General features: G+C 47.8%; 1 protein-coding gene across 2 annotated transcripts; it reads right to left on the bottom strand.

Moving 5' to 3' along the window:
- Window positions 1-37,233: 37,233 nt before the first annotated feature.
- Window positions 37,234-66,908, bottom strand: LBH (LBH regulator of WNT signaling pathway). 2 transcript variants are annotated; one of them, XM_071208755.1, is made up of 4 exons: window positions 66,782-66,908; window positions 65,113-65,176; window positions 58,919-59,021; window positions 37,234-40,185 (listed from the first exon to the last, which is right to left on the bottom strand). In XM_071208755.1, exons 3-4 carry the CDS (start codon window positions 58,994-58,996, stop codon window positions 39,997-39,999), a joined length of 267 nt encoding a protein of 88 aa, XP_071064856.1. In that variant the 5' UTR covers window positions 58,997-59,021; window positions 65,113-65,176; window positions 66,782-66,908; the 3' UTR covers window positions 37,234-39,996. The 2 variants fall into 2 exon arrangements, with proteins under 2 accessions (XP_071064856.1, XP_004452030.1); XM_004451973.5 differs by lacking the exons at window positions 65,113-65,176; window positions 66,782-66,908 and adding an exon at window positions 61,493-61,866.
- Between the last annotated feature and the right edge of the window lie 1,556 nt (window positions 66,909-68,464).

Below are 68,464 nucleotides of genomic sequence, written 5' to 3'. Positions count from 1 at the left end.
GCTTGTATGATGGTGCTAATCTTTCTGGTGGCAGTCCAAAAGACTGAACCAGGGAGACATCACTGGCTCACCCTCCAAGCAGTTTCCCTGCAGGCAGAACTAGCTAGTAGACAGCTAAAGCCATGTCAGAAACAATTAAGTCAAAGCAGCCTGTGGTAAAAGATTGCCTGCTTTAAGTTATACAATAGAGCACTTAGGAGAGGGAAAAAAATCTATTCCATAGGGATTAGGGGGACATTCAAATTCTTGTAAATGGGGGAATTCCTAAAGTCATGAGCAAGCACAAACCCAGGATGAGGTACAGGCTCAGAAAAGGCAGAAGTACCCTGAATTTCCCATATGCCTCAGGTTGAGTTTCCTGATAGAAGGGTTAAATTGAGCCAATGCAAAGCTAATTTGCAAATATTGTGAAAGGTTTTTTGCATTGGTTGGTTTGTTTTTGTTAGCTACTGGCACTCAAGGAAATCTCTGTCATATCACTAAATGGATACAAACTTAAGAGACAGTTCAAGAAATAACCCCTGAGATTATACTTTAAAATATTAAAAAATACACTGTACAAGAAAATATTACTACAAGACAAAGAAACAGAAAATGATGGGCCTATCCAAAGGAGCAAGATAAAAATCCAGAAACCATGAATGAAGATGAGACTTTGGACATACCAAACAAAGACTTTAAAACAATGATCCTCAGTATGCTCAAGGAGATAAAGGAAAATGCAGAGAAAGATCTAAAGGATATAACGAAGACAATGACATGACCAATATGAGAATATAAGTAAAGAGATAGAAATTTGAAAAAAGAGCTGTATTGATCAGCTAAAGGGTTTCTGATGCAAAGTACCAGAAATCTGTTGGCTTTTATGAAGGGTATTTAATTTGGGGTAAAAGCTTACAGTCCCAAGGTCATGGAAAGTCTAACTCAAGGTACCATAAGAGTACTTTCTCACCAGAGGCATCTGCCACATGTTGAAGCAAGATGGCGGTGATCTCTGCCTGGTCTCTCAGGGCTTCCTATATCAGTCTCTGGCATAGGGCTGATTTCTTTCTGGGTCTTCTCAGCTGCTCAGCTGCTCTGTTCTCTTCAGCTGCAAACTTTGTCAGCTAGACAAAAGAAGAATGCCTCCTTGGGGCTCCAGTATCAACATGACAGAGCTCTCTCCTCTTCTGTGTGTCTTCTTGAGTGAGTGTCTGTTTATATCAGCCCACCAAGGGGATGGGGACTCAATCTGAGTCACAACCTACTGACATGGCCAAATCAAAGCCCTAATCTTAACATGTAATTTAATCAAGCCATGCCAGTTGAATTTAATGCATTCAAAGAGTAGCATGTCCAGAGGAATAGATTAGTTTATAGGTACCATCTCTCTTTTTTGAGATTCAAAAATAATCTCAAACTGCCCCAGGAACCAAACAGAAATACAAGATTTGAAAACAAAAATAACTTGAAATGAAAAATTCCCTAGAGATTTCAACAGCAGAGTGGAGCCAACAGAAGAAAGAATCAGTGAACTCAAAGGGAGGGCATTGAAATGATTCAGGCTGAGGAGCAAAAAGAAAAAAGAATCAAAGTAAGTGAACAGAGCCTGAGAAACTTATAGTATACCATCACATTATGGGATTCCCAGAGGGAAAAGAAAGAGAAAAAGGGGCAGAAAGAATATTCAAAAAAGTAGAGGGAGAAAACTTCCCTAATTTAATGAAAGACATGAATATGCACATTTTGGAATCCCAATGAGCCCCAAAGAGGATAAACTCAAAGAAAACCACACCTAGACACAGTTGTCAAACTACTGAATGAAAAGGACAAGGAAAGAGTACTGAAAGCTGCAAGAGAATGCAACATATTATGTACAAGGGAGTCCCCATGAGGTTAAGTGTGAATTTCTCACTTGAAAACCATGGAAGCAAGAAGGCAGTGGGACAGTGCTGAAAGGAAACAATTGCCAACCAATAATTTTATGTCTGGCAAGAGAGTCTTTCAAAAGTGAAGGAGAGATTAAGGCATTCCCAGATAAACAAAAGGCTGAGGGTGTTTGTCACCCACTAAACCTGTCCTACCAACAATATTAAAGGGAGTTCTTCAGACTAAAAGGAAGAGACACTAGACAGTGTGTCAAAGTGGCATAAAGAAAGAAAGACCTCCAATAAAGGTAACCACATAGATAACTATAATTGCCAGTACTATTGTATTGTATTTTATGTAACTCCACTTCTTACAGGTTCAAAAATGCAAAAAATAAATGGTAATGATAAATCTATGGTTTGGGAAATATAAAGAATAAGGATACAATTTGTAACAAAACAGGGGGGGATGGAGGGTATAGAAAGAGTGTATGCGTATTCTGTTGAAGTCAAATTGGCATCAGATCCAATATGATATAGATCTAGATGTTAAATATAAACCACAAAGAAAATACATGAAAACTATATACAGAAAGAAATGAGAAGGGACTCAAAATCACAATGAGGTACCATTTCACACCCACTAGAATGGTTACTGTTAAATAGACGGAAAATATCAAGTTCTGGAGAGCATGTGGAGAAGTAGGGACTCCATCATTATTGGTGGGAATGTAAAATGGTACAATCACTATGGGAAACAGTTTGGCACTTCCTCAAAAAGTAAGACTGGAATTACCACATGATATACTTTTTTGTACACCCCCAAATAATTGATAGCAGGGATTCAAACAGATATTTGCACACTGATATTCATAGTGACATTATTCATAATTGTGAACGTAATGAACGCCATTGAATTACATACTTGAATATGGTTAAAAAGGGAAATATTTGGTTGTATATATGCTACTACAACAGAAAAATTTCAAGACAACATTGGACTGTACAATACAGAGAACCCTGATGTAAACTGTAGACTATAGTTAACAGCACATTATAATTGTACATTTTTATAATAAATGTGCTTTCATCATTTGTAACAACTATACCACACCAATGTAAAATGTTAATAACAGGTAAAACCAGGGCAGAGGTGTGTGTATATGGGGACTCTGAATTTTCTGCATGGTTTTTCCATAAACCTAAAATTTCTCTAATAAAAATAGTGTCAAATACTATAAAAAATTAAACACTTTTACTCTTTTGAAGGATAACTTAAAGAGAATGAGAAGAAAAGCCACAGAGAGGAAGAAAAATATTTGAAAATCACATATCAGATTTGTTTCCAGAATATGCACAGAATTCTTAAAACTCAATAAAAAAATAACCCAATGTTTTAAACAGGCAAAAGATTTTTAAAAATACTTTACCAAAAAGATAGACAGATGGCAAAAAAAAAAAGAAAAGCACATGGAAAGATGTACATCGTTAGTCATTATAGAAATACGTATTAAAACCACAATAAGATATCATCACATACCTATTAGAATAGCTAAATATTCCGACAATACCAAATGCTGTCAAAGACTAAAACTCTCATACATTGCTACTGGAAATGAAAAATGGTCCAGCCACTCTGGAAACAGTTTGTCTATTTCTTATGTAAAGTTCAGATGACTCAGAAATCCCACTTCTAGGTATTTAAACTAGAGAAAGGAAATTTTATGTTCACACAAAAACTTGTATATGAATAGGTATAGCACCATTGTTCATAATCACAAAATCTGGAAACTACCCAAATGATCCTCAATGGGTGAGTGGATAAACAATGGAATAGTACTCAGCAATTAAAATGAATGAACTTTTGATGCATGCAACAACTTGAATGACTCAAATGTATTGTGCTAAGTGAAAGAAGTCAGTCTCAAAAGTTTACATACTGTATAATTCCATGTATATGACATTCTGAAAAAGGCAAACCATAGGGACAGACAGATCAGTGGTTACAGGGTTTTGGAGTGGCAGGAGGCATAGCATGAGGGAATTCTTTGTGGTCTTGGAACAGCCCTTTATCTTTCTAAGTGGTGGTAGTTACAAGAATCTATGTGTGTGTTTAAACTCAAGAGTGTACACTCAAAAACCTGACTTTTAATGTAGGCAAATTAAAAACACAAAGGCTGAGAGAGCATTTGTGTGTCATTAACTTGTCTGGATCTCCCAACTACCCAGGGGAGAATCTTTTGGATATTTTGCAGAAGAAGCAGATGGCTCCTTATTCATTTAAGAAATATTTATGGGCACTGATGCAGCACCATGTACAGGCAAAGTCCTGACCTCAAGGAGCTCCCATTCCAGGAGACCACCCTTCTGAAGGGTTGTAGCCTTCTACCTGGGCCCTCTCTGCCCTGGGGAAAAGCCACCTCCTTACAAGCCCAGGACTGGGCAAGGACTTTGGTCTCTGCTGAGGTCAAACCTTCAGCCTTGGAATGCTGCCAAAGCCGTCGGGAGCCTGGTGACAGCAGCATTTCCATGCGTATGGCACACAGATTGCTCAGGCCACCCACACTAGGGGTGGCATTTGACCCCATCTTTCCAACAGAGGAAAGAGACCCCCTTGACACGGCCCAAGTTCTTCTCTTGGAGTTCAGGCCATTTCTGCTGTGAGTTTCCCTTTTGCTAGTGATGAAAAGCAACCCAGTTGTGGGGTGGAGTGGAGTGAAGATGGGGTAAGGTGTGAACAAGAGAGAGGAGGTGAATGGGCAAGAGAGGTGGGTGGGCAGGTAAGAGTCATCTTTGCTGCCTTGCCCTGGTCCTTTTACACAGGCTCCTTCTTGGAATCCTCATGACAATGCATAAAGCAGGGGTTTCTCCCCTACAGACAGGTGAAATATTTGAGTCCCAGAGAGGGTACGGACCTTCCTGGGTGCCACAGCTAGAGAAGACTGAGCCCTTCTCCCATCCCACCCTGACCAGGACTGCAGGAGCCTCAGGGCAAGCTTTGGTGGCCAAACTTCTCCTCCCTCAGCAGTGCGGAGGTCTCACCTGGGAGCTCCAGCAACAAGACCGAGGAGACAGTGTGTCCAGAGGGGTGGGGTCCACCTAGAGTCTGGGTTCCAACTTGCAGGCTTTAGGCAAAGAGCTCATGCCTTTCTCACCTCAGTTTCCGCTGATCTAAAAGCGGGAAATTTAAGAGTCTTCCCTTCCCCTGCGTGGTAAGAAATTCCCAAATAGTGTCTGCTAAAAGCTACAAGATGTACCTAATAATTAGAAGATGGAGCTAAATCTCTTTCCAAGTTGGCTCTTCAGCTGCCTGACAGCGCTCCTCAGAACCCACTGTGGAGGTGCCCTGACCTCCCTGCATGTGGACCTGACCTTGACTCCGGGTCCACAGAGAGCTTGTAAGTCATCAAGTCAGGGACTCCTCTAAGGGAGCCACTGATAGGAAGTTCCATTGGGAACCGGGGCAGGGAACAGGGACTAAGAACCAGGGGCATGGTGGGTGAAAGGGAAGGGCCTGGGTGCAACACTTCACCTGGCCCTGTAGGGTAGGCTGGGTACTGGCAGAGGCAGGGAGGCGCACTCCTGTCTGTTTCTCCCCTGTTTGAGACCTCTGGTTGGTTCATGGATGCAGCACTTTCCAAGGTGCTCGGACCAGATAGGCCCAAAAGAGCTGTGCCTTGCCTGGGGCAAAGGGCTCCTTTCTAGAAGGCAGAGAAGGGTTTGGTGTGAGTCTCAGGGCCAGGGTCTCAGGCATCTAACCCAAGGGAGACAGGGTAGGTGAGAGTCAGGGTCAGCAAGGTGGAGAAAGTGGCACCAGTATTGACCCAAGCAATGGAGTCCGGTGACCAGAAGCCTGGGACCAGAGGAGAAGGAGATCTGCAAGGAGAAGTGGAACCCTGCTGGGGACTGGGCACAGGGGTAGCTCTCCACACCCCCCAGGGACTGACCCCAAAAGGCAAGGGCTGGAGAAATCATCAGATCGTCCAAGCCACAGGAAAACCAGACAGTCCCTTCCACAGGAGCGGGGTGTGAGGTGGAGACATTGTCATGGGAACCTGGCCGTGTCTCTGCCACTTGCACTGAGGCAGAGGGTCACAGAGGAATGCCAATCAAATGGGCTTGAGGTTGTGCCTCTGACCCTGTATATAGGGGATGAGCGTCAAGAGTCACCCCACAGCCTGGAGTGGTGGTGCTGGGCCTGCATGTTGGGGGCTGGAGGCCCTGCTGGGGAACCAGGTTGGGGGCTCAGGGCTGGGATGACAGAACAGCCAGCCATTGAGGTATGCCATCTATCGGGAGCAAGGGGCGAGGACGGGAACCTTGCAGTCACACTTTCCCTCCCTGGGTCAGGCTTTCCTCATCTGCAGAATGGGAATGAGATAACCAAACTCAAAAGGTGCGTGTGAGACTTAAAAGACTGTAACACAGGCAAAGGGGAGGAGAAGAGATCTGAACTGCTTTGTGCTAGTCTGCTAAGGAGGTAGAATGCATGGTGTAGACCAGTGGTTTCCCAACTTGAGCAAGTATCAGAATCGCCCTGTGTACTGGTCAAAACACAGATTGCTGCTTCCACTCCAGAGTGTCTGGTGTTAGAGCTCTGCCGTGGGGACTGGGAGTTTGCACTTCTTACAAGTTTCCGGATTGTGCTATGCTGCCAGGGTTGGTCGTAGACCCCACAATGAGAAGCACTGATGCAGACGTTGAGAGTGTGCCCTCTGGGTCACACCTCTTGAGTGGGAGAAAATTCACGTTTCAATACTTTTCAGCGCTGGGGCCTTGAGCAATTGACTTAACATTGCTGTGTCTCAGTTTCTTCACCTTTAAAACAAGGATGATTGCAGCTATTTCATAGGGTTTTTGCAAAGATTAAATGAGTTAATTAAATGTGTAAGGTGCTCAGAGGGTTACTTGATAAAACATAAGCACTAAAAAATGTCCTCTCAGTATGTGCTAGACTTTTAAAGCACATTATCTCAGTTGTTGCAAAACCATTAGAGGTATTATAATCTCCATTTTACAGAGGAGGAGAGGCAAGCTCATAAACACAACTAATCAGAACCCAAGCTAAGAGTTAAACCCAGCTCCTCTGGCTCCATGGCTGGGGCATGCCAAACCTCACTGCTTCCTTGCTCCCTGTTTCCCTCTTGTTAAACTGTGAGCTCAGAATGGGATTGCTTGGCTGAGAGCAGGCTTCCTAGACCACTGAGGGCTGGGAGAATGGAGGAGGTAGGGAGGAGGCTTGGGAAGATGTTTGTCAGGGAACCTAGCACGGAAGTCAATCAGGATGCATGCAGTGGGCATTTTTGTGCCTTCAGAGGGCAGATACATGGGGTGACTCAATGTTCTGCCCACACATTCCCTCTTTTCTTCAGGCTGCTATCATTGATTGAAGTCATCAGTGAATGATGCCGCAGGTGCAAATGGATCACCCACTGGCGATTTACACAGCCTTGGAGAACACCCCTGCTCCCTGCCTAATATGGCCAGAAAATCCAGCTGCTGGACTACAGAATCAGCAAACACTGCAACCCTACGGATGATGACTCAGTGCATCCCACTCACCCAGGCAGACCGCTAGACGTAAGGAGCAGTAGCGGCAAGCCCATCTGTGGTGGGTGGGAAGTCTTTGTGTCCCCAAGTCCTAATTGCACTCAGTCGTCTTTCATTAAACGCTTATTATGGATAAGGGTGGAGGCAGTGTGCATGGTCTGCCCAGCTCCTCACAACTGCCAGAGGAAAACTCTGATGCATGCTTGCCTCTAGATGGATTTTTACATCAATGACTCCCAACATATATTTGCATCCTGACCTCTCCCCTGAATTCCCGAACTTTCTTCTTTCCCTGGTCTAGGAGATCTTACTACCTGGGTGTCATTTAAACTCTCCCAATTCACCATACCCAATCCTTCTCTCCAACTCTTCTTCCCTCAAGCTTTGCTCTTTCCCTTGCGTTCAGTGTGTCAGTTGGCAGTAGCATCCATTAAGTACCAAGCCAGAGGCTCAGAGGGAACCCAAGGTGCACATTCTAATGCAAGGTTCCTTCCAAGAGCAGGTAGCAGTCCCCAAATAGGTAACCACGTGTCCCAGCAGAACAGGAGCACCTCGGACATCCTTGGCAGCTGTCTTGCCCCAGGAGCAGCCCCTCACTCCTGGGTCTTTCCCACTTGTTCCTGGCCCTGCCTGGCCTCTTTCAGAGGAGATCCACCTGTGGTTTGTAGATTAACCCCTATCTTAAATGCCAAGCTAAAGGAATCACCTCACACAACTTTTGGATGATCTGCTTAGCTTTAATGTGGAATAGATATATTAGGTAAACTAGGAGTCCTTCTTCTTGACCACAATGCCTGTAATTCATCTCATTCTCAAAGATGGCCTTGTCAGTTTTATCCATTTACCTTCTTCAGCAGTCTCCACCACTAGCCCTGGATGCAGGAATGGAAAAAAAGTGGGGACAGAGATGACCAGGGACAGCTGGGGTCCTAAAACAGTCTTCCATCTGATTTTCATTTGATCAAGGGAGAAGGGTCCTTTCTTCTCCCTCCCTTCTCCCACTCTTTCCTGGGCCAGGTGTTTTGCATAAAGCCCGGTCTTAGTTTTCTGGACTGCTATAGCAAATTCCACACAAAGGATTGGCTTAAACAATGGGAATTTATTATCTCTCGGCTTCCGAGGCTGGGCTGCTTCCATTCTGGTGAGCTGGCAGTCCTCAGGTTCTTTGGCTTTCCTGTTACATGGCAGATGTCCTCCCCTTTCCCCTCCCCTTCTCTGGCTTCCAGCTTCTGGCTCTTGGCTCCTTCTGGGGTCTTTCATTTAGGAAGCCGGAATTTCTTCTGTTTGTGAAGGACCCCAGTAATCTGGATGAAGCCTACTCTCATTCGCCGAAATTAATCTCTAAATTAAGTGTTAATTAAAATTAGCATCTTCAGAAAGCCCTATTTACTAGGGGCTCTCACCCACAGGGATGCAGATGAAAATAAAGAACATGTCTAAACTGGGTACACAATTCAACCTACCACAGGCCTCCAGTGCTGTTTTTGTTGTGGGAGTGGGACTGAGTAAGATATGGAGAAAGGATGGAAAGAGTAAGACCTTGACAACCTGAGAAATTAAGCCATATTCCTGCTCTTCACATTCTCACAACTGAAGACTTTTGTTCACCTCTCAAGTTTTCGATGCTGAAATGGTTAACTTTAGAAAGAACAAAGGAATGATTAGGAATGCCTCCACTTGTTACAGGGTAATTAGTCCAGGGAAAAGGAATGCAGTGGTCAAATTTCCTGGTCTCTCTTGGTTTTCCCTTTAATTTAAAAGACTTGGGCTATTAAAATGATTCCTCTAACAAAAACCCTGAAGATTCTATGAATGTTTACTGTAACTAGCTTTGAATGTGTATTTTGTAGGCTGCTGGGTGCAATGTAGAGCCAGATTCACATATCTGATAAGCATTCTGGAATACATTTCCAGAAAAATGCACTGTGAATATGTACAAAAAACATGCATCATGGGAGTGTTGTGTTTGGGGGTCAGGGGCGGTGGGGCTTAGATCCTCTGCAACCCATGGAGTGATCACACACTTAAATAAGCAACCTTAAAACTGCATGGCCTGGCTCCAACCCCAGCCCGGGTGCCGGGCTTCTCATCTGTGAAATATGGACCTTAGAATAGAAGATCTGGAAGGTCTCCATCTAGTTTTCATATTCCAATTCCACACTCGTGCTAGGGGGTATGCATGAAGTGACCAAATCTAATAAATTGTGAAGTTAGTTGGTTGTGTCTCTTGCCCTTGCCTTGGAATTCTCTACCAACAGCCCTCCCCTGCCTCTTTCTGGGTCTAACCTCTCCATGACATCGCCCTCTTTGGGGAGGGGTGGTCCCTCTTCCCTATCCCGAAACAACCCAACTTCCATTTAGCAACCTGTTATCAGTACTGTAGAAGAAAGTTTCCTGTTTCAGTGGAAAACTACACATCACCTCTCACACACACTTCTGGGTTATTGGGTTATGAGACTCTTCTATTCGTTGTCTTGGGCCTATTTTGCCCACCTTGGTAAATCGTCAGTAACCGATAGATGTATAAATTCTGTCCTGTCTGTCCTGACTTCCTCCCTCTCTTTGGAAAAACCAGTTTCATCACCATTTGCAAATAATCTCAACATTCCTTAACTCCATATACCTTTCTACTGTTTTGACTTTTACTTTGAACCTGAGCATAATGTCTGCCGGGATCCCTCATATTGTGAGGTGTTCATTTTTATATCTGTATGCAAGTCATGATTTTACCTTTTTCTGAAAATTATCTCTTAGCAATTTATTAACTCCTCAGGACCCTTTGGGAGGAGGTGTCCATTTTTAGCCCATCATTTGCATTTTTTTTTTTTTTTTTTTACTTCATTGCTCTCCTTTCCTCACCAATTACCCCTCTCACCTCCTCCTTATTCCACATCCTGGAGTCTTTCATTCTTTTACCCCACACTTGTGCAAAATCAGACTTGAACATATCCCAGGCACTTCTGGAAACCAAATGTTTTGGGATTTGTTATGTTGGAAATTTCAGCCTCAGTGCTTAAGAAATGCAGCCTGGGCATGTTTGGGTATTTGGGATCATTTAAGAGCTGCTTGTTTGGTGCCAAGAGTGAGAGACCATAGTAAGTATTTTCCTAGCTTCAGAAGGTAGAGCTAGGGCCCATATCTTTTCATAGATAATTCTATGGCATAAATTGTGCAAATAGCCCTCAGCTTCAGATTTTCTCACTTTAAAATAGTAGGAGTTTAATATTGAGGTCTTGGGTCTCTGTTTTCTTCAGTTAATGTGTTAGGTTTTGTGGGTGGGTGTGGTTTTTAATGGTTTTAATTGAGAGTTACAAAAAAGCCTGAGTGTGACTTTATCAATATATTTAGGCTGTCTTATTTGGGGGTGCACCTGTGTGCGAAGCATATACAAAAGACAGAGGAAATGAGAAAATGCCCTTAAAACAATTGCAAAGTGCATGATTGGTGATTCTTACATTTATAATTTCCTTTTCCTTTAGATGTCATGTTTGAGCCCCAAGCATCTCTTATCCTAAGAGACATAGGCAACCCCAGCTCATGGCTTTCCTGGGCCTCTGGCAGGGTGGGAGGCACTGGGTTACTTGGCCAAGTTGATTAGAGACACAATTTACTGTCGGTCAAATTCACAGCCAGGGGAGGAGGAAGAGAGGAAGTGAATGCGTTTCACTTGCTGAACTTTCATGGTTTTTTTTCCTCCTTTTAATGCTTTCTTTACCCTAGTACAGACAAAGTGCATTTTATATCCTTATGGTCATGGTTCCAACGGCATCTTGATTAATCTTCTCCAATCTCCTGTCAGAAAATATGCTACTGCATCAAAGAGGGGAATTGTGTGTGTGCTCTGTAGCTCCTGTGGAAACATCTTTTTCCCTGAATGGGGATGGGAGGTAGATCACAGACTGAGAATAAACATAGACTCTGTGGGCCTTGAGGAAAATTCTTCAGAAAGCTCAGTGAGAAATAGGGAGGCCATGTCAATGTTTTATGAATGGAATTTTTCATTAACATCCTTTCATTAGCAGTAGACTTAATCTGAGACTAATATAATGGCAGCACCAGGGATATTAATGTAATTTTGATGCATCGTGTCACATTATAAAAACACAGTTCTGTAAAAGACTAATGTGGCGAGCTCTATCAGGCAGCCAGAAGGTAAACTTATAAAGAGAACTCTTTTTCCTGAAGAGGACAAAGTCTGTGATGTCACAGACAGAAGAACTCATGGATGCTCAGGACCCTGAAGCAGACACAGATCTTCTTTTGAGTCAGCAGAGGGAAAACCCCAGCAGGTACCAAAAGGGAAAGTGCTAGCTTGTCTGGGTCCTGGTCATGCCTCCTTCCTGGAGTCAGCCCTCTGGCACTAACAGGGAGATTCAAGAAGGGGGTGACTGGAAACTCCTGGCCTCTGGCAACCCTACTAATGGTTGGTTTTTATCTCAGTTTGCCACAGGGCTGGTGACGCAAAGTACCAGAAATAGGCTGACTTTTACTTTGGGTAAAAGCTTACAGTTCTGAGACTGTGAAATGTCCAAATCAAGGTACCATCAGAGATGCTTTCTCACCAAAGTCAGCTACTGGTGATCCTAGCGTCTTGCCACATGGCGGTCAGGCACACGGCAGGGCGCGTCTCCTCAGTCTTGAGCTGTTCCTTGGGCCCAGCCTCTTGGGGGCTTCTTTCCATGCTCTGTTCTTTGCTGATTCCAGTTATGGACCTCTCTCAGCTTCTCTGGGCTTCTCTGCCTTTCTGTGCTGTAGGCAAACCTGGAGTCCTCCCTCTCATATAACCGGGTCAAAATGACAGGACCCCCTTTGCCTGTGTGACTCTTCTTGCATCTCTGTCTACGTAAAATCCAGCAAAAGGGTGGAAACCCAACCTGTGCCATGCCTTATTGGTGTAGTCCAATCAAAAGGCTCCACACTCACAGGAATAGATTAGTTAAAAAACATAATCTCCTTTTGGGATTCGCCAAATTCAAACTGTCACAGTGTAGGATCCCATTTCCTTTGAATCCTCCAGAAACCCAAGTGGGAAATCTCAGATCACTTCAGACTCACCCTTCTCCCTCTTACTCTTCCCACACCAAGGATCATTAATTCCAACTGTGATATGTCAGCCCCCATGGTAGGCTGCTACCTGAGCTGCCACAGCCCTTCTGTGTCTCCTTGTCTGGATACAAAGTCAATCCTGCCCTGAGGCTCTCTCTGCCCTCATCACTTCCTTCTTCTGCATGCTGCCAGTGTGCCCTTCTCCAATGTTAATCCTATCATGTACCTCTCACCTAAAAATCACTGATGGCACCTCACTGCCTGAATCAGTAATGGGCAAAATTAGCCCTAGATTAAAAGTTGATTTGGTTCCACCTAAAAAGCTTAAAAGTAAGTCTTCCAAGCAGATTATCTGGGTCTTGGAATAAAGCTCAAAAAAAAATCTGGCACTCAAATGTAAAATTCACGGTATTTGGTATCCAGCCAAAAAAAAATCAGTCATCAAAGAACCAGCAAAGTACAGTCCATAATGAGGAGAAAAAAAGTCAATCAATAGAAGTATAATAAATAAGAACATTAAAAACAAAGCTATTATAAACATAATCTATATGTTCAGGAAGATAGAGGAAATCATGCACATGTTAAGGAGAAACATGAAATATTATATATATACATATATATGTGTGTGTGTGTGTATGTATACCTAAATCAAACTTCTAGATATGAAAAAGCTACAGTGGTCTAAGATGAGAAACACACTGGATCGGACTAACAGTAGATTAGACATTACAGACTGAAGAAAACAAATAATCAGAGCATCAATGAGCTATGGAACAACTTCAAGCAATGTAGGAATAATTGTAGCCCCAAAAGGACAGTAGAGAGATAGCAGGAAAGAGAAAGTAGTTGAAGAAATAATAGTTGAAAAATTTCTAAAGTAGAAAAAAATCTCGCTAGATCTAAGAAGCTCAGTAAAGTCCCATGAACAATAAACATGAAGAAATTCACACCAATGTGCATCATGGTTAAATTGCTTAAAATCAGTGATAGAGAGAAAAATCCTGAATGCAGCCAGAGAAAAAGCATGTAACATACAGAAGAACAAGGATAAGAATGAGAGCAGACTTCCTACTAGAAAACATGCAATCCAGATGACATTAGAGCAACCTCTTCAAAGAACTGAAAGAAGAAACTATGAGTCTAGAATTCTGTTCATAGTAAAATATCTTTCAGAAATGAAGCTGAAATGAACTTTTTTTTCCAGACATGCAAATGCTGAAAGACTTGATCTCTAGAATATCAGTACTATAAAAAAGTTAAAGGAAAACCTTTGGACAGAAAGAAAAGGAAATAAAAAATAAATCAGGTTCTATATAAAGGAATAAAGACATGATAGATGATAAATATGGGAGTAAATATTTTTTTTTAATTTAAATCTCTTTAAAAGATACTTTATTGTTTAAAGCAAGACTAATAACAATATATTGTGGGGTTTATATTATATGTACAAATAAAATGTTTGACGAGAGTAGCACAAAGTTCAGGGTGAGGGAATGGAGTATATTGTATGGTTCTTATGTTTTATGTGAAGTGATATAATATTACTGGAAGGTAGACTGATAAGTTAAAGACATAAAGCCTAAAGCAGTCGTCAAAAAAACCAAAGATAAAACAAAATATAAAGATAAAGCTAATAAGTCAATAAAGGAGATAAAATGGAATTACAAAAAATAATCTAATACAAAAATAAGATGGAAATAGAGAAGACAGTAAAGGAAAACGTATTTGTACAAATGGAAAGCAAATGATAAGATGGTAGGTTTAAAACTAATATATCAGTAGTCTCATTAAATGTTAATTGTGTAAACACCCCATTTAAAAAGTAGAGAGTATAAGATTGGATTTTTTTAAAGGTAAGCTCTAACTATAGGCTGTCTACCAGAAACCAAATTTAGATATGAAGACATAAACAGGTTAAATGAAAAAGGATGGAGAAAGATAAGTCATGGGTTCATGAATGAGAAAAGCCTCCCCTTCTACCTGAAGAATAGTATCAAGCCAGGTGGTTGGGGAGGGAGTAAATAGAGAAGGACATCATAAGTGCTTCTCCCACCCCTTTCATTCTTGTGGAGGCCAAGTATCCTCCCTCTAGGAACTGTTAAAGAGCGGGCCCTAAGTAATCTCCCAACAGAGTCTCCCAACACTCACAATGACACAGCCTTGTGAGGGCAAACAATGGAGAAAGTGGAGGAGAGAAAGCATCTGGGTAGAAGACTGTTTCCTCTTCATATCAGGGCAGGGCAGGTGCTAGGGGGATGGGGGAGCTGTGGGTAGGAGGCATGACTGGAAAAGATGTCAGTGTGGCCCCCAAGCTAGGGGGAGACTTGGGAGCTGAGCACAGGGCAGGGCCCCCTTGAGTGACGAGTGTGTTGGTATCATTTCCTATTAATCAAAACTACTTTTATACCTATTGGGTGTAGAATGCTGTTAGGATAGGAGTGCTGGGCCATCCAGAAGGTCTAGATTTTCTTCAGGTTCTGAGTATGAACTTAGCTAAGCAGAGTGCAGTTCTGCCTACCTTATTCAAAACTGAAGCAGTTCTCCCCTGACCAAGGCTTAGCCATGCCCACAAAGCCCCAATTCATCTCCCTGGGCCTTCGTGCCATGGGTGCCATCAGGGTTGTGAGCGGAGCCTCCATGGTGCTTGTCAGTGGGCAGGTGAGTGGTGTCAGAGAGGTGGAGAAGCAGGACAGTCAAGCAAACTCCTGAGGGTCAAGGCCAAGGACATGGGGCAGGAGAGGACTTCAGGAACTAGGACTACTCTGTCCTGCAAAGCAGAGTGCTCAAGTGTTTGAGCAGCATTTCTATAATGTTTAGTCATTTCAAGCAATGTTTCTCCAGAGTTGGATTTTAAGATCCCACATCAAAGAAGTCTCCCTAAAACCAATACTTCTTGACAAAGGTGGAAATTGCCATGTAAGCGAATGGTGGTAGGATCCAAGAGAAGCAGAGTCACAGCTGGGTGCCTCATTTCTCTCCTTCCTCCTCTGTTTCTTCCAGAAAAGAGCAGCTACCCCACAGGCCACTGGACAGGTGTTCCAAATTTACCTGAACAGCTCAGCTCCACCCAGGGTAATGCCACGGCTGCCAGCCAGAGGTTGAGCCTCAATTCTCTCGCTTCTACCCTCCACATAGCTGTAAGAGTTATTGGAGTTTGTGTTCCTGAGTGTGATGGAGTTGGACCCAGATGTGACCTTTCTACACATGCCTCCTCTGTCATTTTTACTGGACCTGTGGTTGGTGCTGGGGTTGGTGTATACTCAGGAGACCCAAATCTCTGGACTGTGTTTGTGACAGCCAGGCCCTGAGTCTCAGCAGACTTGCAACTCCTACCCTCTGGTTTATTGGACTTACCCTGGCTAGCTAACAGGGAGGTGAAGAAGGTCAACCACCACACCAGGGAGCCAAGAATGCCTATAACAGCAAGCAGGAGAATTGCGTCCATCATCCATGTGGAATCTAAGCCCCCTCTTGATATAGAGGTGGAGTGGGCATAACCATCCCAGGATCCACACGATGGAGGAATAGAGTACAGATTAGAGTGGACTTACTGATATTCTACTATGGAACTATTGTGATTAGTAATGGAAGAAATTGTAGCATTGATGTGGAGAAAGTGGCCATGGAAGCTGCTGAAGATAGGGAGAGGGAAGAAGAGATGTGATGTGGGGGCATTTTCAGGACTTGGAGTTGTCCTGGGTGGTACTGCAGGGACAGATGCTGGACATTGTATGTCTACCATGGCCCACTGGGTGGACTGGGGGAGAGTGTAAACTACAGTATAAACCACTGTCCATGTGGTGCAGCACTGCTCCAAAATGTATTCACCAAATGTAGAGAATATCCCACGATGATGAAAGAGGTTGTTAATGTGGGAGGAGTGGGGTGAGGAGGGTGGGGGGTATATGGGGGCCTCTTATATTTTTTTGAAGGTAACATTTTTTTTAAAAAATAGAAAAAAAATTTTTTTTAAATAAGGTTATCTTATAAATCACAGCTCCCCAGCATCACAGAATAAAAGTCTTAAGCCTGGAATTCTCCACCAATCTTTATTTTCCACCCTACCATAACTGATGTGTGTTCCTATCTGTTTCCTCACTAGACTGCTTTAGCCTGGGTAGCCCAGAACGCAGAGTCCGAGGTACAATCTGATATGCTACTGCTTTATTAGGGTGTGCAATTCTTGAGAAGCAAGAGCACAGGAAAAGGGGAGTGAAACAGGAAGGCAGAGGAATTTATATGAGGTGTGCTATTGAGCTGGCCACCACCTAGACTGAATATCAGTTACTGCTTGATATTGTGGGGTCATCCTCTAAGACATTCTATGAGGAAGTGGAAAGAAAGTGCCAGCCATCTCCTTCCCCCTTGGTCAAAGTTCTGCCCACCTCACCCTCTGGGTTGTGGTGAAGTCCATCAGCCGGTTCTGTAGCATCCCAAACCTCTGAGGCAATGGGGAGGTGCCGGTGGGAAGAAGAGGTGGGTGGTGTGGGGATGAGATGAGGGGCTTGTCGGGTTATGTCCACTGGAAGTCACCCAGAGCTGCTGCTGAAGGGTTCACCTGAGGGACCGCTGGAGCAGAACAAGTGGCCAAGGGCCCCAGACCGTGAGGAGGGTGGGTCTGAGGTGGGTGGATCATCAGGGGTCTCTCACACACACCTCATACACCTTAGTCATGCGCCCCACCACCACGTATGGAGGGTTCTCGGCAAACATACGAGGAACTGAGGAGGAATTGAAAGGAATGCAGAGCTGGGTTCTTCAGTAGGACAATTTGGGAAAAGTACTTGGCCTGGTATTTAGGAAATGCTCAATAAACATTCACTCCTATTATTATCCATGATGTCAACCTTCCTCCACCTTTCTAACCTGAAAAGGTGTTTCTTGCCCACCCCCTTGGCACTATTCCTGACACATAGCAGGTGATTCTTTTTTAAGAAAACCATTCTCCACCCCCATGTCACCCATGTAATTACGGCAATGGAGTTGTTCAAGGGAAGAGAAAGGGAGCTTGCCGGCAGGCAGGGTGGGGCTGCACCCAGGATGCCCTCAGCTGCATTTCCTCAGATGACTTCACCCGGCCCTGCTGCCCAGCCACCCTGCTTCTGCTTCTCTCCACTTGGGCAGCAGAGGTGAACCAACGCTGCAGCCTCCCACCAAGCTGCCAGTGCCAGGAACCACTGGCACACAGGGTCTTTTCAGAGGGCACAGAGGCCCTTCCCCGGGCTGAGCACCTTAGCAAGGGCAGAGCAGCTGCTCACTGGTTCATGATCAGCCCAAATCAGGTGTGCAACAGGAACTCCCATTTTAGGGTGGGAGCCAGCCATGGAGCATCTCATCCCCATTCCCCCACCACTGATGCAGGTCCTTCTTCTCACTCCATCCTGGCCTTGGTCTCCACCCACCATCCTTACTGGAGTCTGGCACTAAGCCCTGCTGGCCTTGAACAAGTCCATGGTTCCAAGCGGGAACCTAAAGGCAGAGCCAAGGGAGCCACTCTCCTATAACCGAGCAGAGGAATGGGGCTGCGGGCTGCACATTCGTCCCAGGAGCAGAGAATTCTGGGATCTTCCCCTCTAAAAACCCACCTGCATCACAGAACTGCTCCAGACATGTCCCCATCTTGAGTCTCTCTCTCTGCCCTTTATTTCGTAAAGTTCTGTGTTGCCTTCCCTTCCAGGAAACCTATTGTGAGCTGATCCCAGCAGTTAAATCCACAAACCAAAATCACAATGATAAGTGTATAAGTACAATCAAGCCGAGAATGAAGAAGGTGCTATGGAAACACGAATGGGTGGGGAGGGGCCTGTCTGGTCTGGGAAGTCAGGAAAGATCCCCCTGAGTTAGGCTGGCTCCTGAAGAATGAGTGGGATTAGTCAGGCAAGGCATTCCAGGAAGGGCCAGCCCTGAAGGAGAAGGGCATAGGGTCTAGAATATCTGGAAGAGTGAGATGGTGCATAACCCAAAGGCCATGATCTCTATCCTAAGAGCCACAGGGAGTGATGTAAGACATTTGCCTTATAAAAAAGACCCCTCTGGCTGTTGGGTTGTAAATGGAGTGGAGCAATAGTGGACATGGCCAGACCAGGTGGACCAGTGATTCTATTCTCAAACCTAGCTGCAAGTTAGCATTACCTGGGGAGCTTTAAGTAAGGATGATTGGAACCCACCCCCAGAAACCCTGTTTTACTTGATCTGGGATGAGGCTTGAGCATTGGTAATTTTTTAAAGCTCTTCATGTGGTTCAAATGTATAGCCAGAGTTGAGGACCCTTGAGTGAGAAGATTGCTCCACTCAAGGTCATAGAAGGAGGGACTTTTTTAGGGTAATGGTGACAGAAGTGGAGAGCACATGATGGATGCTTTGAGGAGGCAAAATGGATCATAGAAACCAAAGACTGCCAGATTTCTGATTTGGGAGAGTCACCAAGAAATGAAACACTGGAGAAAGACCAATTGTGAGGTTCATGGCATAAATTCAAGTTTGGACACATTGAGTGTAAGGTACTGTGAGCCAACTAAGTGGACAGTAGACAGTTGGACAGACCCGGAGCTCAGAGGAGTCTGTGGTGGGTAGTCGTAGGTGTAGAGAGTATTGGAGATGTGGATGGAAATGCTGGCAAGAGGGCCAGGTGAGGGGGTCCAGGCGGGGAGGGAAAATGACCTCAAATGTTCCTCAAGTCCTCAGCAAGGAGGTAAGAAATGTTTGGTTTTGGTGCTTTAAAGGGGAATCACCCCCAGGGACACAACAGCACTCATCTCAGCCAGACACATTCCATCCTCCCTGGAAGGCACGTCTCAGATTCCCTTGTGACTTGCTCCCTCACACTCTTCCCATCTTTGCTAAAATGCTGCCTTCTCCATGAGACCTTCTCTGACCACACAATTTTTGTGTGCCCCATCTGGCATTCTTATCCCCTGCTCTGTTTTTCTCTATAACACAGCACTACCAGGCCCACTATACATTTTTTAAAAAATCATCTGTCTCTCCCCATTAGAATGTAAGCTCCACAAAGGCAAGGGTTTTTTACTGTTTTCACTTTTGCATGCCCGGCACCTAAGGTGTTCAATGCAGCTTTGCTGAATGAATTCATTCATAAGTAAATATATCTTGTCTCCCAGGCCCTCTCCTTGCCGAGCTGAATGCAGGAACTGGGCCCATGGAGTGTAGGGCAAGGAGGGTCCTCTGAAATGGATGAAAAACATAAGGACTATGAACCCAGAGGTAGGAATTTTAGAAAGGAAATCTTTCTTCCCTTGGTCTTGATGGGTTGGCAGAATTAGCTAATGGTTTGGGAATGAATACCATAAGAGACTTTTTAGGTGACATGAAAAAATATATAGCTGTCTCCAACTCCAGGAACTATTATAAGCAGTGCATGTGTTGAGAGGGCTGCCGTAGGGTGGATCTCTGTGGGCCCTCCAATGACACCCTGTGGACACACAGTCTTTCCTCAGCCTGATTCCTTCCCTTGAGGACATCTAGCTTGCTACCAGCTGGAGGACTCTTGGCTCAAGATTGTTTTGCCCAGCGCACCAGGAGGAACCACCCAGTCCGGGTGGGTGGGGCAGGGGTGAGGCGAGCCAGGTGGCTGGGTGCATGACCCTGAAAGTGAAACCTCCTCAGATGGCGCACCCTAGGCACCTTGGTCTGCGGTGTGTCTTACTCTCAGGCCAGGGGGCATTATGACCATAGGGGGTCCTAGGCACTTTGCCTTCGTGGGCTCCTTCCTCAAAAAAAAAAGGAGAGCTGTATAAAGACAAGTAGAATCCAGGCTGGATTATTTTCATTTCTTTTCATACAATTTTAAAATAAATTAAGACATTGCCCCCTAAAAGTGTTGCAGGTCCCAGGCACTGGGCCCACTGGGCCTAATGGAGAAGTCAGTCCTGGCTAGGGGTGCATGGACCTGAAAATGAGGCCTCCTTAAATCCTGCACCCTAGGTGCCTCTCTAGTCCCAGCCCTGGCCACAGAAATACTTACAATCCCGAAATCAGCAACCTTCATTCCCCGAATTCACTTCCTTCCCTTCTCTGAGCTTCCTCGTCCTCGTGGTTAAAATGGTAGAATAAAGTAAGCGGTTTTTAATCGCAATAAGAGAATACATGAATAAACACTTTTCACAGGGTAAAATGTCAGACAAATGCACGAAATTATGGTCATTTTTGATAACTGTCTCACTGCTGTGGTAGACAAGAGTCCCAAAGTTCACAGACAGACAGGTGGGCATAAATCTGCTGTGTAAACACAGCCTTCCTGGCTCGGGTCTGTCCCTCACCATCCACTGCAGTCCCCAGATTTGATGACCAAGTCAAAGAATGGACCAAGCCCCAGTTTGTGACACACTGGTGAACATCATCAAGGGCACACTTCGTCCCAGAAACCTGCCACCTTTCTCTCTAACAGCATTCCCTTTGGCATCCCAAAGGGATCATAGGGGTGGCCAAGAGACCTCAGGTGGTCCTTGTGTTGGTGGCGTGAGGCGTGACCGCGAGAGGCCAGGTTACTGACCAGGCCCCCGGTGGGCACCATGCGCTGAGGCTGATTTCCCAGCTTGGGAAGAACATCTTGATTTCTAAGGCACTGACGGGGGGGCTCCAGGGAGTATTATCACCTGGGACGATGACTGACAGGCCTCAGTGAAGAGCTGCCTCTTTTTCCACAGAGCAAAGCCTATGTGTGTAGATGAAGCCTTACAGACATACCTGGGGGTGAGGTAGAAAGAGGATTCATGGGACAGAAGGATACTCTGCAAACTAGTTCACCACAGGGTTTCTTCAGATAACAAGGCTGTCTGGTTCAGTTTGGGCTCCTGGGACGCCCTGCCTCTCCGGGGAGTCTGAAAAGTCCCTGGAATTTGTAAGCAATACGCTGGTATTTGTGAGGAGAAAGTCTCCAGCTTCCCTCAGATTCTCAAAGGGGTGTGTGACCCAAAAATTCTTAAAACCACTGTTTCCATGACCTCAGAGACCAGAAAGTAACTTCCATTCGGCTTTTGGGAAGTGGACTGAAGGCTTGCTTGAGGCACAGGGGGAATGTGCTGCCTCAGGTGGGGTCAGGTTGAATCCTCCTCCCCTCTTCTCAGGCCGTGATTCACTTCTAAACAAACAGGCGGTGCCGGTGGCGCGGTTACTTCATCTCTGTGACAGGAAAGTCTCCTTGTTACCATGACTTCTCATTCCTCTCAGCTTTTGTGTGCGTGTGTGAATGACACACCCAAGTCACCAAATCCAGCCCAGAACAGGGCGCAAATAACTGCCTATAAAGGAATGATCTTGGAGCCTCACCAATTCCTTTAATAATTCTTTGTCGTCTATTTTAAGCCCAAAACAGAGTCTTGGGCGATCTGCAGGGTCTTTTGGCCAAGCTGGCAAGTATTGGGCACATGTCAGCTTGCACAGCCCTGCACTTTCCTGGGCAGGCAGGACAGGAGGGAAGGAGAAGGGTCCTAACAAATGGGTAATTTAAAGGCTCTGAAGAGTGACTCAGATATTCCAGCGGGGCTTTTATTTTTCCTTTTTGTTGATGTGTGAAATGTAATTGTAGTCATTTTTTCCAAAGAGTTGATAAACAGTGATTATCCATGGCAGCTTTTGCGCAAGGGCCATCTCCAACCAGTCCATGTACTAACATTTTTCTCTCTCCAGCACCTGAGAGAACAAGCCTGAGTGTGAGGCCAGAAGTTTCTGGATCCTAGGAAGTTTAGCAAGGGTGTGGGCTGCACATAGTCAGAGAAGGCTGCCTGGGATGGGGGCAATGGTGGGACTTGGGAAGCTTGTGAATTCTGGCCCGATACCCGCCCAGTGCACGCTCATTTGTTACCTGGGATGAGGGAAAAGCAGAGATGTGGCATGTTCTGAATCAGAGAGATGACCATCAAGAAAGTGAGAGGGAGCAGATATGGCTCAAGTGGTTGAGCACCTGCCTGCCATGTGGGAGGTCCCGGGTTCGGTTTCTCATGCCTCCTTAAAACAGAAACAAACAAGCAAACAAATGAAAAAACCAACTCAAGGTTGCTGATGTGGCACAGTGGCTGAGATCTGGCTTCTCACATTCAAGGTCTGGGGTTCAATCCCTGGCCCTGGTACCTAAAAAAAAATTTTTTTAAATGAAAAAAGGAAAGGGAGAGAAGTGACAGGTAAACACTGGGTGAACACCTTCTGCAGGCTAGGTGCTGTGTTAACGGGCCCATTCCACAGAATCCTCCAATAGTCGTGTTTAAATGCCACACAATATGCATATCACCTGATTTTGACAATAGTGACACTAAATCGTTAGAATCTGCCCATGCCCCCCCAAATTTTCAGTTGAGAAAACCGAAAGAGAATTAAGCAACGGGCCCAGCTGATGAGTTGTGGGGGAGCAGAATTTGAATCCAGGTCTGTCTGACTCTACCCACAAGGTTGCCTCTTGACAGAGGAGCTGGCCTGGCCAGCTCGCAGCAGCCTCTTGAGGAAGGCAGTCTCGAATGGCCAGCTCTGGCGATGTGGTCGAGCCCCTCAGCCACGTCACAGAGGGTACCACAGAGGCACAGGCTGCCAGAGAGAACGTGCTCTGCTGTTCTGGTCGCGGCTCTCAGGCCTGCTGGTGAACGCAACGAGGAGAACCGGGCGGGGAGCCCTGCTGGGCGTCGCTGCTGACAGCGGACACTGTCCTCCCCTTGGCAAGGGGACAGGTGGGCAGCTCCTCAGAGCAGCACTGCAGTTCGAGGGGCACAGTCTCACCTCTGCGGGGAAGTTCTCTGAAGTGACATTTAGGAGTAGCAGCATGCCGAATTATTGGGGGTCCCCCAGGCCAGGATCCCACCGCCTGGTGGTGTTGGATCAAGGGTGCAGAAGCCAGCCGGGCCGGGGGTGGTTCTGTTTGGGACTTTCCGGTGTTCTAGCTGGACCCCTCTCTAACCCTCTGCATGAGAATGGCCAGGGTCCTGACGTGGGTGCAGGGGTGGGGCCAGGCCCGGGGGGCGGCGCAGGAACCGTGGGAGAGATGGGAGCGGGTGGGTGGACGTGTCGGTGAGGGTTTGCCTGGGCAAGGCCGAGAACTAGGGAGTTCTAGTAAACGAGGTCTGAGACAGAGATTAGAAAAATGGCAGGAACTTCTTCTAATTAAGTTTCTAATAAAGACTAGGTGGGGTTTGGACCACCAAGCTAAAATTTTAATTAGATTCCAGAGCGTCATACTCACTATTTTTGAAATGAGTGGGGCAGGGAGGGGCATGGGATTTAATGGAAAGAGCCTTGGGGCCTTGGAGTTAGAACCACCACTTACTGCCTCGGACCCCTGGCCCCCAAAATAGGTGTTTTCACCCCTCAAAATTGTTGAGAATATTCGGCACAGAGAAAGCACATGATGAATTGTATCCTTTTCTGGCAAAGGTGGATAAATACATAATTATTTGTGTGGGTAGGGAAGGCATATTGAAAGACAAACTGAAAAAATAAATCATTGCAAAATGTATTTATATGCAGAATTCGGATGCAGAGGAAAGGGGCTGAATAGTGCTCTACGTCCTTGCTACTGGGACATCCATCGGCATCACCCCGGGAGTTCAATAGATGTGCCAGGCTGACTGAGACAGACTCTGCATTTTAACAAAAGCCCCAGAAGATTCCTACGGCTTTCAAGTTTCAGAAGCACGGCTCTCCTACATAGCACCGGTTTCTGAGCTTGGCTGGGAACACTGGAATCTCCTGAGCAGTTTTACAAACTTCTGGTGCTGGGACTTCCTCCCACAGACTGATTTCCTTGGGCCAGGTGAGGCAGGGGCTTTGCGCTTTCTTAAGCTCGGGGTGATTCTGATGGGCCTCAGGGGTAGAACCGCTGCACTGCAGCGGGTTTCAGGCCTGAGGGAGAAGCAGAGCCAGCGCAGGCCGCCTCTCAGCCCTTCCCAGGCACAAGCTGTCCTAGGGGCAAGCACGCCAGGAGCTCCCAGGAAGGAGGTGGTCCTGGGATTCTGGGTTCTAATCTCCCTTCTGCTGCCCTCAGCCAGCTGTGGGGCCCCGAGCCCACCAAAACAACTGGTCAAATGGACGTGAACTGTCCTCCGGTGCCTCGGCCTCCTCACTCGGACAGGAGGCTGTTTGCTCCCTCACCTGCACTTTCCCTCCCTCTCTGCCCGTCTCCTGCTTCACGGTCCTCGGACAGGGCTTCTCCCTGCCCCAACCCCCTGAAGTCACTGGCAGCTCCCGGTGGCCTTGGACCCTGAGCAGGGCCCACGGGGTACACGGTGCACCATCCCATTTACAGGGCAGGCGAGCGGACTGGCAGTGACAGTGAGAAGAGCGGCCACCGGGGTGAACGAGTGAAGGGACATAGGGCAGCCTTCTGCATCTCGTCTGGGCAGGGGTTTTGTGGGAGTATTCAGGTTTAAACACCCTCTGGCTGTTCCCCTGGGGATTGCGAACTTTGTGTAAATTGTGCCAGGCCCCCAGGGGACTGAAGATGGATCAAACCACCCAGCAGACAGGAGGGGCGGGGAGGGGGAGAGAGTGAGGGCCAGAGAGCCACCCGGAGAGACAGGTAGAGACAGAGGAGGACAGACAGACAGAGGAGGTGGAGAGACAGGTAGAGACAGAGGAGGACAGACAGACAGAGGAGGTGCTGCGGGAATAAGCGGACCGAAGCTCGGGGCAGCTGAGTGGCCCTAGGGAAAGGGGGGTTGGGCTCCCAGGTAGGGTGGCGGCCCCACCGGTTTGCCCCAGGGTTTGCACCACTGCAGGCTCGGTGTCCTGGGGACACGTGCAGTTCATCAGCTTCCTTGGGCGGCTAGGGAGAGGCCACCCCCGCCAGCCTCACCTCTGTGCAGGAGGAGCCCAGCTCAGGTCTAGGTGGAAGGGCAGGTGCCCCTGAGAGCTGAGCCCCTGGAGGCTTCCCCCACCCCCCGCCTTCCGGCCATACCCTACCCACCCTGGTCTCAGAGCTCCACCACCAGGGAATTTGCAATTGTTTATTAGCTCCTGGCTATTTCTATCCAGCTCGGAGCCCCTCGGGCTATGGGTGAACTTCCCTTGCCGGGTCCCTACTGCTCTGCCCTGAGCTGTAGCAGGTGTTCCCGGGAGGGGTGAGGATGGGATTAATCTTTTTGTACCATGGATCCTGCTGTCAGCGGGAAGAATTTTTTGTTTTTTGTAAAATAGACTATTATTTTGAGTCGTTTTAGGTTTACAGAAAAAGTGTGCAGGAAGTACAGAAAGTTCCCATATATCCTCTTTCCTCCCCACTACACATATAGCTTTTCTACTAATAACATCTTGCCTTAGTGTACTACATTTGTTACAACTGATTAACCAATATAGATTTGCTACTATTAACTTGAGTCCACCGTTCACATGAGTGTCCACTTCTCTGGTTTTTGACAAATACATAAAGCCATGTATCCACCATTACAGTATCATATCGTATAGTTTCACTGCCCTAAAAATCCCCTGTGCACCCCCTATTCATCCTTACCCCCTCTCCCCGAGCGCCTGGGAACCACTGATCTTTTTATTGTCTCTATAGTTTTGCCTTTTCCAGAAAGTCATTTAGTTGGAATTATAGAAAGGCAACCTTCTCAGAATGGTTTCTCTCACTTAGCAACACACATTTAAAGCTCGTCCATGTCTTTTTTTAGGGATCAGAGGCCAAAGATTGAATCCAGGACCTCACATGTGGGAAGCCAGTGCTCAACCACTAAGTTACATCGGTTCCCCTGAGCTGGTTTTCTCTTCTGCTTTGCTTGTTGTTTGTTTTTGTTCTCCTTTTTCAGGAGGCATGGGGAACCAAACCTGGGACCCCCTGTCAGAAGGCAGGAGCTCAACCACTTGAGCCACATCTGCTCCCCCTCCACGCCTTTTTGTAGCTCGATAGTGCATTTCTTTCTATCACTGAATCATATGTACCATTGCATAGATGTAGCATAGCTTGTTCATCCATTCACCTATTGAAGGACATCTTGGTTGCTTCCAATTTGGGGCATTCCTTCCAATTTGGGGCAATTATGTATAAAGCTGCTATAAACATTCACGAGATTTTGTCTTTTTCCCAAAGATTTATTTATTTCTACCCCACCTCCAGCCCCATTCCCCCCATTGTCTGCTCTCTCTGTCCATTCACTATGTGTTCTTCTGTGTCTGCTTGTATTCTCATTAGGCACCTCTGGGAACTGATCCTGGCAACTTCCGGAGTGGGAGAGAGGTAATTACTCTCTTGCGCCACCTCAGATCCGCTGTTCTGCTATGTCTTCTTGTTTTCTCTCCTCTGTGTCTCCTGTTGCGTCATCTTGCTGTGCCAGCTCTCCACGTCAACCAACACTCCCATGCAGGGTGGCTTTCCCTCATGAGGCAGCATTCCCATGCAGGGCGGCACTCCTGTGCGGGGCTGCATTCCTGCTGGGCCAGCTTGCCACATGGGCCAGCTTGCCCTCACCAGGAGGCCCTGGGCATTGAACCCTGGACCTCCTATATGGTAGATGGGAGCCCAGTTGGTTGAGCCACATCCGTTTCCCACATGCAGGTTTTTGTGTGGACCTGTTTTCAACTCATCTGGGAAAATACCGAGGAGCACAATTGCTGGATGTTATGGCATACCTATGTTTAGCTTTGTGTGAAACTGCCAGCCTGTCTTTCAAAATGGTTGTACCATTTTGCATTTCCATCAGCACTGGATGAGAGTTCCTATTGCTCCACATCCTTGACAGCTTTTGATGTTGTCAGGGTTTTGGATTTAACCATAATAATAGTGCATAATAATATTTCATTGTTATTTCAATTTGCAGTTCTCTAAAGAAATGATGTTGTGTATCTTTTCATATGCTTGTTTGCCATTTTTATATCATCTTTGGTGAATTGTCTGTTCAGATCTTTTGCCTATTTGGTGGAGGGTGTTGTTTGTTTTCTTATTATTGACTTGTAAGAGTTTTTCATATATTTTGGATACCAGTCCTTTATCAGATACGTGTTTTCTCCCAATCTGTGTCTTGTCTTTTCACCCAATTATAGTGTCTTTCACAGAGCAGAAGTTGTTAATATTTTTTAGCAGGTACTAGGGTTTGAATCTGGGACCTCATGTATGTGAATCAGGAGTTTAAACATTGAGCTACACCTGCTGCACCGAGAAGTTATTAATTTTAATGAAGTACATTTTACCAATTTTTCATGGTAACTTGAAGTTTTAATGCCCTTACCAAAAAAATTTTTTTAAGTTTTATTGTGGTAATATGTGTACAACCTAAAATTTTAAATTTTAACCTCTTTCAAATTTACAACCCAGTGGTGTTAATCACACTGGCAATGTTGTGCTACCATCACCACCATCAATTACCAAAACTTTTCCATTACCCTAAACAGAAACTCTGTATCCATCCAACATTTAAAGACCATCAGAATAATGTTTTAAATGCATACAATAAAATCATATGTTTAGAAAGACGATTATACTGAGATACAGCTATTGAAATAGTTTTAAAAACTGATAAGGTCATCGATGTCCATCTTTATTAATTTTTCACATATCAAGATCTAGCAGCAGGTGAAATTTTGAGGTAGCCATGACTGAAAATGGTATTTCATGATTCCTGCAACAAGTATACTGTGAAAACGAAAATACCTATGATAGCTATTGGTGACAAATCACAGATGCTGCCGATGTTACTGTGGTTTGTTGCCTACATTTATAACATGAAGAAATGCTAACTTTCACTTAGTAGTTAATGAAAATAAAGATGCCATTTTGGGTCCTCCAAGTTCACACACACCCTGAATTCTATCCAGGGATCCCAGGTATAAGCGAATGACAGGTCAGAAATGTATTTTGTAAACTGTAAAGTGTGGTGTCCTTGGGGGATGTGGCCGCTCCTGGGATAGGCAGGGGACGCTGGGAACTAGGTGAACGCCAGATGGTTAGCTGGGGAACCGAGGCCAGAAGAAAACCTGGGGAGCTCTCCCTTGTTTCACAGTGGGCCGCAGATACTCCAGGAGGCTTCGCTGTAGTAAAATAATATCAGGTGTGACTCTGACCTCCTGCCCCACTCACCAGTGTGTGGTGGGACCGGGGGCTGGCAGAGCTCTGGCACTGAGGGGAGCCGGCAGTCTTCCCTCCAGTCTGCAGAGAGACCTTTGGGAAATAGCAGGAGGTGCCTTAGGTTGTGTGGGTTCAGACCCAGCCGTAGCCAAAGGCGAGGCTTCGAGGGCTTCTGGGAAAGCCTCCTGCCTCCACCTATTCCTGAAACTACCCCTGTGTGAGGTATGCTTTGGGTAAGTCATCCTGGGGTGCTCTTTTATGATGAAAATCCACGTGGGAGAGGGGGTGCACTCAGACCTTGAGGGCTTAGCACGAGCGATTTTATATATCAGTCTGCCCAAGAAAGCAGGGGACCGAGAGCATGGAGGCTAGTGGCCCATGCCTGGCACGGGTTCTCAGGAGCAGGGGATGGGAAACTACCCTGCAGTTAGCACAGCATGGGCCAAGCAGCATGACCCCCCTCCCCCGGTGACCTTTTAGCAGCCCTGGCCCCTGTACCTGCGCTACAAGGCTGCAGACGCCCGGGGTTATTTGATCAGAGGGTGCTATTGTTGGCTGTCTAGTAGCGGTGGGTTCCAGCGGTGGTGAGCTTGCAGCAAGGGTTTCCTGTGCAGCTTCGCCTCCTTCCTCATGCACATTCACCACCTCTTCCTGAGCTCTGCAGCTCTGAAGTCTGCCCAGGGCCTCACCCTGGCCTTGGAGGAGGCCGAGGCAAAGTGCCCTTCCCTGGCTTGCCTCCTATACACGGTTCACCCGAGCTCTGCCCTCGGGTGCCCAGCTCCATTTCCTCTGCAGAGAGGGGTACAGAGCTACTTTTTCTAGTTTTACTTCTTTCTCACCCTTCAAGTCTACAAGATGAAAGCACTACTTTTTAGAAAGCTAGATTCACCAGGTCAATGCATTTCAAACTCCTCACAGCAAGAACAATTTTTTTTCATGACTCAGTATATATATTTGTACATATGTGGGAGTGAAACAGAAGTTTCAGAGAACTACACTCTTACCACATGAGCTGCCCTCTGAAATTTTCTGTTCTATTAATCTTTTCTATTTCTTTCTTACCTTTTTAAATGCTGGTTGTAGCCCGCAAATAGATTGATTTTACAACCCAAAAATGAGTCATGATTTAGTTTAAAAAATGCCATACCAGATAACTCTTTCCTGAGTTATTTCTCTTTTTCAAATGAAGGAAGGACCTTGGAGTTTCTAGAGGCCCTGTAAACGAGGCACTGCTCTGGGTTTTGAGTGGTGCCCATTTGATAGAAGAGGAAGCTGACAGGCAGACAGGCTGTGTATTCCTATAGCGGGGATTCTGAAGGTGTAAAGGCTGGAGCAGCCTCATACAGGCTTGCATCTTGCATCTTTGTCCAGACTCTTCAAAATCAGCCACAGTGGGAGCATTTACACCACTGAAATTGGCAAACACTACACACCAAGTTTTTCTCAGAGTCATGTTTCACAGCACACTACTGAACTGATTTGAACTCCACTCTTTTTAGATCCAAAGTCAGTATATTTCAAAGCCCTCTGACCTCAGCTTCCTCATTTGTAAAATCACATAAAAATGCCTACTACATAGGAAAAAATCATTTTATTGAGTATATTTTTGTAAGCACGAGGGACAATGACTGAAAGGAAACAAAAATGCAAACACTTGATTTGCTACTGTGATGGGAATTGAAAGATGAAATTCCCAAATTACACTGTCCTTTATAATTTCCATGATCTCAAAATGTGCTTTGTGCAAATAAAGAATATTACACGTGCGTATGTACACATGACAAACCATACTAAGGCAAGTGCTCTGTAAATGGTAGACAATATTATGAAAGGGTGTATTCATGTTTTTCTGATTGCAAATGGCAAAGGAATGTTGCAAATTAATTGCTCTTCAAATAAGACCTTCTATCCAGGTAAAGGGAGTGGAGGGAGCATTGTCCTGACTATTCTGATGTGTACACTATACTGATGAACACATCACATGTGAATCATTCGTTTTCAATTCCAGAATACAAGTTTTACAGCCCCAAATTCACCCAGCACCAACCCCTTCCCAGTGCAGTGGCATCCCCTCCATCTGGTGACATCCAGAGAAGACTTGGAGTCTTAGGAAGATGTAGGCTCCAACTGCTGGAAAGTGACCCAGTTAGACTCCACTCCACATGGCTCTTCTGCCCCTTTTATTTGAACCTATAATTAGCACTATACTTTTTAATGATATGTTCCAGAGACTTAAATCTTTGGTCTGTCCACGTGCCAGTTGAGCCTTGAATTTCAGCAGAGTTGCAACACCTACTCTGTAGTTCATTGGACTCACCCAGGACAACTAACAAGGAGATGATGATGGACAGCGCCCATCCCAAGGAAGAGTGTGTACAACTGCAAGCGAGAGAGTTCATCCATCTGCCCCATGGGATCTAAGACCCTTCTTATTTAGAAACAGAGTGGGAATGACCACCCCCAAAACCTCAAGTTTGGGAAATGAACAATGGACTGAAGTCAACTTATTATTATGATACTTTTCTAGCAATGGAAGAACTTTTATCATTGATATAAAGGCAATGGCCACCAGAGGTTCTGAGGGGAGGGAGAAGGAAGAATAGGTGTGATATAGGGGCATTTTTGGGACATTGAAATTGTCCTCTGTGACATAGCAATGATGGATACATGTCATTATATATTTTGTCATAACCTACAAAATTGTGTGAGCCAGAGTGTAAACTATAACATAAACTATAGTCCACGGTTAGCAGCAACGCTTCAATATGTATTCATTAATTTTAACAAATGTACCACACTAATGAAGGATGCTGTTAATGTGGGTAAGTATGGGAGAGGGAGGGGGTGGGGCATATGGGAATCCCCTGTTTTCTATGTAAGATTGATGTAATCTAAAGCTTCTTTAAAAAAATTTTTTTAATTAAAAAAATAAATCGAGGTGTCAGCAGGGCTGTGGTCTTTCAGAGGACTCTAGGGGAGCTTTTTTGCCTTTTCCAGCTTCTGGAGGTGTCTGCATTCCTTCACTTGTGACCTTTTCCTTCACCTTCAAAGCCAGGAGCATAGCACCTTCAAATCTCCCAGACTCTGACACTCTTCTGCCTTTCTCTTCCACTTGCAAGTACTCTCAAAATTACATTAAGCCAAGGAGGAAGCAAGATGGTGACTGAGTGAACTGCCTTGCAGTCTCTCCTGGGAAGAGGCGGCTGGGCGCCGCTGGAGGTTCTCCGAGGATGGGCTTTTTCGGGATTTTTGCAGAGCAGAAAGTGTCTGGACATCGATTTGGTGGAAAGGAAGTTCTGGATCACAGAGTGGTGCAACAATGGCAGCGGAGGAATACTGGTATAGGATGCTATTGACAGGAGATATATGGCTGACAGGGAGCTATACAGGGCATATGTCCAGGGTGCATGGTAATGTTTGGATATACTCATAGTGGCAACAATTAAAAACTACAGCTGGGAGGGTACTGGGTTCCTGGCCGGGGGTGCTCTGTCGTGTTTCCTAGGGGAGCAGCAGCAGTCCCCCAGATGCAGCGGCAAGGACCGGGAAGGAATGAGGGTCCAACAGTGAGCCCCTGATACTAATGACTATGCTTGCGAGCCTATATGCCTGAAATAAGAACAAGGCCTAGAGCAGCACTGTGCCTGGGAATTTCCTCCTGATAGCCTTCATGTTACTCAAATGTGGCCAGTCTCGAAGCCAAACTCAGCATGTAAATGCACTGCCTTCCCCCCAGCGTGGGACATGACACCCGGGGATGAGCTTCCCTGGCACCGAGGGATCACTATCAACTACCAACTGATGATGCAACTGGAAAATGACCTTGAATTGAAGGTTCGATGCGGATCAGCAGAATATCCCTGTCTACATATAATAACATGACTTTAAAATGCTGTTTGACCTAATGTAAGGGGGAAAAGGAAAGGAGAAATGAGTTTATATGGCTACGAGTCTCTAAAAAAGAGTCTGGAGGCTGTCAGAAGGATTGCCCTTATGCACAACTGAGCAGAGTCTAAGAGACAGATAAAGTAGATACAATCCCCAGGTATTGGTTCCTTGGAGGGCTAAAGAGACCCACGGGTTCTATGGTCATGGCAGAAGGGGTTCACTGCCATGTCAGATGGCCCTTCTTTGGAGCTGGTGTTTCTGTGTAATGAAACTGGACTCAGATGGGATCTCTTTTCATAAGACTTTCATGCTACTTTACTGGAATTGTAGTTGGTGTTGGGGTTTAAGATATAATTAGGGGATTTGAATCTCTGGACTGACAATATGATAGCCAGGCCCTGAGCCTCAACAGACTCCAGCTCCTACAATCGGATTTATTGGACTCACCTCACTCAGCTAAGATGGAGTTGAAGAAGGATAACTACCACACCATGGAGCCTAGAGAGCCTACAACTGAAAGCAGGAGGATTGCATCCAGTATCCATGTGGAATCTGAGCCTCCTCTTGACATAGAGGTGCAACCGACACAACCATCCAAGGTCCACAGAGAAAAGGTGGCATTGGAGTGGGAAAAGTGGACATGGTGGCTGATGGGTATGGGGAATGGCAGGAAGAGATGAGATGTGGAGGTGCCTTTGGGACTTGGAGTTGCCCTGGACGGTGCTTCAGGGGCAATCACTGGACATTGTAAATCCACCCAGGGCCCACTGGATGGAATGGGGGAGAGTATGGGCCATGATGTGGACCATTGACCATGAGGAGCAGAGATGCCCAGAGATGTACTTACCAAATGCAATGGATGTGTCATGATGATGGGAGTGAATGTTGCTGGGGGGGGAGTGGTGGGGTGGGGGTAGTGGGGTTGAATGGGACCTCATTTTTTTTTTTAATGTAATATTTTTACAAAATCAATTTTTAAAAAAATTACATTAAGCCTACTCGGAGAAGCCAGGATCATCTCCCATCTCAAGGTTAGCAGATTTAGCAACCTTAATTCCATCTGCAACCTTAGTTCCCACGTGCCATGTAACCTAACATATTCACAGGTTCTTCGAAATTAGGACATCTTTGGAACACATTATTCAGCATGCCATGATGACCAACATTTCTTGAGTACTGTGTGCATGTTTCTTTCAATCATGCATTGAAATCTCACCACAACTCTGTGAGATACCTATTTTTAGACCCAGTTTATAGATGAGGAAAGAGCAGCACAGAGAAGAAAAGTAACGTGCCCAAGGCCACAGAGTTAGCAAGAAGCAAGGCTGAGCTGCAGGTCTAGGAGATCTGACATCAGAGCCCTGTGCTCTCTGAAGAGAGATGTACAAACTGAATTTTGCCTAATTTAATCCTCTGATAATGACCCAGAAGGCCCTGCAGGATGTGACAGTGCCTTGGGTGTATCAGTACTGACCACCGTTTGCTTTGGGTGTGCTGACCAGTGGATTTCCAGGTGCTGGGATGCCTGATGGCCCTACTTCCTTGCTCAAGGGCTTCTCACAAATGGGCAATAGTGATTCTAAACCCATCCTTTCTGAGGCCACAAGGAACAGTCCTGTGGTATTGGCCTGGGTTATTCCTCTTTCTCTATACTCTAGTCATACTAGTTTCACAGATACTCCTCAAAAAAGCCAAGCCAATTTCTACCTCAAGGCCTTTGTATGTGCTGTCTCCTGCACTTAGAATCTCTCCCCAATCTATGCAAAGCTCAACTATCACTTCAAACAGGTCTCTACCTAAATATCACCGCTCCAAAAAGAAATCAGACAGAGCTTTACTCCCACCTTAGTGAGAGAACTCATCTTCCTCTCCAATTTTTGGTGGGAAAAAGATGTTAAAGTTTTCTCAGTATTTCTCCTCACAGTGATGAACAAAAGAGGGCTGGGATGTGCCTCAGTGGTTGAGCACCAGCTTCCCATATACGACATCCCAGGTTCAATCCCCAGCCCCTGGAATAAAACATTTAAAAAAACATTTTTAAAAAAGAGGGCAGACTAAAGGAATTATATTTAGGGCAAGGGGTGACTTCCCTTGAAACTACCTTTGACTCTGGGGTATACAAGGACCCACAGCAAAAAGCCAGGGAGGGCAAGCAAGAGCCAGCTCCTTAGCTGATCTTCAAGGGAAAGATGGAAAACACCTTAACTTGAGGAGCACCTACTGAGTGCTCAGGTCTTTCCACCCTGTGCAGGAGGTGCTGGCATGATCTCCATTTCACAGAAAAGACCACTAAGGATCCTGCAAATTAAGAAACTGTCCCCAAATTACATGTGGGGGGGGCCTAGCCAGCACTTGAATACAAGTCTGCCTGGCTAACACAGCTGCCCCCCCCATTGCCCCTTCTTTAAGGATAAAGGAGGCAAACTGGGTGTGGCAAGGCAGTCCTGGAGTCACTGGTCAACCATGAAAAAGGACGGAGCTAGCTGAAGGTCTTTTTTTCCCCAAAGGAAGAAGTTTTCTCTTTAGAGGTTACATGGGGCCAGTGGGAAACATGAAGTTTCAAGTTTCCAGCTCCAGGTCCTATTTGGATGTGGAGATACAATTGTTCCAGCACCATTGGCGGAAAAGACTATCCTTTCTCCATGGAATTGCCTTGGCACCTTTGTCAAAGTCAATAGGCCATCCTAAGTGGGTGGTTCTATTCCTATTTGTTGCCTTGATCCATTTGTCCATCTTGATGCCAGTAATACTGTTTTGATCATTGTAGCTTTGAAATTGGCAACTGTGAGTCTTCAACTTTGTTCTTTTTCAAAGTTGTTTTGGCTATTTTAGATTCTTTGCATTTCCATATAATTTTAGAACCAGATTTTTAATTTCTATCAAAAAAAAAACTAGTTGGAATTTTTATTGGGATTATGCTGAATCTATAGATCAGTTTGGAGAGAACTGATATCTTAATATTAAAAGTCTTCAGATCCATGAACATAGTTCATCTTTTCAATTTCTCTCAGCAGTGTTTTGTGGTTTTCATTGAACAGGTGTTGCACATATTTTGTCAGATTTATCCCTAATTTATATTTTTTGATGCTAATGTAAATATTTTAAATAAAATTTAAAATATTTAAAAATATTTAAATAAATTTAAAGTATTTTAAATGTCAAATTCCAAATGTTCATTGCTAGCATACAGAAACTGACTTTTTTTTTTAAGTATTGATCTTGTATCTTCTAACCATGCTAAACTCACATAGTAGTCCTAGTGACTTTTTTGTTGATTTCATTGTATTTTCTACACTGACAATGTCATCTGTGACAGAAAGACATTTTTCCTTGGGGTTGTTTTCAAGAAGGCTGCATTTGAGGAAAGTCCATCCTCAGACTGTTGGAGGGAAAAAGACAGAATGAAGACGGTCTAGGCCTGCAGATGACCCTCACAAGGCATCCCAGCTCTCCTGGCAGCAGCCTTCGAGGTCACATGACTTCACTTAGGCTAATGCTAAATACACTGATATTCTCTTAATATCAACACCCTCAGCCCAGGTCTCTTGATGATCTACAGCCCACATGTGGGCTGGGTGAAGGCAGAAACAGCCAGCCTCAGGTTAGAAAAACCTCCCCCAAATCCCTACCACAAACCACCGCCTTTCTCGCCCCGACCACCGCAATGCCCCCTTCCTGGTCCCTGGTCTCCTCCAGTACCACCTCTCTCATGTCAGAGAGCGTTCAAACTGTAAAGCACATCCTCCAGCATCAGAGGCCTGCATTACCAGCCCCTCCTTCCCGGCTGCTCTCGTCATGCACCCCATCTCCCTTCTCCCTGCCTCATGACCTGGCTAGCTTCTGCTTGCCACCTCTCCAGAGGCCCTTCCTGACCTCCCGGCTATGCTGGCTCGTATAGCATCCTAGTGTCCCACCTTGCACTTGCCGAATCTGTCATTTAGTTTTACACTGATGCTGTTCTCGGGGCCAACATCTTAGCAATGCTGGGCTGGCGGACACCCAGCGTGAATGGCAGCTTGGGCTCTCTCTGGCTCTCAGCCACCCACCCACCTGCCCCAGCCTTTACACAGAAACAGTGGCCTTGAGAACTAGGTTCAATCGTGGGTGTTTCTTGGCCCTCGGGAAGGTGGTTTGAAAACTTGGCTGTAGTTAGAGTCACCTAGAGAAGTTTTAAAAAAAATACCTCCTGGACCCCACCTTAGACCATTTCAATCCAAATCCCAGGGGTAGTGCCCAGGTAATTTTGTTTGTTTTTTTTTTTAAAGCATTCTAGGTGATTTGGGAGCTGAGAACTATTGACCTAGAAGAAAAAGGCTTTCTTTTATTCAGCTTGGTGATTAAAAACCATGCATAGGATGATTAGTCTCACCGGTCAATTTGGCCATCGAACCCGGTTATTCAAACACTGATCTAGGTGGCTGCATTTATCAATGTGGTTGGCATTTACAACTAGTTGACTTTAAGTAGGGAGATTATTCTCGATAACACGGGTGGGCCTCATCCAATTAGGTGGGAGGTCTTTAAAGCGAAGCTGGGGTTTCCCTGAAACAGAAATGCTGCTTCAAGACTGTAGCATCAGCTTCTGCCCAAGAATTTCTGGGCGGCTGGCCTGCCCTGCAGATTTCAGACTTACCAGTCCCCCATAAGGTGGGAGCCGATTCCTTGGGAAAGGGGAAAAAGACATACGTACATATTTACACACACACTCCTCTATCTCCTTCTGGTTCGGTTTCTTTGGAAACCTTGACTGTTACAGGTGGCCTCTCCCGGGGGCCAGCGGGTGAGCTATGTAAGGAAACTCATTCAGGACTGACTCACTCAACTCCACCTGCTGCGAGAGTTACACCTTGCTCCGTGCTCACTTGGTTCTGATGGAATGGGAGAAAGAAGGAAACCAGTCCAGAGTGGAAAGCATTTTCAAACTTTATTTACAACTGTCACAGTGACAAAAAGTAGTTTGGAAAAAAAAAAAATGCTAGTTTCTCCCTGAGCCTCAAAAAAGAACAGATAGAAGTTACAGGAGGTTCATCTTACAACAGGCATTTTGACTGAAATACTAGGATTTTTCTTTCAATACGATCAGTTAGAAATACACACAAATTACATTTAAGAGAGAGAGAGAAGAGGCAGACAGGAGCTCAGCCACTTGCCCAAGGGCTGCTGGGTACCCCACCCCACAGGCTAAACCGCTGAGGGTCCCAACTTCAGCTGCCAGCCCCTGGCCTGCTCCCACTCCAAATGGGCATACAAAGTGGTCTAAGGACTGGCGAGAATAACGAACCATGAACATACACACACGCAAAGCAGATTTGTTAAGCAATTTGCAAGCACGTTCCCATCACAAGGCAAGACTGGGACAGATGATACAGGGTGGTGGGCAAGATACTGAAACAAGGATTTTAAAAGGCAGAACCCCAGCCACAAGAGGTGGCGAGGGACGAGAACACTGCGAGGGAAGGACAGGAGGACAAAAGGCTCTTCACAGCCAAACCAGAACGCAAGGGAGGGAGACGCCCTCGCAGGGCAAGCCGCAGGCCTCTCCCCCTGCAGCAGGAGCTGAGAGAAGTTATTGCCATCAGTGTGTGTGACACAAGCAGACAACACAGAAGGGCAGAAGGGAATGAGTCAGCTTCCCAGAGCCAAATCCCACCAACAAGTCAGAAGCATGCCTTGTCCTCCCTGCCCCAATGAAGCCACAATGGCCTTGTGTTCAATGCACTTCACACACGAGTCCAACCCCAGGGTCACCCCGGACTGATGAAGAGCTGAGGGGTCCCGGCAAGAGCCTTGGCTGGCCGGGTCTAGCCGAGGCAGGCCCTGTGGGCCTCCTCTTGGTTACATGCTCCGGCCCCAGAAGAGATGGCTGGAGGAGCCTGCCTGCACCCTGCAGCCCTAGGTGGCAGTTCTTAACTGGACAGGGAGTTCTGAGTCCCAAGGTTCTCTTTCTCAGACAACTAGGGCCCTTCAGGGGACAGGCAGGAGGCGGGGAGGGACAAGGGCCACAATTAAGGGAAGGAGCCCGGCGTGCTCCCTCACCAAGCCTTCCCCCGGCCACCTGCACCAAAAACAACTGGGGGAGAGGTCAGGGATTTCACAACACACATTCGCTTCAAACTTGCTCCCCAAGTTGCTGCACAAAGCCTCGTCATCCCCACCCAATAATTCCCAAGTTTACCAGCTGGCGGGTCCAGCATCAGACCTCACCTTCCCAGGCAGAAACAAAACGCTCCTCTGCTCCCTATCCAGCTCCCAAAGCAAACAGGCCGAGGGGCCACACTGGGGGAGCGCTGCTGCTGCCCAGGCCAGCTGGGCTGGGGCCGGGAGGGAGGTGTAAGGGGAAGGCAGGCTGCACCTAGGAGGGCTGGGAGGTGTAAGGTGGAGGAAGGGTGCACCTGGGGACTGGGGAGGTGTAAGGAGAAGGAAGGGCGCACCTGGGGGCTGGGGAGGTATAAGGAGAAGGAAGGGTGCACCTGGAGGCAGGGAAGTGTAAGGAGGAGGAAGGGTGCACCTGGGAGCTGGGGAGGTGTAAGGAGAAGGAAGGGCGCACCTGGGGGCTGGGGAGGTGTGAGGAGAAGGAAGGGCACACCTGGGGGCTGGGGAGGTGTGAGGAGAAGGAAGGGTGCACCTGGGAGCTGGGGCGGTGTGAGGAGAAGGAAGGGCGCACCTGGGGGCTGGGGAGGTGTAAGGAGGAGGAAGGGTGCCCCTGGGAGCTGGGGAGGTCTATGGAGAAGGCAGGGCACACCTGGGAGGGCCAGCCCTCATTGTCCGAGCTCAGACTATGAGCATAGCAGTGTGGGTAGGGGTAGCAGTCCAGGGAAGGGCCTGTCGTACCCAGGTGTCCACCTTGAGGCCGCCAGCAAGTGCAGGAACTGCTCAGGCCACTGCCAGGAAGGTTAGGAAGCCAAAAGGGATAAATCAGGGGAGAGCAGCTCAAAAGCACTGCCTCTCAGAAACCCTTGCCTTACCTGGGGCAGGTGACCCCTACCACAACTGGGAGCAGAGAAGCAGTGAAGGCACAGGATACATCTTTTCCTTTCCCTCACATCACCTCCAGCTGGCTTTGCAAATAGCCAGTTTCTACTGCTCTACTTTCCCCTCCTCCCACAATAGACCAACGCACCTGCAAGAAAAGCGAAGGGTGAGGGGTGGGTGAAACCGGAGAGAGATGAAAACTTTGTTTTCAGATGCCCCAGCAGCCAGAGCGAAGGCTCACTGAGTACTTCCTGGCTGCACAGTTCTCCACTCAATGTTTTCTTAAATCATGTATTTTCTCATTCTTGATGTGTTTGTTTTCTTCCCCCAAATGTTCCGCCGGCTTTGCACACTGCCCCGCCCCCATGCCCGCTGGAATCTCACCAGCTTCTAGCCGGCCTGAGTTCAGATAGTCATCTCAGAATCAGCGCGCCTGGCGGGCCCCACCCCTGCGCTCAGCAGCTTCCTTTCTCAGGAGGCCTTGCGAACTGTCGGAGGGCTCCGCTGCTCAACGTTTCAAAAAAGAGAAAAGGAAAGGAAAGAAAACCAACTCCGTGATCTGCAGGTGCAAAACGGAAGCCATCATTTGACATTTTCAGAACGATTGTGGCTCCACTCTTCCTCCGTCGTGATGGGAAAAAACACAGTTCAGGTACAGACGTCACCTGCCATGAGCCCGAGGCACCTGCGGTGGCTCTACTGCTCCTTGTTTTCTTTCGCTGTGTCTTCACAGTTTTCTTGCTCATCCTCCTGGACCAGGAACTCCTCGGGGGGCCACCGGAGCTCCCCGCTCTCCACCTCCCCCTCCGTGGGTTCCACCACGATAGAGGGCAGGCGGTCCTTGAGTTTGCAGCAGCGGTCAAAGTCGGACGGGTCAGGGAAGATCTGAAATGCAGGCATTGGGAAGGGAGCACTGGTCACACACCCATTCGGCAAGAGAAATCCGCCCCCTCCACTTCACACCCACCTGGAGTACTGAGCCCCACACTGGGGTCTGTGCCCGGCCCTCCCTGTCCTGAAGGGCATGGGGCGGGGCGGAGCGCACTCTAGGGCCATGCAGGGAACCATCCTCAGCCAGGCTCTGCTTCCAGCCCTCCAGTGGAAAGTTTGGGGGGCAGGGGTTCTTACCCTTTTTTGCTCCACAGACCCCGTACGAAGTCCACACTATATTATGTATTATTTAATAAATAGAGCACACCCATACCAACACATCCCCACAAGAATAATTTTTTTTTAACTTAAATTGAAGCTCCCCTTAAGAACCTCTAGTCTAAAAGGTCGCTCTGTTTTTACTTTTTTTGTATTTTTTTCTGACAAAAGAATTTAAAAGTCATGTCAGCCACAGTAAGTTATGCCTTTATTTGCAGCAAGCATTTTACTCCAGTGGCCCAAAGCACACAAAAGGTACCATAACATTAAACACCTTTCAGAATAATCATTGGCTTCTAGTACGCACCTGGTCCCAGGTGCTTTAACTATGTAACTTTGACCTGACAGAGCCAGGCTGAAAAATCGGTATTGCTAACGTGGTCCTGCAGAACCTCAGGCTTGGAGAGGAATGAGATTCAAACCCTAATCCTCCAGTGGATGGGACCTGGTCCTATAGCAGCTGTAAAATCCAAGTCAAATCAGGACTGAGGGCACGGCCCCCAGGCACAGCAAGCTGGGAACGAAGCCCACAGCTCCTTTCCCACCTCTGAACAACTCCTGGCTCCCTGACAGCTCTACCCCTCAAAGATGGTTTCCTTTCCCAGAGTCCCATCAGTCAGGCTGCATTTTCTATGCCTACTGTGTGCCCTGCCCAGGGCTGGCGGAAACCCAAAGCTAGGCTATACAATCAAGGGTCAAGTTGAATTCTGCAGATTCCCTTTGCACACACTGCTGCAGGGGCACAGCTGCCCTGATGCTTCACCCAGGGTGTATAGTCCATCCAGTGGGCGGCTGTGCCCTCCCCATCCACAGCATGCAGGCGACTGCTGGGAGCCCCGAGAGGAGCTGCCTGGGACGCAGGGGCCCACAGAATCACAGATGCCGAGAGCCACGCCCTCCAGCCCATCTCTCCCAATCGCTCTATTTGACAGAGGAGGAAACCAAGGCCCAGAGGGCTCAGGAGGCTTGCTGAAGGGCACACAGCTGGTTAAAGGCCAAAAAAGGAAGGCAAAAGCTGGAGTGGGTGCAGACCCACTTTGGAAGAGGGCCGGAGACCCACTGGGCAGAGCGCAGCAGACAGGTGTTCTCTGTTCCCAGGAGGGGGAGGAAATGCTCTCCAATGGACGGGGGCCTTTTGACCTTCCGTGGTGGGAGGAGGGTGCTCAGTCTTCCTGCCCCCCAACCCCAGCCACTACCGTCCTGGCCAAGTCATGCTCAGTGAAGCCGCCTCAGTCCCTCCAGATGAGTGATTATTAGCCATTTATCCAATAAAGGCCCATTGCTGGGGATTAAGCCTTAAGCCAGCTGCACAACCTGCCATCATTAAAGACTTAACAAGGCTCATAAAAAGTACCTAATGGCAGCCTGGAAAAAAACAAGTCAGGGAGGAGCTAGGCTAGAGTGGGTCAAAGTTTAGCGTGGAGAAGCTGAGCCCCACTCCCAGCTTCTGAAGGGCCGCAGCACCGGGAGGTGGGGGAGCCACACCTCGCCACTCTGGCAACCTCGCGATTCTGCTTGCCCTTTGACCCCACTGGGCACAGAGATCTGTGTGGACAGTGGGGGAAGAGGTCAAGTGCCCTCACATGGAGCTGGAGCCCCTCCCTGGGGATGAGATCATAGGGATGCCAAGCACAAGTTTTGGGGGCAAGCGAGGGGAACCCCAATGAGTAGAAAGCATGCCATAGCTCACAATGCTCTTCTGGGACGCTGAGGATCACTGAGTTAGGATTCGAACCCAGAACTGCTATTCCCATCCCGAGCCTTTTGAAAAATGGAAGAGGATGCCACTGGGTCAACATGCCCATTTCGCCAACGGAAAACTAACCAGGGTGGGTATGTGAGACTCTGAGCCTGGACTGGCCACCCCCGCTGTGGGTCAGGCTGCAGGATGGCCATCTGGGTGACCAGGTCCAGAGGATGAGCTTCCCAGCTCGCCCCACACAGTTGTTCTAAACCTTCCCGTCCCAAGGCAGAGCTGTGACATTGAGGGAGAACCAGACATCTGGCCCGCTCAGCCCCTGGGCCATGTGCCTTTACCCTCTGACCGTGCACATCAAGTCCTAGGACGTGACTGTGACACCCCATCTGGGGGAGGTGGCTACCGGGCTCTGATTAGGATACAGGGCAAAGATGAGTGAAGGGGACAAAAGCAGGACGAGGCCGGCAGAAGGGTGGCGAGGACAAGGGGATGGGGATTTCGTCTCAAGCAGGCCTAGGTCTTCAGCTGAAGGATGATATGCCAGCACATCTGCCAAGCAGAATCTCAACCTGCACAATAACCCCATGAGGCAGGTAGTGGCATTATACCGATTTTGCAGTCGAGGACGCACAGAGTAGGCAAGTGACTTGTCCGAGGTCATACGGCTAGAATGGGGCTAAACCGGGATCCCAATCCAGACTGATCAGAGTTCAAAGGAGTTATTCATTTGGTAACAAATTGGGCCAAGCCACAGAACGCAGATGCTGATTATGTCCTGGATATCACTAATGGAATGCCAAAATACCCTCTCAAAACCCTGAGCCTCGGTTTTCCCTTTCAGAAATGAAGTCATCTTCTAGTCTTACTAGATAGGTATAAACTCTTGGCAAATACAAAGGTGGTAAAATGCTTTGATGACAAGTTACATTAAAATGGCAATGTCTCTTTTTTTTGGGCGATGTCTCTGGGGCAATTTCAACAGCGCTATAGGAAGTTTCCAACCTCCAAGCAAGAAGCAGTAATACTAACATAGGAATTAAAATCATTCCAAACCAAGTCTTTTATACCAGGAGCTACACAATTCAGTCTTTAAAATCCTTGGGGTAGTCTGAGCACTGAACTTCTGATACTGCCTCACTGCCAGAGAACTTTGCTCCCTGAATTGTTCAAAGCAGGCACCATTAAAAAAAAAAAAAAAAAAAAAAGCTACAAAGCCTGTTAACTGTATTTGAGAAAAAATTCACTATAAAAATGTAACCGTCCCATCAGAGATTTCATTTTATTATCAGATTATACCAATATATGCCTCTGAAAACTGCAGCTCTCTTCAAAAACAAACACCCCAGCTTCTTGTTTCCTTATAGACAGACAGAAAGCTGTGCGAAGTGGTGCTGAGTATTCTGCCAGCACAATCTTATCTCCGACAGCTGCTTAAGAGGCTGACCCCAAAGGAGGTCAAGATTTTTCCACTAAGTCATGCTTTTTAATCATCTAAGCAGCAGAAAAATGAGAGGTTGCAACTGCAGTTGGATGGGATGGGGAAGGCAGTGGAAAAAAGGACTCAAGTCAGACTTGCCGAGCACATGACAGGTAGGGCTGGGGCGGCATGCCAGCCTGGCATGCTTTCTGCCTGCGGGACCGGCAAAGAATAAAGAGCTGCCCCAGTTCTAAAAAGAACCTGCTTTTGGTTAAACCGCTTACCCAAAGTGGCCCTTCTCTCTGGATTGGGAAAAGGCAAAAAATCCTTTTCCCTTCCTTCTGCAGCATCTGGTCGTCTCCAAGAGGACCAGAAAGGAAGATGGAGGCTGGGAGAGGCATTTCCCACCCTCGCCCTAAGGGCACATCTAGAAGCATCCATCCCCAGATGTGACTCCCTTCCCTCCACCTTCCCTCCCTCTGCCAACACTAGACCCAGGCTCCAGTGCCAATGGCTTGGATGAAACCACGGCTGCCCAAGTTCCAGCGGAGTGGGGTCTTGAAGCTCACACATTGAGCGTGCTCCACCAACTAGGAATCGCAAGCATTCAAACCTGGGAAGAGTGAATTTCACAGGGGACCCTCTTCAGAGGTACCTATCACCAGGCCCCAATGTTTCAAGACTCAAACGGATTCCCTTGAAAGATGGAGGGAGCTGTAGGGCCTTTTGGAAGAAACGGTCGGTGAGATGGAGCTTGGATGCCAATTTCTGGCTGCGTAGGTCAACACAGTCCAGTAGAACTTTCTGTGATGATGCAAATATTCTCTGCGCTAACCCAGTAGCCACTAGCCACACATGGCTTCTGAACTTGGAACATGGCTAAAATGTGAAATTTGTATTAACATTTAAAATCTATCTAATACATAGGATATAAATAAAAGTAAACAATATAAATGGCCGCCTGTGGCTAGCGGCTACCGCACTGGACAGTGCAGGGATATACAGCTAACCATGTGCACAGCAAAAGCAGGACTGTCAAGGAGAACTCAGGATGTCTGGTTGATTGACCAACATGTGAGGCCTCAGGGCAGAGGATTCTGGGTTAGAGGGTGAGTGAATGAAGTCAAAGGATGAGTCTCGAGTGGAAATGTTGTTGGCCGGCTCCTGTTTCACCCGTGGAGGGGAACTGAGAAAGGCAGTACCAGGGCTCCCAAGGCCCCACATTTGGGAGCCTAGCTCTCAACTGACTGCCTCCAGGCCAGGTGACCTAAACCTGGCTGCCTCTGGCACAGGCACAGGAGACGCTTGGCACCCAGCACGGAAAATGTGAGTGATTCTGGCTGGAGCTGCCCTCCCGTGCGTGGGTGCATCCCTCGGCCATCATCCCTGACAAACAACCCGAGCTGACCACAAAGCGGGCAGAGGGCTCGGCCGAGAGCGGGGACGCCAAGCGGGAAAGTGGACACCGGCAGGTGGAGGAGATGAAAGGTGGTTAACTGGACACAAAGGGCTAACTTTCAGCTCTGCAAGCTGAGCCCTCAGGGCTCGGACAGCCTGCTCCACTTTGCTGGGGTGGACCTGGGGAAGGAGGCGTTCCGTGGTGGGGCAGCGAGACGAGGTTGGGCAGGGGGCCTGAGACAAAACCAGGCTGGCTCCCAGGGGCACCGAGAGGGATCTGCGCTCAGTGCACAAAACCACACAGGGAGCCTCTCCCCTCTCTAGTTCCAGAAAGAAAAAAGGCAGCCTCAATCCTGCTATGGAAAACCTCCACCCCTGCAGGCAGACCAGGCGTTGGCCTTGCCCCCACCTCTTATCTCTGTGATAGCCTCACCACACCTTTGGTCAAGTCATTCCAACTTCTCTGACCTTCAGGTACCTGTCTTTAAGGCTCCCTGCAATGATTCCATGATGCCTGACAACACTCAAATTGGGGCCTACTCTCGCCTCTCCCCTCCTCCCTCACCTATAAATTCGGGATAATGCAAATTTCAATCTCCCAAGGCTTTGGATCAAATACAGGTATGTGTGAATGTGCACTAGAAACTCTTGAGTTCTTCTTAGGTAAAGTTGGGGTCCCCAAGGAGCAGGAAGGATGATGGTCTGCAAAGTCAGTAGCTGGAGCTGGGGACAGGAGCACCTGGGAAGCACTGCTGGACATGAGCTCACAAATCCTGGGCCAAGTTCTTTGGAGAAATGGTTGCGACTCCATCACTTCCTTCCCAGTGCCTCTGTTTCCCCAAGGCGTGGGTCACAGCCGAGCAGAAGCTGCTGGGTGGTCCAGATGCTGGTCTCTAGGAAGCCCCTGCAGCTGGAGGTCTCCCCATCAAGTGTCCCCTCCTCCTCCCAGGACTTGCCACTCCAGCCCTCTCACCAAGTCAGAACCCTCCCCTTCCCCCAGCTTCCCAGAGTCCACATTTCTTCTTTTTCCTGGAGAATAACAATGGCTTGGCCTTGTGTGTTTATTCCTTCCTAGGAGGGGCTGGTTTTTAACAATGGGCAGATCTCTACCAGCATCCTGCTCCACCAAGAGCTGAATGAATGAGGATCAGCAACTCAAATGAAAAGTACACCCTGCTTTTTACCCCCTAACAATATGTGAAGGCAAAAAAGCATGCTCTTGGAAATACTTGCCTCCTGCTGTTATTATTATTTGCATTTTATTGACTTTTCAAAATGAAAAGTCATCCTTGAGGTGGGAGTCTCCCACCTTGCTCAAATCTCCTCTGGACTGGGAATATGGAATAGCTGTCTTTTCCTCTCCTACCCTTCTCTTGTGCCTCTAATCCAATAGGAGACTTGAGCAGGGATTTGGGGGCTTTATAACACCTGCTAGACCTCCTTCCTTTGGATCAAAGATGCTTAAGCCTTGAAACTTGAAAGAAAAGGAAATCCTTTGGATAAGCACCATCTTTCATAAACATCTCTCAAACACACACCCATCCTGCAAATCAAGAGTGCCAAATTCCAATTAATTAGCACTAAAGGCTACTGATAAATCTAGACCCAGTGAACTGATGAGGCTTTTGGAATGGTAGAGAATTTTTCTCAAAGTTCTCTAGGTCTGGGAGAAAAGACTGCAATTATCTGGCATACTTTAAATGCTGTCTCATCTCTTGAACCATTGTTGCTCTCCTGAAAGAAAACAGGCCTTCTGGTCGCCTCCAAGCTCGGGATCACAGAGCCCCTCCCTTGTTGCTACCCAAGTGTCTCGCAGAAAGCCTTGAATGACCCTGCTGCCGTTTCCAGCCATTCCCTAATTCTTCTTTTCGGAGACAAAATCCTTGACTGTTTGGCCTTCCCATCCTTATCTGGGGTTCCCTTCTCAACCCCTACTCCTTGTGGCTTCTAAACCCACCCTCTACTGAAGCTACTCCAAGTCCCTAAGGACTTCCTTGCAGCACTGTTCCACAGCCTTTGCTCAGCCTTTAGCCACCACTCCTCTCAGCAGCAAGTGACAGGGCAGGTCAGCCTGCTTTGGAAATCACATTCTCTTCTGATTTTCATGAGCCTGCTCAGGTTCACTTGTCCTGCCAAACCACATCTTCACTGTGCCCTCCCTGGACTCAGGTGTCATCTCTAGACTCATGGCTCAGAGAGCTGAGGCAGCTTCCTAGCTTCACCTGTCCCTCCTCAGTCAAGGACTCCCAAACCTACAGATGTACTTCCACTTTCCTACCCATCCGGGCAATGTCTCCACTTTGATCACATCTGTCACCTCCAACTCATCTTGTTCCAAAGTAAGGTCCCCAGCTAATTATCCACTTTTTTTCAGGTATAAGCTTCTCAACGGGAAGCCTTTCTTGAGAGTGGATCCTGTAAAAGAGGTCTGGAGATTTTAATTGATCACAACTGCAATATTGATCCTAAGAACAGAAGCAAGCAGGGTTACAGTGTACTCATGGAGGCCATCTATAGTAACAATGGAGGTGACGTCCTACTGTGCTCTGATCAGAACATGTTCTGTTCAGTCTAGAGTGGTGGATCTGAAAGATGAAATCCCAACACCCTTTTGGGGACAGGGGAGGGGAAGGGTCTATGGAGTCAAAATATTTTTGGGCAGGGGGGTGTCAAAGTAGTCTTATAATAAGATATTATTTGTTTCTTTCATTGTACTGTCACTTTCATTAAGGTATAAAAAGCAATGGTAAGTGAAACTGCTGGAATCCTAGCAAGAATTAAGGCAGTGGCAGCAAAGTGTACTAGTAGTTACTATATTCTTTACCACTGCACATACACAAAAAACAAAACATAACAAAAAAATCTCATGTCATTCATGCAGCAGAAAAATTTTTATTGAATCTTGACTCTCAAAAGACATGTTGTTTTAAAATTCTGTGTGATGAAATGGGATGTACACATAAAGCCATTCTGCTGAATGTTACATGGAAAAGTACTGGTACAATCTGAGTTACAAGCTGAACTAGCCACTTTTTCCATGGGATATCATTTTTACATGAAAGAACAACCAACCAACAAACTATGTTCATTCAGTCTTTGGTATCTAGAAGACATTTTCTCAAAAATGAACGAAGCAAGCCAGGCACTTTAAGGAAAATAAATGATAGGATTTGTTATTAATGATAAAAATTGAGTTTTCAAGCAAAAAATAGAGTTTTGGAAAACTTGTATCAGCCACCATGAACTTGACAGCTTCCTGCTACTTGAAGACTTTCTGATGAAATCAGTGAAGATATTCAAGAATATGCTTTAAAATATATATATCGTATAATGAAATGTGTCAACATTTGGAAGATGTTATTAACTCAGTGATCTGATTATTTTCCAAATGACCAATACATTACATTACAAAACCAAACACGGATACAAGATTCATTTAAAGTGTAAGAAAGACTAATGGACTTTAATGCAAAGAATTTAAAAAGTTAATTATAAGTTTCAGATTCTACTTTGCCACTATTAAGAAACTACCACTGGCTGAGTTTTAGTGATGTATCAAAGAAAAATATCTGAAAGGCCATTAAAATAGTTCTTATTCTTGTAATTTTTAAGAGTATAAAAGGGACTGGGACCAAAAAGTTTAAGAACTGCTGGCCTAAAGAACAAATACCCTTGGGAAGATGACCATGTAAACCAAGGTTGAAGGACAGGGTATATTTTTTAATGGAAGGGATTTTAGGGGAAACAAAAGAAAAGAGAGCAGATTTTTAAAAAAAACTCTAGTGGGCAGACCTAGGATCCGGATGGAGGATTTTCACCTCATTATATAATTTTCCAGCAAAAACAACATAATCAGCTCTCTCTCTCATTTGCAAGGCCTGAAGAGCTGATCTGAGTTACCCGAGATGGCAAAGATGTGGCAAAGCAGTTGTATAAGTCCTAGTCCATAATCCTGCTACACTGAGAGGTTCTGAGCTCCCTGTCACTGGCAATGTCCAAAGAACACCTAGGGACCCAATGTCATTCTACTGCAGAGCGCATTCCTATATCTGATATAAGACTGATTCAGGTGACAGGACCAACCTCCAAGGTGCCTTCCCACTCGGATGATGTAACACTATAGTTTTGCTTCCAAGGAGATCGTATGTCAGTAGTCTCTGAACTTTTTTGTTTGTATATTAAAAGCTATATATCATTTTGCATATTTTAAAATTAACATTTAAAACTTCTGAGCTTTCTAAATAGTAACTATAGCAGTTTGGTATGGTCATGAATTCCAAAAATAGATACTGGAATATGTTTCTAATCTGGTCTGTACCTGGATGTGATTAAGTTATGATTAGGGCTTTGATTGGGCCACGTCATTAGGGCATTGAGTCCCCACCCACCAAGGCATGGCAAAGGACAGAGTTGAGGGTTCTTAATTTTGGAGTTTTGATGTTGGAGTTTAATGCTGAAGTCTTAAGCTGGAGCCCTGGGAAGTAAGCACACAGAGGAAAGAGAAGCAAGCCCCGGGAAGAAGGGCACCTTAAACCCAGAGAGAAGCAAGACCCTGGAAAGGAGGAACCCAGGAAGCCTGAACCCTTGCAGCCATCAGCAGCCATCTTACTCCAACACAGGAAAACAGACTTTGGTGAGGGAAGTAACTTACACTTTATGGCCTGGTATCTGTAAACTCCTACCCCAAATAAATACACTTTATAAAAACCAATTTCTGGTATTTTGCATCAGCACCCCTTTGGCTGACTAATACAGTAACATTTTAAAATAAAACTTTACACCACTCTTTTAAATGTATTCAATGAATTATAAATACCATAGCAATTTGATATCAACCATCATCCTCTGGAAAACTCAACAACCTCTTAAACTAAATGTTATATGTTATGTCTTTCTCTACTTGAAACCCTATTTCCATTCCACTTCTTTCACAGAATTTTTTCCTAACGTAATACATTTTACACTTGAAAGTTTTTCATTATTAGCCTTTCATATTTCTTGGCAATGAAAATATGCAAATAAACTGACATTTAATTTTCATGCCCTGTGACCCTAAGGTTTTGTTGATTAAAACAATTCTGGATTGACTTATTGCAGCTATTATATAAGTGATCCATAAAACTTAAAATAATTATTAAGTACAGAGGTAAAATTTTATTTAATTGGTGTCTCTTAATGTGTTTCCTACTGTCATATCCCTTAGGAAGGTTCTGGGAACCCCAGGAGTGTATATATATATATATGCAGGATTAAGAATAAATTGAGGTAAAAACCTCTAATTTTAAGATGCCAAAGAAAACAAGTAAGGATTCTGATGCTTCTTCAGCTACCACACCAGAGGGCACAAAGGCCCAAAGAAACCTAGTGAAAATAACTTAGTATTAGCTGAGGATGCTTCCGTCTAAGACGACACAGGCATTTCTTAAAAACAAACACACAAATGAAACAACTTCCTTCATGATAACAGTGACCTCGCCTAAAGGACCAGGGCCGTGAAAGTCCACGTGGGCATAAGCCTGCATTTCTCAACTGCAGGATGTCAGGGGAACTTCACCAGTTCTGTTGGTCCACATACACATTACAGCACACCTTTTTCTCTTTAAATATTCACTTGTTCAGAACATATATTTGCTTTAAAATGAAATTCCATTGCTACACAAATGAAAAAAAAAAGATAGTATTCCTTGTCACAGGAAGTAGCCATCAAAATAAATACTTGAACAGTTTTATACTTTAATGAATGACTGTATAACACGTTCGTTAATGTAATCTAAATCAACTTGGTAAACCCCAGAAATACATGGACCATATCTGAATATTGGCCTGGACTGCCACTGGCTGCAAACCATCTGGAGCCTGGGGATTCAGAAGTGCTGGGTATGTGGCCCTTTGGCAGACTTCCATAATGCTTAGGAGTAATGCTTAGCATTTATTCTGAAAAATGCTATTCAGAAAAATGCTTAGACCCACGTCTAAGACTCCAGCCCATCCTTGATTCCAGGGAAGCACTATTTCCAAACTGGAAGTTCGTCATGAGCCAAACCTGGAATCCCAGGAAAACCAAGATGGCGCAGGGGAATAAGGTATGTCCCTGCGTCTGCCCAACCCTCTATGGTCTCCAGGCTGAGCCCCTTCCACTGGTCTTCCTCAAGGTCACATGGTGCTCTGATGCCGTTAATAGAATTAAGGAGACAAGTACAGCAATTGCCCACCTATGTACACTTGTAATCCTGGCAGCAGGACAATATGCCCACTATGGGACAAGAATGTGATCACTAACTATTTTGTGATGTTGGCTAAATGGTGCTAAAACTTCATCAATTATCATCTCTGCTCAAAATAAGTAATTAATAAACTAGAGGAAGACTTAGAACATCTCCTAAACACATTAAAAATAACCAAACACCTTTCTGACTATCCACAAAGCTTACCCATTATTCCAGCTCTACAGATTTGACCCAAAGAGCAGATAAACAAAATACACCCCTGGAATTCTATTTGCTTAAGATGTCAATGCTGGCAGCTGATATTTTAATAAACTCTTTCATTTTGTTTTCTGTTTTTAAGGTAACATATAATCAAGAGGCTTAATGATGCGGAACCTCATTGAATCAGTAATTCAACTTCCAGGAATTTATTCCAAGGAAATAATCAGTCCTGTGCAGAGATCTATATTTATAAAAAAATGCTGTTCAGAACAATGCTCTTTGTTAGCGCAAAATATGCCACAACCTAAATATCCAGCAATAAGAAATGATAGGTAACAAAATGAAGTATTATTTTACAAAGAAATCCAAATGACTAGAACATAGTCCCAATATTATATTCAGTGAAAAATGGATTCACTACAGCATACACAATATTCTCAATTTTATTATTAAAATATAAATACATAGGAAAATAGCAGAAGTAAACATATCAAAATATTTGGGTGATAGGAATATGGGCAGTTTTTATATTTTCCTTCAAACTTCACTGTATTTTACTAAATTTCTATAAGAAATAAACATTACCTTTATAACTATAATACACATACACTTATATCATTGACTTAGAAATCCTACTCCTAAGACTCTATTCTAAGGAAATAGTATAAATTATGGATAAAGACTTACATGTAAAATTATAACATTATTTATAAGAAAACCTAAAAAATTCCAACAATTGGAGAATGGTCAAATAAATCATGTTTTACCTTTATGATATTATATTGGACAGTTAAAAAATGATGGCTTCAAAGAATTTTTAAGTTAAGTTGTAATGAGATGGTGCTAAATGACTTACATATCATTAGGTAAAAACGCACAACTCAACATAAGTATGTGTGAAGTTAGCCACAAAAATTTACGTGTATTGGAAAAGACAAAATATGCTAAAATGTTAACAGTTATGAGTTATACAGGAAGAGACTACGGTGACTGGAAAACAAAAAAGTTTAAAGAGAAAATAACATTTTTTAACAGGCAGGTATTACTTTTATAATTTGAAAAATAAATACAAAATGACAAAACACAGACTTTATCCATAAAAATATGGAATGACTATAAAGGGGAGGGGAAGGGAAAGAAAACTTGCCTATAATCATAACACTCTAATAGAAAACAACCACCATTACCATTTCACAGTCATCCTTTTCAGTTGTGTGTGTGCGCACACGAGGGTATGAGCGTGGGAGTTGACAGGCACCATTTCTGTCCAGAAGGGTCAGTGGCTGACCTCAATGCTACCAACATATCCTGAGGTAATGGCCACCTGCTGAATGAGAGCTAATGTACAGGACAATGTCTGGAGGAAACGCTTAGGAACTTAAGAAAGCCGAGGCTTTCACATCCAGGCTGGACAAGTGCCTTTGGCTCTCCAAAACAGAGGCAGAAGGTGAATTCAAGCTATACCAGGGATTCCATGTGGAACCACCCTGAACCAAGTTAGGAGAAGGTCAGACTTAGAAACTAACCAACTCGAGACCAAAGCCTGCAGATGCCTTCCTTGCTCAGGCAAATTCTACTTTACACGAGAGCTCCAGAACCTTTCTTCTCTTCAGCGCCAATAAAATCCCTGCCTGAGAAGCAAGCAGTTGATGCTGCTTCAGCTACATTCTTCGGTATCTGTTCTTGTCAGTTTACCTGAAATGAGCTTCTCACAGAACAAGGCAATCAAGTCCCACAGGAGAGGACCACATGAGTACCCCAGTCCCCTTCAGGTCAAAATGTGAGCTGGACCAAAGTTTGGAGAAACTTCAGGAGATTTTAATTTTTCTCAATATGACTCTGAGCAACAAGGGACCCTCCCTCAGCTGAGGAAGGCAGCAGCAGAGCCAGGATTCAAGTTACTGATACAGAGTCCCTCCTGAGGCAGGCTTGGGGGATAGGGGAAGGCAGATGGCGAGGGAGAGGAAAGGCGCTCCAGCGGCTAAGGCCCCGTCGGCTTCAGTGCCCTCTTCAGAGCCTCCGAGGGTCACTTCAGGACGTTCGCTAGACACCCAGGAATAGCTCTTGGCTACAGTCACAAGATTTGCCACCCAAACGCATCCCTCTCCCTGCTGGTACAATCCTCCTCTCTGCCCAATTTGGGAGACTGGGTCGACTTAGAGAAAACGCTAGAAACCCGAAGTCAGGGGGTCGCCGAGGTGGAGGGATGATTCTCAGCACAGGAAGGGGAGAAAGAGTCATTCCGTGCTCCTCAGGCTCTCGGAAGACAGGGCCCAGCATTGTGGAGACAGAGGAGGAAATCTGAGGCACAGACCCCGGCACAAGGAGTGACGAACACGCAGCACTTTGAGGGGCGTCGGGCCTAACACAGACCCTTTGAGAGAAGGCCGGGCTCTGTGGTCCCAGTGTGCAGGGCGCTGGCTGGGAAAGTGAGGAAAGCTTGTTCTCTCCCTGGCTGGGCTACAGACCCACTGTTGTGACCGAGGGGTGTGTGTGTCGGCGGGAGGTCTCCATGGGAATAATGCCAGCCCTCTGCAAGCCCCAACGCAGGGCCCTTACAAAACAGCGGACACACTGACTGTGCCGAGGCTTTGAGCCTGGGAAGGCTGCGGCCACATCCCATGTCTGAGCCAGGCTGGCTTTAACTCAAACAGAGGCAGGACTGCAGGAACAGTCACGGCGCACCCCACAGCAGTGGGTTCCTAGTTCCTTGGAAATCTGTGGACCTAGCGGCCTGTTTTACATCACATTCTTATGATTTTATATCACATTCTTACGGTTTTTTACCAAGGAGGGAGTGGGGTGGAGGGGGTTGGGATGGGGGGAAGAAAACTCACTGCAATCCCAGGAACAGGCCGTGTCCACTGCTGGACGTCTCCTGCCAAGTGTTTTGGAATTTCAGCTTTATGTCTCTCCAGGGACCACGGAGGCTTTTTAAGTCTGATGTTGGGAAACATGATTTCCTGGTGACCACGGGACTTCGTGCGGCCACTCAGCGGGGGCTCCCAAACTCCCGAGAGCACGTGGGCGCTACAGCTGGGGGTAACCAGCGGGACAAGAGAAGGAGGAGGCGTTGCTGAGCCGTGAGACAACTGTAGTTGAAAAGTTATGGCCAGAACGGCCCTATGGACAAGGACTTGTGGGAAACAGAGGCAGGGACACTGAACCAGAAACTTCTCTGAGGCCTGTCCAGGGAGGAAGTTTAATCTATCACTTATTAGTAGCATTTGCTTTTTACCCAAGAGGAAACAGTCAAAACCAGGGTCAGGAGGCTTTCATAAAGAAAGGCTCAGCGGAGAAGAGAAACTATGATCTGGGGCTCGGGCCTGACAGTAAGTGACTAAGCCGAGCAGAGGACGTGAGTTTCTGACAAGAGTGGAGAGTGGGGAGAGAAAGGAGAGCCCGAGAGTCCTGTCCAGTGAGAGGCAGGTTCTCAGCCAGGACTGGTCCTCTGACCATGCCTTAGTGCAAGAGCTGGAATGAGGCCCTGCAGCTGCAAGAAGGAAGTGGCAAGGAAAGGTCACTCCCCGCCGTCCCTCCTTCCATCCTGAGAAATGAGGGGCGATTTGCAGGGAGCTCTCCATTCTGGAGATCAATGGGCGAGGACAGGAACTGCAGGGTGTGGAGAAACAGTTTCTGTTGTGTAGAGACTCCTGCCCCAGCTTCTCCGAGAAGGAGAGCGGGTGCTGGACTGCCTTGTAGGTGGACACCAAATGGCAAGGAATACAGGATCCAGCACATCAGCAGAAGGAATATGGGGCCACCAGCAAGAGTCACATGTGCAGATCAGAGAGGACCTGAGAGGGCCTAGGAAGGGCACAGCTCTCAGCTCCAGGCCGGGGGCTTTAGAAGGGATGGTTTAAAATAAAAACCAAGGAGCTATGTCTATAATAGACCTAAGCAAGGACAATTAAAAAACTGCAGAAGCCTCAGCACACTGTGCTGGGGAAAGTCAGGAAGCCAGGCCAGGAGCCCAGCGTCCCCTGGGTTGTGGTGGCACACGTGCCTCCTGCCCTATCCAGAGCCCAGGTCAGAGGTGCTTTCCACAACGCCACATTCTTAGAGACCCGGGAGCCAAGGAGGTCCCCAAGGCAGTCAATCACCTAGGGAAAAGAGGGTGCTGGGCGGCGGGCATTCCCGTCCCCCTGGCCAGAGAGCCCGCAGCCCCCAGACGCGGCATGCTAAGGGAGCCGCCAGCATCCTGGCGGAGACCCTCCCTTCATCCCAGCAGCCACAGCCGCCCGAAAGGCACACAGCCTTTCTAGTAACCGTTTAGTCACCCACCCCGCAGGGTGTAGTCGTTCATGCCAAGCCAGCGTAGATGTGGATTTCACTCACTCGATTTACTTTCTAAATAAACGTTAAGACCAAACAAGGCACCAGGCTGTTGATTTTTATCACTGTCACAAAACGGCACTAACTTCCTATGGACCATCGCTAGGGCTTACCTGAAACTTGCAGGAGATAAAAAAAAACATCATCTGAAAGGCTTTAGAGGCACAAGCCTGAGAAGGGTCCTTTAGAGACGCTAAAGCCAAAGCGAGAATGTGGCCAGTTTTAGAATCAGGAGACTCAAATTTATGCAAACCGCCACCATTCACTTAGCACCTGCTCTTGTGAAGGCTCCGGGCTAGTGGGTACCTTGGGTGAGGACAGGATGGTGGCTGATAGGAACAGAGATGCAGTACATCACCCCTGTCCTCACAGGGCTGGGTAGTGAAAAGGAAAACGTCTGCACAGACCAAGGGCTTGTGTCCTCAAAGCCCAGTGCAATATCATTTGAAAATACAAAATGATACAGGTGGTAAAAGAACAAAGAAATGACATCTGGTACAAAGAAATGAAGAAAGGTTCGTTTTCGGTAGGTCAGGAAGGCAGGGGTGACTGCCAAAGCCCAAAGTGTCTATTTATTTTATGACCTTGTTTCAAGGTCATATCCCAAGCCTGTGATTCGATTTCATCTGCCAAGTCAGGAATGATGTCTCCTTCCGACTTTCAGTTCCTTGGAAAAGCAGGTCTTGGTAAAGCCACGTACTATTATTATCCTCAGGAGGAATGCCAAGAACAGCTATGAGATCGCCCGCCCCCGGCTCTGAGCCCAAGCGTGCGTGGTGGGCAGGCTTCGGCCAAGTGCCAGTCCCTGCCAATCCCAACAGTGCTGGTGGGAATTTGTTTAATTGGACAGCACCAGCTTTGCGTGGGCCCAGAGCCTATCAGGCACACAGCAATCTTCAGACTAGCTCACTGCGGAGCCCTGCACCTGGCATAAACAGGAGATGGCCAAGGGGTATGAGGATTAGATTAAAGATGGAGCTGCCCTCTCAAAGTCCCAATTTTCTTTCAGTCTGACCTTTCTCATCCAAGCCTTCTTGAACTGCATCCATCAGATTTCACTGCTGCTGCCCCCGTCACCATCCCAGACTGCGTGATATTATAGCGGTTACATACATGCTGGTTTCCCACACTAGCCCTCTTTGCAGGACCCAGCACAGCACCTGGCACACAGCAAGTGCCCAGTAAATGCTGCTTGGCTAACTCTTACCACCTCTTCTTTCTCTTCATCAGGCAACCAGGAAACCTTTCAGAAATCATCATATGACAAGAGTCCTTGGAGTTTCCAGGTAAGAGATTTTGGAACTAAGCCTTAGCCCCATCCCAGGTAGCAAGGTCAGATTTCCTAAGGGGCTGTGAGAACTGAGCCCTCAGTCCCAAGGGATGATTTGAGGGTCCTTTCTCAGGCAGCACTGGGATATCTCAATTTTGTTTTTCTCCTGCCATTCTAGGTTCAAGTCAGTTCTCCTCACCTGGTATTGCAGTCCTTTCCTCCATCCTCACCTGCCCTAACCCCCAGATGCAGAAAAATGGCTGGAACGATTCCAGGATTTGAGAAAACTTCCCTGGGGGGGTCTGGGTCCTTTACCTGGTGCATGTTTAAAGGAAGAATATAAAAAGCACAAAGACAGACCGATGACTGTATTTGGAAAGGTTCTGTGATGGAAAAATAAAACCCAGAAGTGAAAGAAAACCTCACCTGTAACCACAAAGAGATTCAGTCTGACTCAGTGGCTTGGAAACTGGTATCCAAAAACACCCCGGCCAGCGGGCCAGGAAACTTGTGCACCTCCCACTAGGCTGTGGGGCCCTCAACTGCCTTCCTCAGACCTACTGGGGGGCAGAGAGTATAAAACCAGCCCAGGAACCAGTATTCCCCCCTTACCCCAGGCCTCCTTTGCCTAACTGAATGCTTATTTCCAGCCAGCAGAAGGGGCCTGGCTTGATAGACACAACACAAAGGGGCCTTCGGGAACCTCCCAAGTAGGTCTGAAGGGATTCTGCTTTCACTGCCAACTTATGTTACCCAACCTTAGCGTTCATCTCAGCTTTCTTTGGCCACCCTCCCCCAGCTGCACCTCAATCCCCACCAACTCCAGCTTTCTATTTGTTTCTTCCTCTACAAGATAAATGCCCCTGGGACTGCTCTAAGGAATGACCAGCCAGTGAAAGGTAAGAACCAACTTTAGCCCCAAGGGACAGACACATGACACATCAGAAGAACAAGGGCTTGGAGTCAAAGAGACGCAAGTCACTGACTCAGCCTGAGCCCGTTTCCTCCCCTGTGAAATGGGGCTCTCAGCGGTAATGAGTGACTGAGACAAGGCTTGCAAAGAGCTCAGCACAAGTGGCACTCAATTAATGTCTGCCGAGCGGCCCTGTCATGTTACCGTTAGTCTCCACCGGGCCAGCCGCCCTGCACAATTTCTCTAGCCCCAAGGTCTTCCCCTGAAACAAACACCACCCTCCCCAAAATTTAGTAATAAGCTAGGAACCCTCTTAGCCAATCCCAAAACATTTCGCTGTACCAGAGGTAATGTAAGGTGTTCCAGAGCTTGCCAGGGGCAGAGGAAAAGCAGCCCAGAAGGCAGAAAGAGCACTGGGACACGAGTCCCAAGATGCTACTGTGTCTGTGGGGAGCTCTCAGGGGTCATGATGCAGTTTTGGATCCACCAGAGAGGAAAATCTCTTTGCTAGACTCAGCAGTAGGATACTACAACTACTGTATCCAGCAATCGTACGACAGCTGCCCTTGGGGGGCACTTCTCAACTCTGAATCAGATGGTCAACTGTTAACGTGAGGAGGAAAGCAGCATTTGACACGGCTCTCTCCCCACTAGAACCCCCTCCCCAGAAGCCACCCCTCACAGCGGTTTGTCTCCTGCCCAAGGCCCAGCTGGGAAGGGAAGAGGTGGTCGGAGCTGTCTGCACAGGTCCTTTGGGAGCAGGAGAGCTCATAGTGACCAGGACGGCCAGTGGCTGAGGTCTGTGGAACACTCTGTGTCTTAAACTCACCATTCCCTCACGTGGAATCTTCACCACAACCCTCTGAGGTAAACGCCATGGTCGACCCCACTGTACAGACGAGGAAACTGAGGCTTCCTGGCATTAGGGGACTTTCCCGAGGTCACTCAGCTCTTACGAGTGGCACTCAGACTCAAAGCCAAGTCTGCCCCCAACCCCGACTTCACTCACCTGGTAGGAAAGGCCGTCCTTCCGGGGGCTGAGCCCCATCTCTTCCATGGACGGCGTGTTCATCATCACCTCAGTCATCTCGGCCGAGCTCAGATAATCAGGGCTGCCAAGAAACCCGAGCAAAAGTCAACACACACGCACAGGCACATTCCCCCCCTCAGCGCGTCCGCTGTCGTTAGAGGACGGTCTGGAGACAGGATGAGAGGGGTTCAAAACAGAACTCACAGAAAAACAAGCTCGCGCCCTGATGAAGCACCTCAGAGCCCCTGGCATCAGGGCCTCAACCTCCTCCGACAAAGCCCATCGTCTGGAAACCTCTCTGGCAAAAGCCACCCTCCCCCCCACCTCCCATCACTAGTCCCCACTGGCACAGAGGGACTCTGGATTTTCTTTTAAACGACAGAACTAGAAAAAACAAACAGTAAGTAGCTGAGCCCATCTATCTATATTAAAACTAATTCAACCAGGTCGCCCTTCACCCCTCCAAGTAAGATTAAAAATGACCCTCCCATGAATTTTGTTCCAAGGGGATCTGAGTATTATTACTATTATTACATAATAACAATAACAGATCGACCTCAGGGAAACCAAGTCCAATCACGCTGTCTGCTTTGCAAAATGTCCTACTTAAAGCCCCAAGGGGTCAGCTTCTCTGCAAGCTTCACATCTGTCATCCAACCCCCTTCTCCAGCTCCAGCCACAGCAGCTGCAAGCTCACAGCTTGAAAAACATCCCCTGGATTAAAAGCCTTAAGGATGCCTGGACTCTGATTGCAAAGGAAATTTCCAGAGGGGCCAAGCTGGCCCACCAAAGGCTGACATGTGAAACTGCTTTGTACTCTATAAGCAGGATACAAATGTTCCATTATCCTCCCACGTCCTTACACAAGCTATGGGCACACACAGAGTCCCCTACGCATAATGGCAAACAGTACATGCCAAAGTCCACGCACCCTCTACGCAACACCCAATATTTTCACCATCATACCTTTCTTTACACTTGAGAAGAAAAAAAAAAAGGTGGGGCAGGCTTGGAGAGAATATATACACATAAGGAAATGAGGTTAACAAAAACCTCCTCATTTTAAGGTTACTATATAGAGTAGAAATAGCACTGGTTTTGGAAGCAGAAGGAAGGGGACTGCCTAAGCTCTGCTACCTGTTAGACATGTGATCTTTAGCAAGTCATACAACCTCTCTGAGCCACAGGTGCCCTGCTTGTCACTGTGATGCTAACAATCCATACCTCATGGTTATGCATAAGCGTTAATGTCTGGAAAATAGCTTGGCTAGCTATGAAGTGCTGATCAACTATAAAATCATCCTAAACCTTGGTGTCTCAGGGGATAATGACCACGTCTGTAGCCTTCAGAGCCTCGAGGATGGGAAGAAAGGGGCGCACACAAGGAGAAGGGACACGGCGTCAGGGGTGGGGGAAATCCTAATTTATTGGGAGACTTCAGTTCCCACTCTAGCTAGCCAGGGCCGGCCTGGATGGGGGCGTGGGGCGTGACCGGAGGATGCTGGGCTGCGGGGCAAGTTTAGGGTCAGGAGCTAGACCTCCCAAGGAAGTTTCCTCCCGGGTCACCGAGAGGCCACCGCCAACCCCAAAGAAATGCACGCTCTCCTTGCTTGGGGCTGTGGCAGGAGCCCGAAAAGTTGAGGCGAGAAGAGAACTTTCTGGCTTCCGGGCTGAGCAGCACCGCGCCGAGGCTCGAGCTGGCTTCGTCCTCGCCCCGCGCCTGGTCCCCTCCGGCAGGGGCTGGGTTGTTGGCTCCGCACCTGAGGGCGCGGGCCGGGGCCAGCAGCGCTCTCCCGGGGCCGCTCCCCCACTTCCCCGCGCGGGCAGGAAGGAGCTGCGGGCGCGCACGTCCCGCCAGCCCAGGGGCTCGCTCCGCATCCAGCTCGCCGCCCGCCGCGCAGCCCTCGCAGCCGCGCAGCTCTCGCAGCCCCGCGGCCCCGCCGGGTGCCCAGGGCCGTCGCCCCCAGCTCGCCGGGGCGGCCCCTCCCCAGCTCCGACCCCACCGGGAGCGTCGGTTCTGAGAGATCTGGAGAGAAGAGAGCCCGAGAGGGCGCAGCGCATGGTCCCTGCCCGCCGCTGAAGGTGCGAGGCGCCCTGCCCGCACCTCCCGGGCTCTGGTCCCCGCCTCCGCACCAGCGCAGCCCGCGGCCACCGGCCTCGACGCCGCGCCTCGCAGGCGAACAAAAAGGAAAGGGGAGGGGCCCGGGGAGCGCAGGGACCCCCGCGCCGGGCAGGGCGCGCCTCCCGCCACGCTCCGCAGTGGGGGGCCTGTAGGGAGCTACAGGCGTGACCTTGCCCCCATCCGCGCCCGGGCACACTCGCCCCCCGACCTCAGGGGTGAGGGCTCCCATTCACTTCCTTTGTCTCTCCGCACCACCTTCCCCGCCCCCTCCTCTGCAACCTTGACTCGGACTCCCGCACCGGCCCGGGGGCTGCTGAGCGCCGCGCTCCCGCGCCTGCCGGCCGCCTTCGCGCCCCGCGCCCGCACGGTGGGGGCCGGGCCGGGTCGCCACGGGCGGGAGCCGGACCCCGGCGAGGGCGCAGGGTACTCACCAGTGGATGGGGAAATACACAGACATGAAGTCCTAGGGGAGGCTGCCCCACGCCCGAGTGATTTACAAACGGTCACGGCGCCCCGAGCCAGGAGGAGCCGGACGCAGCGGGCGGCCGAGGCGGGCACTGGGCGGCCGCGGGTCCGCCTTTCCGAGACAGCCCGCCGCCGGCTGCGAAGGACGGTGCGCACCCAGCTCGCGCTCCGCACCCAGCTCCCGGCCTCACAAAGGGCCCAGGAAGCCGTATTTATCGCGGCGGGGGCGGGGCTGGCCTCCGCGTGGCCCCGCCTCCCTCGCCCACCCCGGGAATAACGTCACCAAAATCATGAATGGCTTCGGCGCTGGCGGCCCGTGCGGGCGGCGGCTCGGGGGCGCGCTCGGCTCCCCGCGGGGCTGGGCTTTGCGGCGGCCGGCCCCCCCCCCCCCGCCACTCTCACACACGCAGACACGCGCGTGCCCCCACGCGCGCACACCCACGCGCACGCACCGGAGCTCGAGCTCCAGGTCAGCGCGGCTTCCCGCTCCCCAGGCTCCCTGCGCGTGGTCCCCGGGACCCCCGCGCCGAGGAGGTGGGCGTGAGGAGGGGGCGGCGCCCATTCTCGGACCCTGGTCGCCTGGCGTCAGTGCCCTCCCGCGCGCCGCGCTCCCTGTCCCCGGTCCATGGCTCGAGAGACCCCTCTTCGGGGCTCATCCCCCAAACTAGGCCTTTCCCTGGAATTCTCGCCGGAGTCACCTCGATCGCGGCTCCCGAGGCATGTCCCTTCTACCCCAGCCGGCGGCGCCCAAGCGAGAGCCCGGCTCCGAGAGGCGAGGAGGTGGGAGGACACGCGGAGCCGGGGCCCCGGGCGCGGGCGCCGGCGGGGTCGGGTTGGCTTGCGAGGGGCTGGTGGGCAATCTTGAGGTCCCGGGAGGGCTTTACTTATGGGAGAAGCAAGGTGGTGTCGTCCTAGGGTTTTTTCATTGCGTGCCTGACACACCTAGGGCCGGCGGTAGGGGAGCAGAGCGTGCGGGTGGGCAGCTCGCCAGCTCACCCCACCAGCTTTGGCCCCCACATCTGCTGGAAGAAGTCAGCCCAGGGCGGAAGAAACAAAGAGCTGGCAATTCGGCCGAGCCCCACCCCCACCCCCACCCACCTGCCCGGGAACTGCAGCTCCGGGGGTCGCTCCGGGTGGTCAGCCTGTGCAGCCCGAGCTGCTGGGCTAGCCTGACTCGGCACCCAGCGCTGCCCCTCCGTGGCCGGAGCGCGTCTCTTCAGGTCCCGGCTTCAATCATTCCTGGGTGTGTAGCACCCCCCCCCCAGCCCCACCCCGATCTGTAGGGGTGGTGTGGGGGGAGGCGGGCCGGGAGGAAAGCTACCAAATCCAAGCAAAATTAATCTGCTGTGAAGTCCGTTGGTTCTTTGAAAGAAAGGCCGTGATGTATTGAATCCGTGTATTCGTGCTTAAAAATGGAAAGACATAAATTTATCTCTGCTAAAAGGGTGATGGGATTGATGGTGCAGGTTTAACAGCCCCTGCCATGGGACAGGGCGAGGGGGCCCATAAAAGTCATAATTTTGACCAAACCAACCTAAATAAAACTAATCGGTGAAAGCTGATGTGGATAATTACACTAAAAACAACTCTGCTGTTTGTAACCATTCATAGATACATCCTGTGTAAAGTCAATGTGCTTCCTATGAAAGTACAGCTTCGAGACAAGTGTCCTCCAACCAGATGGCAGTCCTAAGCTGCTCCCCTAGAGGAATTCTGGAGCTCTACCTGATACCCCCACCAGATAAATCAGAAGTGGATTCATGCAGCAAAGCACCCCTCCATTCTGGTGCTGTGGGGCGGGTGTCCTGGCAGGGGGCCCAGCTCCTCCAGCAGGGACTGTAGGTGCCTTCTGCAGAGGCTGTGCAGGCTCCTCAAGTCGCTGGCTGTCATCCATGTGGCCAAAGAAGCCCGTGCTTGGAGAACAGGTGTCTGGGCTGGGACTTCATGGGACACTTAGAAGGGAATGTCTGAGCGAGGCGGAGTGGAGCAGGACCTTCTGCCCTTTCTCCCGGACGGTCACATCCCTGGGTGGGCAAGAACTTCCTCGCCACGTTTGCATAACTGCCACACTACATATTTGTGAGCCTTGCCAGGTGAATCTTTCAAAACTCTCAGAAAGCTCAAGTGCCCTCCCCCCTCACACCATACCTTAACTATCCAGGTGCCCTCTTTTGGGATGGAGGGTGGGAAGTAAGGCTTCCACCGGCAGGAATCTGCCTCTGGAAAAGTTCCCTAGATTGGGGAACACTGAAGTAATTATCTGATGCCTGCTCTTTGGGAAGCTTTTTATTAATGGCGATTTAAACTAAACTTCACCTCCGTCAGTAAACTGGAGTGGAAAGTAAGCCTTGGATTGTGAACCCCAAGCTATACCTTCTGTCTTCCTTCTGGGACCACAATGACACGTTCGTTTATTTGAAAAATATGGGAGAGACATGGTGCTAGACTTTGCTCAACTATAGCAAGTAAATTATTTGCGTGCCATTTCTCAACTCTATGTAGTGCCTTGTGGTTTTTCCAAAGCCATTTTTATCATCTCGGCCTTCAGAAGAATATGATGAAGATTATCATGGCACGGCTTACAGCTCCCAATTTACAGATATGCAAATGGTGACTGAAATAAATAAGGGAACTTGCCAAAGATCACACAGCTCGTCAGTGGTTGGGTTGGGCCTGGAACGCAAGCGTGGAGGGCCACACTCATCTTTCCACTCTGATGCTTTGCTCAGCGTCTCTGTGTTTCCTTCATATCTCTAGAGACATGGGGTTTTGGAACAAGCAGACTATTTCCTCCCAATACCCTATGAGAGAGGTTTCTATCCCTGCTGTCTTTGAATAAATGAAGAAAAAGAAACACAAGCAAATGAAGTCACTTAGAGCCCTAGAACCTGAGAGCGGCAAGGAACCTTTTACATCACCTAGTCCAGTCTCCTCGTTTTACAGGTGAGAAGACACTTAAAAGATTAAGTGGCATGTCCGAGGTTGCCAGGCTATTAAGTGATGTAGATGGAATCTGAATGCAGCCCTTCAGACCCCTGGTCAAATGTTCTTTCCACCGCAATGCTACGCCTTGGGTCCCATTTGCCAAGGTGTCAGCGGTAAAGGTCAAACACCAGTTCTGGACTCTCTAAACCGCCGCAGTCCATCACCAGTTTTCCCTGAGCAGGTGTTATATACAGACAGTGAACGAAACACCCAGCCAGAGCCTCCTGTACAGCTCCCCTCTCCCACCTTTGTCCCTAGGAATTCAGGGGCTGCATTGCAATTCTTCTTCCATAAAAATGCAGATTTTGAATGGTGTAACCAGAATTGCCTTGCTTTCTAACATAAGTCCAGTTTCCCAGCTCCTTTTCTACCCCACCTAAAAAAAAACATTTTTTTAAAGGTAATGACTTTAAGATCCTATTAGGGTGAACACCATAGTAAGCATGTCACAGTACTCAGGACACATGCCTGGTCATCGAGTAAGAAAAGATCTCCATCTAAATTCATTTAGCAACTTACTCCCACATTTCCCCTTCCTTTTCACTTGCAAAAAAAAAACAAAACCAAAAACAAAACAAAACAGTACTGCATTTAAACTTGCCTTGCTGTGGTAAGGCTGGTACTTTGGTTAGCTGTAACAGACTTCAATGAAGTAGCAGTTTGACCTTGAGAAGAGAAGACGGACAAGAGAAGGGGCAACATTTATTGCAGCGCACTCGTATCTTTTACCACATTTATTCTTTACAACAACCTTAAGACATGGGTACCATTGCCCCCATTTTACAGATGAAGAAATGGAGGCTCTGAGTGGCTAACTAACTTGGTTATAACCACATGGATCTCAAGCAGCTGATGCTGAGTCTGAAGCCTCTATTTTCCCCACGATACTACACTTACCCTGGCCTCCGTGGTCTTGTTTTAATGGCTAAACTCTAAACTAAACACAACACAAAAGTGTCCGTCGGTTCCAATAGCAAACACGAGGACTGCGGGGCAGAATAAGCAAATATCCCACCTTGGGAATCCGGAAACTTCTTAAAGTCAAAGGCTTGGGGCTAAAAAAAAAAAAATTTTTTTTTAAAGTGAGTGGGAGAAGGGAGTTTTCTAACCAGTTTTTTGGTGAAACTCATTTGAGTACATAAATCTGAAAGGCAAGAATGTGTGTGGGTTGATATGTGGATGAAATGAGCTAGTGTTATGAAAACACTCGGTAAACTGGAAAGCACTGAGCAGACACAGGGCTGCTTTTTAAGGTGTTTGGGGGGAAAGACGAGCATCAGCTTCAGTTCTTTACTCATTTCAACCACAGGCCGCCCCCTTTTCCTCCTTGAGCTCCTCGATTGGAGTTTCCCGCTTCACTAGGGCAGACATCGAGGCAAGGGGCGAAGCTCTGCCTGCTGGGTACGGTGGGGTCCCAACCCAAGCATCCCCCCTCACGCCGAGTGTCTCCTGTGCCTCCCAGAAGCGGCCAGCTTGGAATTGAGCTCAAGATGAACGGACAAGATGGGAGAGTGTGAGCTCGTCTTCCCACCCCGGCCACGGCAGAATTATCAGTAAACAGCATGCTGCAAACTGAACCCACCAGACAAAATCCTTTAGATTATAATTCAGTTTGCTGTGAATCCTCAGGCAAATCGCTCCGCCTCTCTGTGTTCCAGGCTTCTGAGCAGTCAAAGAGGTCTCTTTTTACCTCTTCGGGCTAAAGTAGTTGTTTCTGTAAATGCTCGAGAGAAAGGTGCTTTGCCTCCTTATCATCAGGGCTCTTGAGGTCCAACGCAAGGCCTGTGGATGTTCTCGCCCTGTGTCCTCCTCCCTCTTTCCATCCAGAACCCTCTCAACCTCCAAAAGAAGCTCGTGAACTCTCGCCTTCCTAAATATCAAACCAATTCAGCACTGGCTCTTTATTTTTATCAAGGGGTCCTTGAACCAAAGCGATTTTTTTTTCTGAGAAAGAAAATTCTATGGAACCTTTAGGATCCAGGCCCTAAAAGAAAACACTGAAACTGCAACGAGTTCAAGGCTCTCATATCCAACTAAGGACATACATTCCTGTCCTAGCCCTGCATCTAGCGTGCTTGCTCTCTTTCCACGTATACACAGGAATGCACTCTGGCAGCCAGAAAAGAGAGGTGGCTGTCACCAGGACACATACAGAGTTCAGGGCTTCAGCAGGCTGGCATCCTTCCTGCACTAGACAAGGAGCACCAGCCACGGAGCAAGCCACACTCCCTTCATATCCACACCCCCACCCCACCTTGCCCAGCACTCACCAGCACACCTTCCTCCAGCTCACCACAGTTCTGGACCCGAGAGACTCCCTGGCAACTGCGGGGTTACAAAAACAAAACAAAACAAACCAACAAAAACAAACACACGAAAAGCCACTTACAATAGTTTCTTGCGAAGAAAAGCACTTTCAGTTTTCTTTTCAAGTATACAGGATGCCAGCCAGCTTCCTCCAGGGGCAGCTGCGTCCCTGCTGGTTTCACACTCACCGCCCCTCCTCGGCCTTGCACACCGTGAGCCCTGCACCAGAGAGCAGCTCCTTCTGCACACCTCTGCCAGCTCCGTAACCCGAGCCAACGCCAGCCCGCTGGAGCCCCGGGTGTACTTCACACCCACACGGTGCCCATCCTGGGGATCAGATGGCTGGGGCCCTAGTATACTGTGCTGCCCTTCCAAGAACAATTCTACCGACAGGCAGTAAGCACCTACTACGTGCCCGGCACTTGGAGTCATTCTAAAGAACTTCCGCCCTCCTCCATTTCCCTCAAAACCATCCCGAATGAGCGTACTCTAGGTAAAAATGGTGCGCCTGCCAGGAAAAGGCCTGCACTGACTGCACTGCATAGCAAATAACTGTGAAGCCAAGTAAGAAGAGCGTGCCTGCTATGCAAATGCATTTTCCAGAAAGTCCCCTAGGCTTCCCCCTTCCTGCCATTTGCTCCCCCCACCCCCACCCCGAGTTCCTCTTATAAAGAAAGTAGGGGCTGCCTCTGGTGCTTGGCACGGCCTTGGTCCCGGGGCCGCCAGGTCAGCTTCTGCTAACCCCAGGCAGTGCCAGCTGCGGTAGAGACCCAAGACCAAGGGAGCCATGGGATTGATTTGGTCTTGGGGAGAGCACCGGGGAGTTGGGTGCTGCCTGCCAGACTATACACCATGTGGGGGCAAGGATTGTGTCTGTTGGTTTACTGCCTGGCACAGAGTAAGTACTCAGGACATATTTGTCAAGTGAATGAATGAATGAATGCTATCACAAAAAGCTAAAGGGAAAGGATGGCCACTGAGTTGCCCTCCAAGACTGGGCAGAAGCCTGAAATCGGCAGTGCTGCCAATTGGAAGCCAAGGTCCGGAGGGCACAAAGTCCAGGGCTGTGCTGGGAGCTAGGAGTGCGCAGAGGAAGTGTCCCAAGCCTGGCAGAGGTCCCTCAAGCCGGCCTCCGGTGACTCCAAGTCTGCATGTGAAATGAAAGAATTGTTTGCAAAGGGGCTTGTGCTCCGCAGAAGGGACAGCTGTGCACAGAATTTCCAACAGGAAAAAGTTGGTTGCTTCTAAGAGCCCAATCAATCCAGTTTCCCTCACCTCGAGCATTATTTGAGCGAATATCAGCATTTCTCTTCCAGTTAGGTGGGATCTAAACAGAGGTGCTAAGTAGGTCAAATTTAGTCTGTGTGAAACACGTCTTCTGAGACTTCCCCTTTCCATCCCTCCTTTCACACCTCTCCTACCCCTGCCTCAAGCGCCCACTGAGCTCAGAAAGCCCAGGGCCCTCTTCGCTGCCTCGCAAACCCCAAAGCCACTTTTCTTTTTCCGTTGCAATTTCCATCCTTCAGCCCCTTAATCCCAGGCAGCTGTCAGGCAGGAGAACTTGACCTAATAAATGCACACGTACTGTGAGAAGGCCGAGCTTACAGTCCCTCAAAGGGCTCGTCTCATGGTGCCAACTCGGGCAG

Source organism: Dasypus novemcinctus, chromosome 17 (assembly GCF_030445035.2).
Source record: "Dasypus novemcinctus isolate mDasNov1 chromosome 17, mDasNov1.1.hap2, whole genome shotgun sequence".
NCBI lineage: Eukaryota > Metazoa > Chordata > Mammalia > Cingulata > Dasypodidae > Dasypus > Dasypus novemcinctus.
Note: the sequence above shows the minus strand (reverse complement) of the source record. Positions and strands in the feature narration are given on the sequence as shown.

Coding starts and splice junctions, on each gene's coding strand:
- LBH (XM_004451973.5), bottom strand. CDS start 61,518: ATGTCTGTGTATTTCCCCATCCACTG. Junction 59,022..61,492: donor GTGTATTTCCCCATCCACTG/GTGAGTACCCTG, acceptor GTTTCTTGGCAG/CCCTGATTATCTGAGCTCGG. Junction 40,186..58,918: donor AGGACGGCCTTTCCTACCAG/GTGAGTGAAGTC, acceptor CCTGCATTTCAG/ATCTTCCCTGACCCGTCCGA.